The 72,089-nt window shown below is 37.2% G+C and overlaps 2 protein-coding genes and 3 non-coding genes across 13 annotated transcripts; 2 read left to right on the top strand and 3 right to left on the bottom strand.

The window, feature by feature from the left end:
- The first annotated feature begins 35,698 nt into the window (after positions 1 to 35,698).
- On the top strand, positions 35,699 to 38,638 carry LOC104112330 (uncharacterized). Of its 9 annotated transcripts, XR_001972506.3 has the most exons (4): positions 35,812 to 36,563; positions 36,655 to 37,589; positions 37,660 to 37,744; positions 37,924 to 38,638. XR_001972506.3 is itself a non-coding variant. In XM_009622214.4 (3 exons), the coding sequence occupies exons 2-3, from the start codon at positions 36,555 to 36,557 to the stop codon at positions 37,504 to 37,506; spliced, it is 861 nt and encodes a 286-aa protein (XP_009620509.1). In that variant the 5' UTR covers positions 35,812 to 35,985; positions 36,296 to 36,554; the 3' UTR covers positions 37,507 to 38,638. The 9 variants fall into 9 exon arrangements, 4 of the variants coding, with proteins under 4 accessions (XP_009620509.1, XP_009620508.1, XP_009620507.1 ...); XR_689961.4 differs by lacking the exon at positions 37,660 to 37,744; XR_689960.4 differs by having other exon boundaries at positions 37,660 to 38,638.
- Positions 38,639 to 45,078: 6,440 nt separating this feature from the next.
- Positions 45,079 to 45,171, bottom strand: LOC117280578 (small nucleolar RNA SNORD96 family). Its single transcript, XR_004511104.1, has one exon. It is a non-coding gene; the product is annotated as a small nucleolar RNA SNORD96 family (small nucleolar RNA).
- A 241-nt stretch (positions 45,172 to 45,412) lies between these two features.
- On the bottom strand, positions 45,413 to 45,576 carry LOC117280580 (small nucleolar RNA snoR143). The gene has a single exon (XR_004511106.1). It is a non-coding gene; the product is annotated as a small nucleolar RNA snoR143 (small nucleolar RNA).
- A 5,766-nt stretch (positions 45,577 to 51,342) lies between these two features.
- LOC117280579 (small nucleolar RNA R71) lies at positions 51,343 to 51,449 on the bottom strand. The gene has a single exon (XR_004511105.1). It is a non-coding gene; the product is annotated as a small nucleolar RNA R71 (small nucleolar RNA).
- A 1,550-nt stretch (positions 51,450 to 52,999) lies between these two features.
- On the top strand, positions 53,000 to 54,109 carry LOC138897602 (uncharacterized). Its single transcript, XM_070183593.1, has one exon. The coding sequence runs from the start codon at positions 53,000 to 53,002 to the stop codon at positions 54,107 to 54,109; it is 1,110 nt and encodes a 369-aa protein (XP_070039694.1).
- The last annotated feature ends 17,980 nt before the right edge of the window (positions 54,110 to 72,089 follow it).

Here is a 72,089-nt window from a genome sequence, read left to right as displayed (position 1 = left end):
CCTTGATCTTTCTTGACTAAGAAAAGCGAAAAGGTTGAATAACTGTCTACCACAAGTCAATCTCTTAAAGAGACGAAGGAGAAGGTGAAGAAGTTAAGAGTTCTGCAAGATGTCGCCAAGAAAGAAGTCGAAGAAATAGAATCCAAAGTTTCATCTGCTGAAGATGAGTACCGTAGATGTTCCGCTGTTTCCTTGGCGACTGTTGATGACTTGGCCGGCGTAGAGAAGAAGAATCAACACTTAGAGGCCACCCTTCAAGACTTGGTCAATTACAAGTTGTCTTAGATTATCCTATATAGAGTATTTTATTTTTCTCTTTTATTTTCTTATATTTGATTAACTAGCGGCTATTCTTAGAAATAAAAACTCTATCTATTTTACTTTATATCACAGGTTTTCATTGATGTCTCTTTTTTTCTTTGTGGTTCAATATCAATAGTTCCTTGCTTAGCATGATGTATTGACGTTCACATAATAAAACTTAGCTTTCTTTTAAACATCGTTGTCGTTCATGTCTCGAAGTTCTCTGATTTGAAGATACGTCCTCCTTTTTCTTTGAAGAAAATATTGTTCATCGCATTTGCACCTTTGTGGTAGGAAATATATATCTCAATGTGAGAACGTCAAAAATATGAGCCATTTGATTTATCAAAATCAAACTTTAAAATCTACGACATATCCAAAATTCATAATCAAACACCTTCAGAGTCGCCCCAGATACTTGCACATTCCCACAAAAATTTCATACTTGCAGACTTCTTTTTTTTGAGCTGTACAAAGTTTATACTCTCGCGGGCCAGGAGTAACATGTAGTTTATGCTCTTGCGTTAAGGATCATATCTTCTTTCAAAGATATTACTTCTTCAAAAACTTGCCATTGATAGGGCCGATTCTCATGCCATCCGCCTCAACCAGTTTGTAAGCCCTACTTGAATAAGCTTCTTACATGATATATGACCCATCTCATTTTAAAGTGAACTTCCCTACATGTTTATGGAAAATAATACTGCGTCTTCGTATGGAAAGGCCTTGATCTCCTACTTGAAAGGATTTTGGGCGAACATTTTTATTGAAGGCACGAGACAATAGAGCTTGATATCATTCAAGACTCTGTTGAGCTTCCAAACTCTTCTCATTAAGAGACTCCAACTTTGCTAGTCGAAGTCAAGAATTTTCTTCATTAGTGATCCCTTCTTGAATAGCTAATCGTAATGAATGTATTTGACGTTCGAGTAGCAAAACGGCTTCAACCCTATAGACAAGTGAATAAGGAGTTGCTTTTGTTAGAGAATGGTGAGTTGTCTTATACGCCCACAGAGCTTCTTTCGTACGGTCATGCCAATCTCGTTTGGATTTGGAGACGACTTTCTTTAACAAGTTGCATAGAGTTTTGTTGAATGCCTCAACTAGACCATTGGCGAAATCAATGTACATAGAAGAGTTACGTTACTTGAAGCCAAAGAGATCACAAATCTTGTTCATTAACCTATTGTCGAATGGCTTTCCATTATCCATTATTATGTAAAGAGGAATGCTAAAGCGATAGATGATATTTACTCAGATGAAGTTAGCAACATTCTCCTTCTTTACTTCCTTGAGAGAAAAAGCTTTCGCCCATTTTGAGAAGTAATCGATTGCGGCCAATATATACAAATGTATGCCAGAAGATTTTGGTAGCGAACCAACAACATCTAATCCCCAAGCGTCGAATGACCATGATGCAACAATCGGATGTAGCAATTCAGGAGGCTGATGAATAAAATTTGCGTGGAACTGGCAAGCCTTGCATCTTCGAGCATAGTCCAAGCAATCTTTTACCAACGTTGGACAATAATATTTCATGCTTTTTATATGGAAGTTGAGCTTTGGTCCAGAGTGATGTGATCCGCATACCCCATAATGTGCTTCTTGCAAAGCTTGGAGTGCTTTATCTTCCCCTAAACATCGAAAGAGTACTCTCTCAAATGATCTTCTGTATAAAGCATCTTTATCGTAGAAGAAACGCGGTGAGCGACCCCGAAAAGTATCCCATAGCCCAAGTAGTCAATGATAGTTTGTTGTCAATCTTCCTTCTCAGCTTCATAAATAGTGAAAATATGCTCGACTTTGTTTTCTTTACTTTCACCTATATTTGGTAGTGGTACTACCCATTTTTGGCAGATAGTAACTTGCGCTTGATCAGGCAGAGTTAACGATAAAGCTACAGAAGCTAAGGCATCAGCCTTCTTTTTTTCTTTCTTAGGCACATGTTGGATAGTCACTTCACCAACCCATCCCATTAATATTTTAAGCATAATCATGATATGGTCGTAGTTCGGATTTCCTCGTAACTACCTAGAAGTTGATTGATCACTAACTGGGAATCACCAAAGACTTGCAATTACAACTGCTTCATATTGACAGCCATTTCAAGTCCAAGTATTAAAGCTTAGTACTCATCAACATTGTTAGAGTAGAGTAGTGTCAAAGTAAAGGAGTAGGGCAGAACCTCACCTTAAGAAGTAACAAATACTTTGCCAACACCAGCTCATCCACGATGTGCAGAACCATCAACGTACATCTTCCATGGAGGTTGAGCTTATATGACCATTGTGTCTTCAGTAGGTAGTTCGTCGGTTAGCTCCCAATCATTAGGTATAGAGTGATCTGCCAAGAAGTCTGCTAATTTGTCCTTTTATAGCGTTTTGAAGCATATGCACAATTTCAAATTGTTGAAACTGGAGGTATCACCTTGCTAGTCGATCAGTAAGGACAGGTATTCACATCACGAACTTGATGGAACTTGCTCTAGAAACAAGACGAACGGCATGAGCTTGAAAGTAGTGCTTCAACTTTTTGATTGAGAAGAATAGCGCCAAACTTAAATTTTCGATTAGCGAATAATTGAGCTCATTTGGTGTCATCATCCTGCTCAAGTGGTAAGTGGAGTTTTCTTTCCCTTTACTATTTTCTTGGGCCAACTGTGCTCCAAGAGATCTTTGTTGTGCCTAAATATATGGCATCAACGACTTTCCATGTATAAGGGCTACCAAAACTTGAGGTTTCATCAAATAAGTTTTAATACTTTCAAAGGCATTGTTACAAGCTTAGTCCTACTTGAAAGGAATGCCTTTCTTCATGAGTCAACTGAATTGTTGGCACCTCCCAGTTAGGTTTGAGATGAATAACCTAAGGTATTCTACCTTTCCTTGCAGACTTTTCAATTCATGAATATCCCAAGGCTCAGGCATTTTTAAAATGGCATCTACTTTGGCTTGATAAATTTCAATCCCTCGATGCCGGACAATGAAACCCAGGAACTTTCCAGAAGCAACTCTAAAAGTACATTTTAATGGATTCATCCTAATTTGGTACTAGGGGTGGGCATTCGGTACTTCGGTTCGATATTTAAGAATTTCGGTTCAGTATTTCGGTATTCAGTTTATCAATTGTGTATACCAAATACCGTATTGAAGTATTTCGGTACGGTTCGGTATTTCTTATTTTGGTTCGGTATAGTTTCGATTTAAACCATTTTCTTCTTCATGGACCACAACAAAGGTATAGGTTTTGTCTGGTGTAGCTAGAGGAGTGTTCAGTAAGTAGAACGTTTAGTTTGTGTTGTAATGCTTTTGGTAATTGTTAGAACCTTTGCTGGTATGGTTGATCCACGTTTTGCTTGATCTTTTGCCTTTAAACTAGTGAAAATGAATGTTTAAGCAGGTATTTTTATCAACTTCTTAAATTTTCCAAGGACGATCTTGATTTTTTCCTACTTGTATTTCGCAATTAATATATTAGTTTTACTGCTATTATTATTACTCAATCACTACATTATTTAAATTTTGGTACTTGTTAAAAGATGAGTAATATTGTGTACTAGTCCTTTTATGGAAGACCAAATAAAATGAGTACAAAGAAAAGATCATAATATTTTCAAATAAACATAACTGTAGCAAGCATCAATTACTGTCTCAATTTATAAACTATTTTGGTATTTCGGTATACCGAAATATCAAAAATTCAATACCGTATACCGTATCGAATTACAGAAATATCGAAATTTCTGTACCGAAATAAACCGAAATACCGAAAAAATCGAAACTGAAATACCAAATTAATTCGGTTCGGTTTGGAATTCGATTTTTCGGATTTTATACCCACCCCTAATTGGTACTTCCGGAGCAACTCAAACACTATTCTCAAGTCTTTCAAGTGGTTGCTCCTCTTTCTTGATTTTACCAAGTTGGCAACATAACATTCGACATTCTTGTGGATAAGGTCATCAAAAATATTCTACATAGCCCTTTGGTAAGTAGCACTAGCATTATTCAAGCCAAAATGCATTACCTTATAGCAATAAATACCCTTTGGGATGCAGAATGCAATAAGTTCTTCATCGTTTGGTGCCATGCGAATTTGGTTATAGCCCGAAGAACTATCCATGAATGACATTGCTTTGTACCCAGTGGTAGCGTCAATCATAAGCTCTGGAATAGGAAGTGGGAATTTATCCTTAGGGTATGCGTTGTTAAAATCCCTAAAGTCAACACACACTCGAATTTGGCCATTTTTCTTTCTCACGGGAACAATACTTCAAACCCATGTTGGGTATTTAACTTCACGAATAAAGTTAGATTCAATGAGTTTGTGAACTTCACTTTCAATCAAGGGAACCAAATTTGGCCTAAAGAGCCTTTGAGCTTGCTTAACAGGATGAGTGTCATTCTTGACTGTGATGTGATGGACTGCTACTTTAGGGTCCAAGCCAGGCATTCTCTTTGTAACTCCAAGAAAAGACATCCTTGAACTCCTTGAGTAACTCGATATAAGTTCTTTCTTCATCAACTGTTAGTAAAGCACTTAGGTAAGTGGCCTTGGTTCTTCATCAGTGCCAAGGTAAACCTCTTTTAAGGCATCAAATATTGTCTTCACCCCTTTTTCAAGTTCAGGGGGAGTATCTTTTGTATCTTCGTCTTCTTGAGGATCTCTATCATTGAAAGATATGTGGTAACACCAAGAAATATCCTCTAATTTCTCGTCAACCTTCGTTAGAGATAAAACATATTGCTCATCTTCTACAGTGACATGATATAAAGAGCCCATGATTTCTTCATCTTATCACGTTTCTTGGTTTAGACCACCATATATGTCTTCACCTTTAATACTTTTCACATGAAACCACAGGTTTTGTTTGTCGCCTCATTCTAGAAGGAACCAAACTTTAAAAATCCTTAGAGATATTCTAGAATTTGGGCAAACCGGGTATTCTTATGCCTTGATAATTTCTCTGAAACTTGTTACCCTTCTTTAATGGACCCAATCTTTCAAATACGGAAGTTCTCATAGTTGATTTTCCAAGTCGATCAAAGACAGAAGACCTATTGGAAGCGGCAGGTTCATCTTCCGTAGTGATATAATTATTGCTTGCCCTTCTTATAGAGATGCAAACTGGTGATGGTTGCTTATATCCCATACCTTTACGTGGTTGCCTTGTAGCAGCTTCTGACAGGAGCTTCCCTAATTTGATGTCTCATTAGAATTATATCCAGTTTTTGCAAATATCCTGTAAGCATTAGGATCAAAGCCTTTATTTGTATGCGTCATAGGGAGTTCCATATTCTGCGAATGATTTTGGGACACAAACCCTGCAAGTAGCGTTGAGGAAAACTTTACTGCCTCAATTCATTTGATTGGAAGAGTTAACCACATTAGCATATTGGTTTGGAGATTGGATGGTCCGCCATCTTTTTTATTCTTTTTAGAGACATAGTGGAGTGCAGTGGTTACTTTCTTGTTGTAAGACACGATGTTCCCTCTATAAGATTTATTCGAGTTAGGGTGTGCCTCCTCAGCAACAGCTTTGGCTTTATCAGCAGTCACCTCAGCTCTTTTAGTTGTGGACTCCTCATACTTGCTCTTCATGACATTATCGGATTTTAGTTCTTTCACAACATGGATGCTCAAGTAGAACTTTGCATCAACGAAGTGTGACTCAGCCTTAGTGAATGGCTTTTCATCAGTAGTTATCTTCTTCTCGACCCCATCCTTGTAGTACTTCAAACATTGATGGTAGGTAGATGTAACTACTTTATTCTCATGTATCCATGGACTTCCAAGTAAGATGTTATATGAAGTCTTTGCATGGATCACATACAATCATGCATTTGATTGCATATCTCCGATGATGATCTTCAATTTGATTATTCCTATCGCTTTTTCCCCCTTGGTTCAATCCCTAAATCATCAAATGGCTTTCAGAGAGTTCATATATAGGAATGCCAAGTTCCTTCACGATGCAAATTGGCAAGATATTTACTGAGGAGCCTCCATCAATCAAAATTCGATTTACCCTTTCATCGTGCATATAGCCAACCATGTATAATGGACGATTATGAGGAGTGTCACCTAGTATAAGGTCATCATATGTGAATATGACCTTTTCTTCGCAAACATAACTTCCCAAGCAATGGACTCAATGGTATTTTCTGAAAATGGTGATAACATTAGGTCATTACTCGTTTCTTCTCCTTTATCAGCATTGCAACAAGAGGAATCGATACCATCATGGGAAATCTTCGTGCGGAACCAACGTGGAAAGAACTCATTAAATGTCACTGGATGTCATGACTTTTGAGGGTCGTGCACCTCCACTTATGCTTTCCTCAAATGCTTAACTGGATTTGTTTTCTTAGTCTTTTTACCATTATTTTTCTTGTTGGTTGTTCTATTGATTCTTTTCGTGGGCTTCTTTTGTGGAGCCTACGGCGAGTCACCAATGTGCAACCTTCATCATTATCAAGCTAATCAACTTTGACTTTGTTATTCTCTAGTATTTCTTTATCTTTACTTTCTTCAAGAGTGCATAACTCATCTGGATGGAATGAGCCAAAGGTGATAGAGACTTCGTTCACACTTGCCTTCTCATCTTTAAGCACGATCATTTTTTCACGAGCCAAGTCCATAACTTTATCCTTGAAGACAAAGCAATTCTCAAGAGGGAAACTCACAAGTCGATGGTAATTGCAGTAATTTGGATCATTGATTTTCCTAGCTTTATTTGGTCGCTTCATCTCCGGAATCTCAATGAGCTTTAGCTCAAAGAGTTCTTAAAAAATTGCAAGGACATCAGAATCCAGAAACGGGTATTCTTCTCTTGAATCTCTTTTAATAGTCAACTTTCCACTTGACTTATCTTTAAAAGAAATGAATTTCGTACTTTGCTTCTTGCTCACCTTCATTGTGAACTTTACAGGTGATGTATTGACATTCATATCTTCTTTTTTTTAGACTCGGGTACGAACTTTGTCACGACACAAAATCCAACTAGTCATGATGGCACCAAACCCAACCCCCTAGGTAAGCCAATTAACAGTCAACACATCTCAAATAAGAAACATGGGAGTCAATGAACAAAATAATTGAACTTCTATACAAAATCCCAAGGATTGATAATACAAATCATGAGCTTCTAAAACTTAGAATTTTACAAAGCTGGTACGAAATAAATACATCATTTGTTCGAAATATACATAAACAGATTTGCAAATCTAGAGCTACCAAGGACAAGTGGTAGGTATGTCCGGAAAGCAGGTACATCTTCAATGCCAACTCCTACCATACAAAACAACATCAGCTCCAAGATCTGCACGCAAGGTACAAAAGTGTAGAATGAGTACAAATGACCTTATGTACTCAATAAAAACATATCTAACCTTAGGTTGAAATCTGTGACGAGCTCAGAAAATAGTCGGAGTCCAACATCAATAGCCAATAACAGTTCATAACAGTATAGTGAAGACAGTAAAGGTATATAACTCAGGAGATGTAATGCCCAGCTCGTTCATAAATACGGAAAAATAAACATGTTTTTTAAGTATAGCAGTACCACTCTAAATCTTACCGCTAAAATAAATTAAACATGAATTTATCAAAAAACCTGTGTTTTTCCCAATTTACAACATCAGATACGACTTTTCACTTACTAGTTAGCGTGAGAAAAAATGAATCTCTATGCCTACATGTCAAATATACATGTCAAGTAATCAGATGCCATGTCACTATCTAGCATAAGGAAAGTACATGTCTATGCGTACATATCAAATATACATGTCAAGTAATCAGTTTAACAGTGAAATCATTAAGTACACATAATCTTAGCACACTCCAGGTGCCTGGCTCAAATGCCCCGCTCCTTCATCATGGATCCATCAAAATAATCACACTTAGCATTATACGGATGCCTGGCATAACTACCCATCATCGAGCACGTGTATATAAAACTGTGCTTGCGCTCACTGGTGGCATGTTAAACTCCGGAGAGGCGAATCCTACCCAAGCGCTAATTATAATCACTTAACCCAATAGTGGGGTCTGGCGCAGGTGTAGCCTCAAATCAGTACATCTTAGCCGAATGTGGCGCCTGGCATACGCGTCACCTCGATGTCAATATAACCGTTGCGGCGTGTAACCTAATCAAAATATCCAAATACGGCTCGATGGCCCACATCAGTCAACAATCCACTCAAGTCTCAGTATGTAGACATCTCACAGAACACAATCCAATTATATAACACAGAATAACACAATATGTTTTTACAGTTAAATCTCGTGTCACGTACAAGAATACCGATAACATATGAAATAGCATATCAAAAGTGCACAGAGACCGATATATAACATGCAGATGTAACCATCAAGACTGTATAGTACGACTACGGCTAAGGTAAATAGCTTAACGTGGCAAAAATAGCCTTATCATGTCTCAAACAATTGAACAGATAGCCTAGGCATGATTTCTGGCAAGAATAATATCCCACGTAGTCACATAAATGGAGAAAACATGATATCAAAGAACCATGATAGTAAAACAAGGCATATAATAGCCTAAGAACTACCCATATCATGAATACCTCGGTGCACGCACCCGCGCTCGTTATCTAGCACGTGCGTCACCCCCAACTCATCGCAAGCATCATAATTATCAGGGATATTTACCTTCAAATCCAAGTTTAGATGTCTTACTTACCTCAAGAAAGCCAAATCAAATACCAAGCAAGCTAACTGATACTCTAGAATTTCTATTCCGTGCAAATCAACCTCCGAACGACTCAAAACTAGCCAAAAGCAACTCAAAATCGTCGACTCAAAGTCAAACGATAAAGGTCGGATCTTTAATCAATGACTCAAAGTCAACCAAAAAGTCAAACCCGAGCTCGCACCTCAAATCCCAACAAAATTCACAAATTTCGGATACCCATTAGAAAACGAGTCCAACCTTACTAATTTCACTCAATTTTGACTATGAATCGATGTTCAAAACTCAATTATTCATTTTAGGAAATTTTAGACAAAAATCTCAATTTCTCTTTTAGAATCATCAATAAAATAACAAAATTGAAGATAGAATCATGAAATATAATCAAACAGAGTAGTAAATATTTACCACAATCCATGTGGTGAAGATTGCCTCCAAAATCGCCCAAATCCGAGCTCCATAACTCAAAATATGATAAAATGACCAAATCCTTCGAAATAGAGTACTTTATACACTGCTCCAGGGGTACCTTCGCGAACGCGGAAGATACCTCGCTCTCGAGAAGCACAAACTCGCTGCCCAAAGAAAACATGCTTCCCGTTTGTGGTACATACCTCATGTAGACATTCAATTTTTGACCCTCCCCGAAATTTACACATATTTAGTGTTTAGATGTCGGTTTTATGTCTAATTGGCTATTTTAACCTTTTTGCTTTATTTTTAACTTAAAACTTAAAAACTACAAAAATAGTTTTTCTTTATTTTCTAGCTGATTAGTTTTTTCTTCTAGATTTTTAAAATATTTAATTTACATTAGTTTTAGCTTTGTCTTAGGAGTAATTTTAATTCTTTAAAATAAAAAAAATATTGAGTGATTTTTTTAGTTCATACATCCAAATATAGACTTTTAGCTAAGTTTGCCATACTTTGTATTTTTCATTATTATTATTGTTATGATTATTGTTATTATTATTGTTATTATTATTATTATTACTATTATTATTATTATTATTATTATTATTAAATTTACTCTTGATTTTGTTCACAAAAGATGAAACCAAAAAAACAAAAAGAACTAAAAGAGGAAGCAAATTGGAACATTACCCCTAATTTTGGGTGGGATTCTTATACCAACAAACTTGGCCCCACAAATTACATTCACAAGCAAAAGGAATATTTGTTGATTTCTTGCAACTTCCTCTCCAAGCAAAAAGAATAGAAAAAGACAAAAGATAATTGAGAATTGAAGAGAAAGAGGGAGTGGCGACAACACTTTGAAGGGAAGGGAAGATTTTAAGGAAAGAGAGAGAAGGAGTGGGGGATAATAAAAAGAAAAGGGAATTTTCTTTTGCATAAAAGGGGGAGGTCACGGACAAAAAAAAGGAGGGGAAGAACAAGAGTTAGGCTTTTGGTGTTCATGAACTACTGCTGCTTATTGATTTTTTTTAATTTTCAAAAAACAAAAATCAGAAAAATACAAAAAGAAATACTCTTCTGCTTCTTCCTTTGATTTTGATAAAAAGTTTCCAAAGATGGAGTTTGATTGAGTCTCAGATAAGTCCCTTCGTGGTTCTGAGTCGTGCTCGTGGTTTCCGCTCGGGTTCTTGTCGTTGTTGCCTCGCTTGAATTTTGAAGTTAAAATCCGTGTAGTTGCTGGTTTTTCTAATTTCAGGATCATTTCTTCTCCATTCCTCTATTACTTGTGATTTTGTGTCATATGTTGTGATGAACATTGAAATATTGACCAACTGTTTCTAACATGTTTTGGTTTAAATCTTGCTAGAATTGCCAGAAAAATATTATGTGGTTCATCTAGTAAAAATTCAAGCTTCCATTAAAGTTGTAGGTTAAATTTCTTTACCTAAATATCACTATATTGGGTTAAAGCTCAGATGTGTGTCTTAGAGTGATCGACTAATATTTTTCACAAATGGATTCATTATATCTGCCTCAAAGTTGATATTGGGATCTTTTAGTTTATTAAAGAATAAAACTTGGAACTGGTTTTAGTATGTCATTTGAGTTTAATTGTCCTTGTTCTTTTAAATCTTAAAGGGATAGAATTTGATTCTTGATTAATGAGTTGAATGAAAAAAATAAAAAATGAAGTTGTGCACTACATCTTTGTTTGGCCTTTAGGTGCTCCGTGGCTTTAAACTTTCTTCATATGCCAATCAAGTAACTATTGTGCATATTATTTTGTTGGATTTGTCTGGTGCCACCATATAGAGTTATTACAAAATTTGACATATAATATTCTCTTAAATATTAAAATAGTAAATACCTTGCTCTAGTAATTTTAGTGTTTTGTTAAGAGTTCGTAGGATTTTGATGTTAGTTTAATCTTTAGTCTTCTTTTTATAGTTCATTTGTATTTAATCATAGAGTCATGGTTCTTTTTACGAAAAAATATTTTCTAAACTTACAAAGTCTTCTGTTGAAAGTATTTTTCCCACGGTCAGAATGATTTTTTATTTGCGAGTGAGCTTATCATATTCATTACTGCTTTGTTTGACTGATTTCAATGCTTTCTTAGATATCCTTTGTGTGTTTGTGTGGATGATTTGAACGAGTTATTTCGAGTGATTGTTGGGCATGGGGAAGTCGAACCCATTAGATAATTAAATATTTTACACATGCTTTAGGAATTGGGTTTGGCCAAATACTTGAAATGAGGATTTAATCTGAGCATGAATTGAACTTCTCTTTTATTTAGTTCTTTTATTCACTTTATTTTATAACATTGCCCATTAGTAGCATATTTAGGCCGACCACACTTGTTAGGCAAGCTTAGGACATTTTTAATTTTTTGGAATCGAGAGGTTGTCCCTTTTAGTTAATTATATTATCCGGTAAATGCCCCGAAGAATCTGTAAATATTTTATCCAGGGGAATGTCCCGTAAATATCATGTAATTGGAGGCCATAACGGACACCGTGAGAGGAACATAGTATAGGTTAGTTTAGGATCTTTAGTACATTTTTTCTTTCATTCCTTTTGTACCCTTTTTCTTTATTTAGGTGGGACAACCTCGAACTTCCTTGTGTGTTTATTTTTGTTCTTGATTGTTTTATCTCGATTCGAGTAACCCTTAAAGTCAACTTGATCATGTATGCAACTGTACTAATTACGGGACTCGGGGAATGCCTAACACCTTCTCCTCGAATCAAATAAACCCCCTTACTTAGAATCTTTGGTGCAATCAGTTTTTGGAGTCAAATATATTTTTAAGGGAAAATTACTTTTAAACGGTGACTTGGCACACCTAGATTATATGTCAAGTGGCGACTATGAGAAAATCCCTTTTAATCAACATTTTGTCACTTTCAATTTGAAAACCCTTTTGAGCTTTGAAATCACTTCATCATTTTAAAAGGGGTTAGTGAGGAGAAAAAAAAGGGGTGTGACACCTCACGAACGCGATAAACAATGATACCAACCTTCGCGAACGTGGAAATAACATCGCGAACGCGGTGCCCCGAGCCTCTCAAAGCTATGCGAACGCCATCATCCAGCCGCAAGCACGAAGAAGAAAATCATCCAGCCGTATAAAACACTTCGCGATCGTGGCCACTTCTTCGCGATCGCAATGAAGAATTGAAACACTAGAAATCAGTAGAAAACCAGCAATGCATGCAACTCCAAAATGGTCTGAAACCACCTAGAACTCACCCAAACCCCTCGGGACCCAGTCCAAACATACCAACAAGTCCCAAAATACAATACAAACCTACTCGAGGCCTCAAATCACACCTAACAACATCAAAATCATAAATCGCACCTCAAATCGAACTTAATGGACTTTTAAACTTTTAACTTCCAATACTTGTGCCGAACCATATCAAATCAATCCAGAATGATCTCAAATTTTGTACACAAGTTTCAAATGACATAACAAACCTATTCCAACTCTCGGAATAACAACCCGACCCGATATCATCGAAGTTAATTTCCGGCCAAACTTATGAACATTTCAAACCTCCAAATTGCCAACTTTCGCCAAAAAATATTGAAACCTTCTAGAAATATCCAAATAAAAATCCAGGCATACGCCCAAGTCCAAATTTACCATCTGGACCTTGCGGTACCATAAAAACTCTTATCTGAGGTCAAATACACAAAGTTAAACTTGGTCAACTCTTCCAACTCAAAGCTTCCTAGTTAAGAATCATTCTTCCAAATCAATCCGGAAACACTCGAAAACCAATACCGATGATACAAGCAAGTCATAAGTCATCATACGAAGCTACTCATGCCCTCGAACCATCATACGGAATGCAAATACTCAAAACAACTGGTCGGGTCATTACATTCTCTCCCATTTAAACATGCATTCGTCCTCAAACGTGCCAAGAGTCGTTCCAAAGCCATCAAGTCACTGTGTAAACTCGCCATGCATATACCCAGGGGTGATTCCACGCCACTACAATCCATATAAGTCTGTCAACTCAATATAACCGAAGATTCTTCATTACCTTAGTTCATAAACCTTGGAACCTAATTTCTAACATCCGTAACCTATTACAAGACTCGATTCTCACATCTATACATTGTATAAGTCTAAACAAGCTTGTATCAAAGCCATAACCATAATCCAAGATGTAATCAAATGATATACCACATAACTCAGATACTCATAGCAATAACTTCCGACCAAAATAGCTACTCAATAATGAATCTGGTACTGGTAACAAACTTGTTATCAAATAAAATCTTGTTCTAACTCTTCGTACACAGCCAATTATGAAATAAACACGCAGAGACTCATAACCACCCATCAAATCAACAAGTCGTGGAGCTCTCTTGCCCAACAAGAACCATATCCGAAATTCTAAGCTGACTTTCAATATTATTCTTCTAAACATACCATAATCAAATCCGATAGCACTCACTCCAGGTCTGATAACCTCATCTCAACAAATACAAGTTGCTCTACTAATATTCCACATCAATACCACTCTAATCCACAAACCATGCAACTCGTGCAACAATAAGTAACAACTCAAATGTACCTAAAGATAGAAAGAGAATCAAATGAGAGAACCGTCCCGTAAGCTCGGCAGATACCACCACAAGCGCAACGGTATAAACCCATCAGGCAAGGGAGAACCAAGACACATGAAGTCTACCCAAAGAAACATATCCCAATATAACTCCACTGCGATGCGTGACCCTATCCAAAAATCGGTCCACATAAAATACCTCAGGTCAAAATACTGAAAATCAACAACCATACGCAAATCAACAACAAACACATGAAGTTCATAATCATAACCATGGAGAAACGGATAACACAATATACCACCAAGAGGACAGACCATAACCAAGGCGCAATCAGCCATTCAACACCCGAAGAACCATCTCGCTCGAATTTTGCCACAAGGCCCAAACAGAAATGCATCTTATGTGCAAATAACCAACAGATCATGCATTGTGGCATAACAGAGTAACGCATAGAACATATTAGAAAACGAACAAGATCAACTCTAGACAAATGATGTATCCCTCAATAATAGTAGTGTTAAGTCAACAAATCCGACCCAGTGTAGAATACACATCCTCATTAGGCCGACCAATGGGCCCCCAAATCAAACCCGGTCATCCACAATTAGATAGATAAACCTCCAACAGTCCACAACCACCTAGACATAACACATACTATTAGTTGTCTAACTTTGGCCATACCTTCACAGTCTGCAACCAAGAAACAATCTGCCTCTGAGAACTCCCAGCATCTGAATACCAGAATCACCATATTCGATCCAAACTCCACCACTCGGATGACTAACACATCCCTCATACGTAATCATCTCACGAGAAATACTTCTATAATCCTCTCGTGCCACATGAAATTTTTTTAACATCAGCAGTTGATCAACCAGGTGAGTACCGCAATACTAATGAAGTATTTGTAAGTCAAAACACAATGCGCCTTCCAAAATGCCCACACTTCTCGGGTGATGCCAGATAGTACCAGCATTCTTCTAAACATCTGAAATCGTCCATACTGTCTAGAACTCATGGACTTCCCTTCAAAACTGAACTGCAGCCTTGTACATGCAAACCGTAATCCCATACGTTGCACCACACATATCATGACATCATATAAAAAGTACGATAATTTCATTAATAACTCTGAAGCACCAGCAGGATACATACTCTGTTAGCTAGCAACCTACCACTCGACCCCATCCGCGAGAAAAGCACAACACGCAACATACCCCACATACCTGTAGAAAATATCCATCCTAAGTCGTAGTAGAAATCATCGAGAGCTCTTCGAAACCCATATGCACATAACCAAGCAATCCAAACTAATTCCCTTTAGCTCAACCAAGTTACACAGATCACCAAAACCCAAGAGTATTTCCATAAAACACCGGTAAAGCCTCACGACATCATAAAAATCAAAAGTACTGATCATATCCATTATCGTGCTTCTCTAACCTACTACCAAGTTGTCTTATATCTCTGAGTCCCTTCTGAATTACCCTCAAGTTGACACATCCTCTTGCCAGTACACCATGATCCTTAACCAAAGCTCGCCACAAGAGATCCTAGCATGAAACTATATCGCCCTGAAGCCCAAAAACTACTGTATTCCCTCATAAGCACCCAAAATATCGCATCTGAGATACCCACTCTGAAGAGACCTTATGTAAATCTGAAATTGTTCCCTTTACCTTTCTGATACTGAAATGTGGAATCCATAATGATACAGAAACACTGCGAGTCCTAACACCATCCAATGCAAATCTCACATCTTAGCCATTCACAAATTCGGAGATTTCTCAAATACCACATATGAATCTTGAACCCATTAGAACCTTCTCGAGAGTCATTCACCCTACTCTAATATCAAATGCACTGCCCAAATGAGCCGAAGGACTTATTCTTAACTAGCACACCAACACCCAAAGAAGTAATCCCACATCAATGCAACTGAGTGACTCCCTTCTCTTAGCACATTACATCAATCACAAATAACAAACCCGAACATCCTAAGATTTCTATATATTCATAAAGTATAATTCGTCTTGTATTCGGAAATTTCCTTACCCGAGTCATCTTCAAAACTAACCTCTGTAAGTCATAACTGATCCTCAAATATGCCTAAGACTGAAACTGATAAAAAACATAACCATGCAATCAATTCATCGATAGTAGACTTCCCCTACTTGGCTCAATCCATAGAATACAACATCCGATAACCTGCAATACCCTTATTCCATTACTGTCATAATCCCGCACTGTAATTCAACTAAACCTTTCATAAAATCATGTGACATAAATCGTAAAACATCACAAATCTTCTACTAAACTCACATTCATTATTGTGATAGTCATACCAACTTCCTCAAGTGATCCAAACTCAGTTACACACATATAACCCACTGGTAAGAGAAAACTCTCCACATAAACATCATAGGGATCACACGACCTCAGAACATCCCATAGGAGATAACCCACCTGCTTAGCCTTAAACTAGCATCTCTTTTCGCCCTACCATAGTCACAACCACTATGCATTCACTAAATATTCCCGAGTCTAAGCTCGTCAACAAAACATATGAATCTACTTCACCCCTCAAATGAACAACATGAAAGATCCCTCAACATGCTCATAACTCGAGACTATACAACACATCAATACAGAAATCAAGCGCCCAATAGTTCTTTTCACATCCTAAGCAATCTCTTTCTGTTACATCCAAACCATCTGAACACATTCTGCAGTCACATCATACTCATCATATAGTCATCCAACCACTCACCAAGCCATAAATCACACTCCTAGGGACACTACCGTACATATAAGTCAAAAAGAACATTCTTACACAACTGAAACTACCGAGCCCAAGCTGCAGTCTAAACCTGGCCTAGAGTCATCCAGACTAGCACATCACCAAAACATAAAAAACACATCTCGCACCTCGTCCATGAAAATCACAAGACGTCGATGCACAGTTGATATCGAGCGCTCACATAACATACGAGTGGGTGGAAGGAATTCAAAGAGATATGCTTCAATCTGAATCAATGTCGCACGATAAGGAAAGAAAGATGGGAAGTTTATCCTAAATGCCTTGTAACCTCTCGAAGATATGTATGGACGTCATCATACCAGTCCATAAGCCTCTACTAGACACTTGCTCAAGACTCGTAGAACCTATAAATCTAGAGCTCTGATACCAACTTGTCACAACCCAAAATCTGGCTAGTCGTGATGGCACCTAACCCAACCCGCTAGGTAAGTCAATTAACAGTCAACACATCTCAAATAAGAAATATGGGAGTCAATGAATAAAATAATTAAACTTCTATACAAAATCCCAAGGATTGGTAACACTGATCATGAGCTTCTAAGATTTAGAATTTTACAAAGCTAGTACGAAATAAATATATCATATGTTCGAAATATGCATAAACAGATTTTTAAATCTAGAGCTACCAATGACAAGTGGAAGCTATGTCCGAAAAGTAGGTAAGTCTGCAATGCTCGCTCCCACCAAACACAGCAACATCAGCTCCAAGATCTGCACGCAAGGTGTAGAAGTATTGTATGAGTACAACCGACCACATGTACTCAATAAGTAACAAACTTAACCTTAGGTTGAAAGCAGTGACAAGCTCGGAAAATAGTCAGAGTCCAACATCAATAGCCAATAACAGTTCATAACAATATAGTGAAGACAGTAAAGGTATATAACTCAAGAGATGTAATGCCCAGCTCGTTCACAAATACGGAAAAATAGACATGTTTTTCAAGTATAACAGTCCCACTCTAAATCTTACTGCTGAAATCAATTAAATATGAGTTTATCAAAAGAACTGTGTGTTTCCCAATTTACAACATCATATAAGACTTTTCATTTACCAGTTCGCATGAGGAAAAAAGCATCTCTATGCCTACATGTCAAATATACATGTCAAGTAATCCGGTATCATGTCACAATCTAGCATGAGGAAGGTACATCTCTATGCCTACATGTCAAGTAATCAAATGTCATGTCACTGTCCAGCATAAGGAAGGTCCATCTCTATGCCTACATGTCAAATATACATGTTAAGTAATCAGTTTCATAGTGAACTCATTAAGTACACACAAATCTTAACACACTCCTGGTGCCTGGCTCAAATACCCTGCTCCATCACCGTGGATCCATCAAAATAATCGCACTTAACACTGTATGGATGCCTGGCATAGCTGCCTAACATCGAGCACGAGACTATGACTGCGTTCAACGCTTGCATGTCAGACTCCGGAGGGCGGATCCTACTCAAGCGTTAATCATAATGTGCAGACATCTCACATAACACAATCTAATTATATAACACAGAATAACACAATATGTTCCAAATATAGTTAAATCTCGTGTCACGTACAAGGACACCAATAACATGTGAAACAACATATCGAAAGTACACAGAGACCGAGATATAACATGCGGATGTAACTATCATGACTGTACAATATGACTACGACTAAGACAAATAGCTCAACGTGGCGAAAATAGCCTTATCATGTCTCAAACAATTGAACAGGTAGCCTAGGCATGATTTCTGGCATAAATAATATCTCACGTAGTCACATAAATGGAGAAAATATGATATCAAAGAAGCATGATAGCAAAACAAGGCATACAATAGCCTAAAAACTACATGTATCATGAATACCTCGGTGCATGCACCCGCGTCGTCACCTAGCACGTGCGTCACCCCCAACCCATCTAAAGTATCATAATTCTCAGGGATATTTACCCTCAAATCCAAGTTTATATGTGTTACTTATCTCAAGCAAGACAAATCAAATAACGAGCAAGCTAACCAATACTCTAAAAATGTCATTCCGCGCAAAATCAACCTCTGAACGGCTCGAAACTAGCCAAAAGCAACTAAAAATTATCAAATAATGGCAAAGGAAACAAACCCAAAGGATAAGTTCGAATATTTAATCATTTACTCAAAGTCAACCAGAAAGTCAAACCCGTGCTCGCACCTCGGAACGCGACAAACTCACAAATTTTGACAACCCATTCAAATACGAATTCAACCATACTAATTTCACTCAAATCCGACTTCGAATCAATGTTCAAAACACAATTAATCACTTTAGGAAATTTTAGACATACCCCCCCCCCCCCCCCCCAATTTCTCTTTTAGAATCATCAATCAAATGCCAAAAATAAAATCATGGAATATAATCAAAACCGAGTAAAAAATACTTACCCCAATCCATGTGGTGAAAAATCGCCCTAATCCGAGTTGCATAACTCAAAATATAATAAAATGATCAAATCATTCGAAATAGAGTACTTTATACACTGCTCCAGGGGTACCCTTCGCGTTCGCGAAGCATAAACTCTCTGCCCACAAAAAAACATGCTTCACGTTCGTGGCACATACCTCGCGAATGCAATGAACAATGATGCCAACCTTCGCGAACGCAGCAATAACATCGTGGGCGCGATGAACAATTCCACCAACTCTCAGTTCCTCAACGCAAACGCGACACTGCATCGCAAACGCGGTGCCCCATGCCTCTCAAAGCTACGCGAACTCCATCATCCAGTCGCGAACGCGAAGAAGAAAATCAGCCAGCCCCATAAAACACTTTGCGATCGCGGCCTCACCTTCACGATCGCGAAGAAGAACTGAAACACTAGAAATCAGCATAACACCGGCAATGCATACAACTCTGAAATGGTCTAAAATCACCCCGAAACTCATCCGAGTCCCTCGAAACCCCTTCGAATATACCAACAAGTCCCAAAACACAATAAAAAAGTAACTAAATTAGTAAGAATAAGAAAGGGGCTTCAAGGGGTTTCGCGGAAGAGCTTCTGCCGAAACGGAAGCTATTGAAGGCAATAAAAGGAATTCACGTGGTGGAATAGAAAAAGGTAAATTAAATTTACTCAACACCAACATATTAATTATTATTGTTTTTGAAACAGGCCAAATATATCATGTACTATCTAAAATAGTTTAAATATATCCTCTGTTTGAGTATCCGTCCAATTACGTCCCTATCATTATACTTTGACACAAATATACTCATAATTTAAACGGAATGACATATGTCAGCTTAGGAACAAAATAACCCACCCCCAATTTTTATTACCCGAATCCAAGCAAACCCACCCCAAATTATTTACCAATTACACGACCCAATGTCCCTCAAAACTTATTAAATCTTTTCTATAGATAACCACGATGTCGTTTCATCACATTACTCAATCCCTGTCGTCAACCATTTTCATCTCTCTTTTCTTTTCTTCTTTATTTTTCGACACAAAGTCGCAAACCCACTTTATTCTTTGTTTTTCAACCCTTCACTTCTCAAAAACATCCTTCGACCATTTCAGAAATGAACGGTTCAGATCAAGTTTCTTCCCTAACGAAATGAGTATTTTATGCTTCCCTAATATAGCTTTCTTCATCTCTTCAAAATTTCTCGGCTGGATTTAGCTCATTACTGCATTTCGTCATGTAGGTGCCTCTATTTTCAAAGAAATTTCACAAAAGCAATCTGAAGTTTGGTCATATTATATTTTCAAGTTTTTTAAAGTTGAGTCTTGCAGGTTAAATATGGCCAAAAGTATTTTTTTTACACAAATAAATCTGATCCATTAGATTTAATTTGTGACGCATAAAAACAAAATCAATAGAGGTGGTTAAAGTTAAGAGAAAGAATATTTAAGATGAGTTAGATCCATAAAAGTCTCCATTTTTACCATTATAGACCTTGTCAGGTTCTTTATATTCATGGTAGAGATGTATTTCTATGTGGGGGTTTGGCAGTGGTGGGGAATTTTGAAGAGATGGAGAAGATGACGAGGGTTGATGTGGGTCCCGTATTTGCCATGTATTTAGTTGGTTATTTTTGGGAAATTGAGTCGTGTAATTAGTAAATAATTTGGGGTGGGTTTTGCTTGGATCCGGGTAATAAAAATTGGGGTTGGGTTATTTTGTTCCTAAGCTGCCATGTGTCATTCCATTTAAATTAGAGGTATATTTGTGTCAAAATATAACGGTAGGGAACATAATTGGACGAATATTCAAATTGAGGATATATTTAAACTATTGCAAATAGTTTATGGATACCTTTGGCCATTTTCCATTATTGTTTCACTAAAGGGTATTAAAAAAAAAAACTTACTATCTTTTTAATTTAGCACAGTCATGAATCTTTTATTATAGATGAATAAAGTATTTATTAATCAAATAGCAAGCAATTTGGTGTAAAGATCATGAATGCTTGCAAAGCACTACGCGAGAAAAAAATCAAACAAAAATAAATTCTTTTGGTCCAATATATATAGTAGTATCAATCCAAATATCTGAACAAACATCGAATAATATATAGCTCCCGTTCTTATTAGTACATTACTAATAGTAATTGATTAGCAGAAGATAAATGGTCATATCTCGAGGAATAAAATAGGGGGAATGAATTAAGTTTAACAGTATCGAACCGATTATACTAATAGTCGTGAAGTTGATATATAGATTGATTTGTGACAATATTGGTAGTTGAAAAATCGTGTGGATCTCTCGTGGTGGTATGTTTGGTATTTAATACGAGTATTATGAGTAGTAATCTTATTGCAATATGTATATTTTCATGTTGCTCTCGTGGTAAACACCTTCTACTTCCAACCAAGAGGTTGTGAGTTCGAGTCTCCCCAAGAGCAAGGTGGAGAGTTCTTGGAGAGAGGAAGCCGAGGGTCTATCGGAAACAGTCTCTCTACCCCAGGGTAGGGGTAATGTCTGCGTATACACTACCCTATTATTGTTGTTGTATTTTCATAACTCGTATGATTTATACATGATTTTGAAAAACTTTCAAAACCACAAGTTTCAAAACTTTTTATTTTTTTAAAAAATTTCATACTGAGTCAAACTAACTCATCTAAATTGAAACGGAAGGAGTAATAGTTTTTGGTGGCTTTCCTTGTTCACTTCCCTTTTATTTATTATTTATTTATTTTTCTTTTCTGTACTTTCATTTGCTTTTTTCTCTTTCAAATCACATGTCGCCTCTCTGCCGGCTCTCCCATAACTTGTGCATAGTTGCCATCTCCAGCTGTTTTATCTATAAATTTTATTGTTTAGTTAAACAAATTCTGCAACATATATATAGCAAAGCCCATGTAAAATTTTAGGCGAAATAAAAGAATGCCTAGAAAATCTCCACCCTGTACCACTCCAAATTACCTTCATTTTCGATGACTTTTCTCTTTCTTTTGGGGGAAACAAAGTTGTTTTGTTTACTATATGTGAACTTGATTAAGAAAAAAAGAAATGAAAAAATAACAAAAAAGAGAGAAAAAAAAAGTAGCAACGCAAAAATATGGGTGATGTACAGATATATGAGATGATGTCCGCTTTTTTTCTTCCCCTCTCAAGGCTTTTCCTTAGTACTATTTTTTTTTCATAGAATGAACTGTTAAAATTTATATTTCATATAGTTGACATTTTTTCTTTATAATAAAACTATAAGATAAAGGACATACACAAAGAAATAAATACAAAACGAAGAGAATGAAAAATATAATATCACAACTATGTTCACATTTCTCTAATATGACTGTTGATCTTGCTCAACATTTCCTCAGCTTTTGGACTTCCGACAACTCTATTTGCGTGAGCAAGGGTTTAAGTTTCATGTGTAAGCGCATTTGATCTTTCAACATTGCACATACTTCGGGTGTGTTTGGCAGAAAATATTTTTTAATTTTCTTATGTTTGGTTGGTTTAAATATTTTAGAAATTATTTTTCTCATGAACTCATTTTCCTCTAATTGGAGGAAAATATTTTCCCTATCACAAGTAGGAAAAATATTTTTCAAAACTCTTTTTCAACTTTTCCCACCCTATTTCCCATCCCCACCCACCACACCCCTACCCCACCCTAAATAAAAATATTATTAATAGTACTTTATTTTCATGTTATAGATAAAAAATATTAATTTCAACAAATGAATATTTTATTTTCATGATATAAAAAATATGTTTTTCGTTTTAACAAAAAAGTACTTATTAAAAAATAACACTAGAAATACTCTCTAGCCTAGGTTATCAGCGCAAGTTAAGCAAATGTACGTCGACGGCGGCGGTCATGGCCAGAGGGCGAGGACGACTGAAGAAACAAGCAATTGTAACAGTGGGGAGCTCAGTCAGTGTTAGGGTGATAGTTGAAACCTTAAAAAAAGATAGCGAACAACGAGTAATTACGCCTTTGGCAACCCAATTTCCATCTCTGTCTCTGCTGATCTCGGCAAACAAAACGACCACCAAAGTTAAGAAATTGAATTTAAGTGGACCACTACAGCTACAATTGACAGGAATTAACGAACAACAACAATCAACGCAGCTCAAATAACCAGAATTGAGGAAACCTGAGCAGACAGGAAAGGACCAAGCTCTAGATCCCACGTGGTCTGGGTTATTCACTCAGAATCGTCCAACAACTAACGGTATGCCTCTGGATTACATACCACCTCAATTGGTTGAAGGAAGTCTTATGATCAAGCTTGATAAGGAAGAAACAAATAGGGAAGTTGATAAATGGAAGGTTGCTTTAGTAGTATATGTGATAGGTGAAATACAATGCTATAACTATATGAAATGATATGTGACTCAAAATTGGAATATGGTGATAGAACCTAAGGTGTATTATCACGGAGAAGGATTGTTAAATTTCAATCGATAGCAGATCTAAATGAAGTACAATATGCACGCCCATATAGCATTAACAACAAACCTATGATATTGAAATAACGGTGCCCAAAGTTTGATTTTAATGTTGAGTTCCTTATAGAGTTACCTTTGTGGGTTAAATTTCCTAGCCTACCTATGAGTTGCTGGAGCCGAGATTCTTTGAGTAGGATAGCTAGTGCAATTAGTGTTCCAAAGTATTCAGATGAATGCACAACAAAGCAAACTAGAATTTCATTTGCTAGAACGCTTATAGAGGTCAATGTCACCAAGCCACTGCCAACTGAAGTGACTGTGATGGATCCATCAGGGAAAATATTTCAGCAATCAGTTGTATTTGAATGGAAGCCAAATTACTTCGAAGAATTCCTAATGATAGGACATAATTGTGCAAAGCAGAAAATGAAGGATTCAAAAAAGGAGGAACAGATGAATATCAACATTCAAAATAAGAGGCAAAGACCTAAGAAAGTGCCAACCTGGGTACCAAAGGTGGATAAAAGAGATCCAGCTTAACCTATTGATGAACAGAAGGAAACTAAGTATGCTGAGTTCAGCAGCCAAAAGAGAGTGCAGATACAGAGAAATTGAATTCACATGCTAAAGAGAAGCAATTACTAAAAGGGAAGGCAGCCAAGGAAATTAATGGTCGACCTATAAACCAATTGGTTGAGGTTGCTATTCGAGTGAGAAATGAGTTTGACATACTGCAATGTGAAGATGTTATGATGGCACAATTCCTACCTTCTGACATAGGTGGGGGATTTATATGTCATTATTAATGTCTTGGCTAGTATGGAATGTGAGGGGAGTAAATAAGAGATATAAACAGAAAGAATTAATTAAATATCTCAAAGAAAACAGAGTTAAAGTAGCAAGATTAGTGGAGACAAGGGTGAAAGAGCATAGAGCACAAGAAATATGTAATAAGATTTCCCCAGACTGGGGAATTGAAACCAACTATAAACATGCACATAATGGTAGGATTTGGTTACTTTGGATAATAATGCATATAAGATTGAAGTTATGAAGAAAGAAGCACAATTTATTCATTGTACAGTGATGAGCAGGAACCAACAAATAGATTGTGAAATGACAATTGTTTATGGATACAATACAGTGAAGTAGAGGAAAGAACTATGGAAGCAATTGGGTAGTTTATCTCAAGCAACTGCTAAATCATGGCTTATTTGGGGAGATTTCAACTCTATTTTGAGTCCACAAGATAGATTGCAGGGAGCAACAATTACTAGCTTTGAGATAAAGAATTTTGCAGAATGTATCCAACAACAGATGCTAAATGAATTGCCCTGAAAAAGAGATTATTGTACCTGAACAAACAAGCAACAAAGGGGAGATAGAATATGGAGCAGAATAGACAGAGCACTGAAAATGCTTAATGGATGATGAAATTTGGTCACTTGATTAATGAGTATAAACTCTTACATATATTAGATCATTGCCCTATGATGATAGCCATTAATATTAGGTAACCAAGGGTCAGAGCTTCATTTAAATTCTTTAATGTGTGGGCAACTCATGAGAATTTTCTTTACCTAATAGAGGAAAACTAGAAACAGAGGTTTCACTTACACAGGATGAGGAATATCTGGATGAAACAGAAGGAATTAAGCGAGAAACTAAAAAGACTAAATGAGACTGAGTTCAAAGGAGTAGCAACAAGAATCAACCAAGGAAGAGAAGATCTTCAAGAAATACAACTCAAGATAAGCAACCAATACTCAGATGATTTAGCAGTAGAAGAAAAGAAGAATATCTGCCAACTTGAGAAGTGGTCCATGATTGAAGAAAGTGCCTTGCAACAAAAAGCCAGGGCAAGATGGATAAAAATTGGAGATGCCAATACTTGCAACATTTCAGTTGTTATGAAAGACAGAAAGCAGAAGAAACAAATCCTAGAGCTGGAGTCTCAAGAGGGAGGAAGATTAACAGAAGCAAATGATATAAAGAAGGAGATAATACATTTTTATAGATCACTTATGGGATCAGCTCTGCATACAGTAACAGCAGTAAGCAGGACAATCATGAGAAGGGGAACTGTACTTAATCATGCTCAACAACTCAAACTATGTGAGGATGTGAAAGAAGAGGAGATATATGCAGGACTTTAGTCTATAGGAGATAACAAAGCTCCAGGTGTGGATGGCTATAATGCTGTATTTTATAAAAGAGCATGGCCAGTCATTAAAAATGAAATCATTGAAGTTGTACAAGACTTCTTCATAACAGGAAAAATGTATAGAGGAATCAACTGTACAGTAGTCACCTTGATCCCAAAGATAGACATTCCTCCTACAATCAAAGAGTATAGGCCAATTGCCTGCTGCACTGTCCTATACAAGATCATAGCGAAAATCATTGCAAGCAGAATTCGCAAGGTGATTGCAGCCATTATTACAGAGTGTCACGACCCAATATCAACCGTCATGATGGAGCCTATCGTGGAACTAGGCCAGCCTCAACTCAACAACCCAACACCAACAGCAATAAGTTTGAGAATGTTAACGGAAGCATTTAACATTTTAGAAAAATTGTTTAAAACATATAAAAATCCCAATGTGATACAATCTAGTCCAAAATCAGGGTGTCACTGAGTACATGAGCGTCTAGATCAAAAATACAGTCTACTACAATGTCTAGAGATATAAACTGAAAGTACGACAAAGATAAAGAAAGGAGAGTCAAGGCCCACGAATGCCGTGCAGCTACCTCGATAGTCTCCAAAACTCTAGTATTCTCAATCAGCAACCTCCGCTACGATCGATATCTCCTGGATTTGCACACGAGGTGCATGGGGTAATGTGAGTACTCAACTCAGTAAGTAATAAGTCCAAACTTTGGACTAAAAGTTAGTGACGAACTCAACAGATACAGATAAAATAGAAATAACTGAACAGAAACGTAGGCATGCTTTCAAATTAAATAGGCAATTCAAATAGTAAAGTGAAGTAGAACCGAACAGTGTAAAGAATATAACTCTGCTATCCCTACATGCCAATGCATATACTGTATGTGATGCACCATGTTGTCAGCCTCATGTGCACACACTCTCGAATGCTCAACCACTTGGTGTTGTATATGGCCCAAACGGCCTAGTGAAGATCCATCCCAGAACATATACATCACTGACTATAAGTCACCTAGTACCGAGGAAGGCCAATCCAGCCCTGTGGAGAAGATCCATCTCCAGGTATCAAGTACTTCGGACAAGATCCATGTCCAGGGAAGATCCATCCCTCAATAATATCAACCGCGCTCATTGGGGGTGTGCTACAGACTTGGGAGGGGCTCCTACAGCCCAAGCACTATCATAATCATCAATATAACTATTGTGGCGTGCAGCCTGATCCCATAACTGTCACTCATAACCAGGCACTTGACCTCACTCAGTCATCAACCTCTCCAGTCTCACCACGGGCTCACAATGTCATAGAAACAACCCGGAATAATGATATGATAAATCAATAATTAACTGAGACCGAGGTATGATATAAATATGCATGATCATGACTGAGTATGAAATAGTAAATGGAAACTAATGAGATGACAGCAAGAAACGACCACTACGGGTCTAAACAATACCGTCACAAAGCCTAAACATGATATCTAGCATGATTTGCAGTTCAACTACTTTATCACATGATGAAAACATGGACATCAACAGGATAGAGTCACTAAACGGTGCCATGGAATCACCCAGGTCATAATTCTCACGGTGTACGCCGGTACACCCGTCACTTGGCATGTGCGTCACCTCAATACCAATCACATAACACATAACTTGGGGTTTCGAACCCTCAGAACCAAGTTTGAAAGTATTACTTACCTCAATTCAAGAAAAGTCCTACTCTGAAATACCCTTGCCTCTCAATTAGGTCTCTGAACATCCCGAATCTAGCCACAAGTAATACAATACAATCAATATGGGCTAAAGGAATCAATTCCACATGAAAAATACCAAAATTAGACTCAAAAACCGAAATTGGCTCAAACCCGGCCCCCAGGCCCACATCTCGAAATTCGACAAAATTTACAAAACTAGATAGCCCATTCACTCACGAGTCCATACATACAAAATTTATCCAAATCCGACATCATTTGGTCCCTCAAATCCTTAATTTAAACTCTCCAAAATCCCAAGCCCTAACCTCCTATTTTCACTCCAAAATTCTACTAATTAATGATGAACAAGCCATAGATTCACGAAATTTATGCCATTGCTCCTTGAAAACCTTCGAAAAACCGCCTCTCTCCCGAGTTTCTCAAATCCAAAAATTGAAAATGAAGTCAAAACCACGAGCTGGGGCTTTTCTGCCCAGCAATATCGCACCTGCGGCCCCTTTTTTCTGCTTCTGCGATATCGCACCTGCGAAAGTTTCATCGCAGGTGCGGAACTTACTCAAGATCCTAGGTTCCGCATCTGCGGCCAACCTTTCGCACCTGCGCTTGCGCACCTGCGCATAATTCTCTGCATCTGCGAAGCCAGTCATGTCATTCCCTTCCGCATCTGCGCCCCAGGTCTCGCACCTGCGCTTCCAGCCCACCTTAGCCTTTCCCACACCTGCGACTTCTCCAAGCGCTTATGCGCCCTCGCACCTGCGGGATCGCCCTCCGCATGTGCGGAAATACTAGTAGCAGCATCTTCAGCTGCATTTTCCAACTTCAACCAATCCGTTAACTATCCAGAATCGCCCCGAGCCCCTCGGGACCTCAACCAACCATACCAACAAGTCATATATCAATATGAAAACTTAGTCGAGCCTTCTAATCACTCAAAAGAACATCAAAATACCAAATTACCCTCGGATTCAAGCCTAAAAACTTTTAAACTTCCGAATTCCACAAACGACGCTGAAACCTGCCGAACCACGTCCGAATGACCTCAAATTTTACACACCCATCACAAATGACACTACGAACCTACTCCAACTTCCGAAAATTCATTCCGACCCTGATATTAAATTTTCCATTGCCGACCGAAATCACCCAATTTTTAACTTTCGCCAATTCAAGTCTAATTCCACTACGGACCTCCAATTCACATTCCGGACGCGCTCCTAAGTCCAAAATTACCTAACGGAGCTAACAGAACCATAAAAATTCCAATCCAAGACCGTTTACACATAAGTCAATATCCGATTGACTTTTCTAACTTAAGAGACTAAGTATCTCAATCCACTCTAAAACCACTCCGGACCCAAACTAACTAACCCGGTATAACACAATATAGCTGAAGGACACAGAAAGAAGCAGAAATAGGGGAAACGGGGCTATAACTCTCGAAACGACCGGCATGGTCGTTACATAGAGACCCAATCAGGATTTATCCCAGGAATAAAGGTAGTAGATAATGTGATTATGGCCCATGAATGGTGAAAGCATATACGAGAAAACATATCTCACCCATATGCATGATTAATATGGATATTCAAAAAGCATATGACACTGTGGATTGGAGGTTCTTGGGGCAAATGTTAATAGAGTTGCATTTTCCTCAAAAGTTTATCAGATGGGTGATGGAGTGTGTTACAACTGTCAACTACTTCATAGTTATAAATGGTGAATTAACTCCACCATTGATGCTGCCAGAGGACTTCGACAAGGAGATCCAATGTCTCCCTTACTATTTGTTATTGTTATGGAATATTTGAGCAGAAGTCTCATCACCTTAAAGGAAGAGAAGCAATTTAAGTATCATCCAAAATGCTCTAAACTAAATGTCACACATCTGTGCTTTGCAGATGATCTCCTCATGTTTACTAAAGGTGATAAAATCTTTGTAGGGCTTTTACATGAAAAGTTTGGTATATTTACAAATGCTTCAGGATTATAGGCTAATCTATCCAAGACTGCTATCTACTATGATGCGATTTCAGAAGTAACTAAGCAAGAAATCCAAGTGGCACTTGGATATAGACAGGGTGACTTACCATTCAGGTACCTAGGGATACCACTAGCTACTAGGAAACTGAAATTGGTAGAATGAAAGCCTAGATCATATCCAGAATTTCATCATGAACAACTAAGAAGTTATCATACGCAGGCAGAGTCCAATTGGTAAAGTCAGCGTTATTTGGTATTCAATCCTATTGGGCACAAATATTTATCATACTAGCTAAGGTGATGAAAGCTATAAAAGGATATTGCAGAAGTTTTATATGATCAGGAGCAAACGAACTCACCAGAAAATCACTGGTATCATGGAGTAGGATGTGTATGCCAAAGGCAGCAGAGGGACCGAATCTCACAAACCTAAAGTTATGGAACAAAGAAGCCATAACAAAGATCTGCTAGGACCCGAAGACTAAGAAAGACACTCTCTAGATTAAGTGAATTCATGAATACTATATAAAAGCACAACCTTTGGAGAGTATGGCTATTCCCCAACAAGCTAGTTGGATAGTTAGGAAAATACTCAAAGTAAGAGAGGAATTGTGTCATGTGCAACCAGATCACCTAAAGAGCAAGAGTATGATCAGAAGCATTTACTTGAGAATAGTAGGGGATCTACCCAAAGGTGCCTGGAAAAACAGGCAATGAAGCAAGGACAAAAGTAATTTTTATAATATGGCTCCAACAGCAAGACATGCTACTAACTGCTACAAGACTGGAAAACTGGGGAATACACGTTGATACTACCTGTGTCATGTGTAAATTGGCAGCTGAAAGCAGGGATCATTTGTTTGCAGAATGTACAATTGGAAGACATGTTTGGGGCAAACTAATGAAGTGGTTGCAAATAACTTGGGTGGCTATGGGCTCACGGAACCAGATGCAACACTGGGTCGAGCAGAATACAAAAGGGAAAACTATGCAGGCAAAATTAGTGAAGCAGGTATGTACAAAGTTTGTTTATGCAGTCTGGATAGAAAGGTACAACAAGGTGTTTGCTCATAAGGAAAGTACATGTGAAACAATAGCTAGAGAGACCGCATATACATGTCATGTTAGGGCCAATGATACTACTAAGATACTACTCCAAAAGTATAGATTTCCTAGATAAGAAGGAGAGAGTAAACATAGATAAAAAGGTCTTTCAGTGTTAAAGTGAGTTGCTCTTGATAGTTACTGTAAGCAAAGTAGACTATGTTATAAAGTATAGTTGATTTTGTACATGATACGTTGGTAATTAATGAAAAGTTTATAGTTACAAAAAAAAAGTACTTTTCTTTTCATGATATAAAAAAATATTTTCTTTCATTTCAACAAAATGATATAGTAAAAAGTATCTTATTTAATCTCAACAAAAATAATATTTTTCATGATGTAGAAAAAGTATTTTCTTTCATTTTAACAAAAAGAATATTTTCTTTTCATGATGTAGAAAAAATATTTTTTTTTCATTTCAACAAAATGAGTATTTTCTTTTCATGATGTAGAAAAAGTATTTTCTTTTATTTCAATGAAATGAGTACTATATTTTCATGTTGTAAAAAGAGTACTTTCTTTTTCAACCAAAAAAATGTATTTTCTTTTTAGTTATGGAGCACAAATTTTAATATTTTTGTGTAAAAAAAATAAAGCAGCACATTAGTTCCTTTGGGTTTGTGTGAATTCTTAGAAGAATAAAAAAATAATTGAAGAAAATAGAATCCTTAAAACATTGGGTATTTAGGGGAGGGGGAGGGAGGAGCAAGGAAATATGTGGACTTGGAGGAAGGGGTGAAGATAGTAGCATAAAAAAATAGTTTCCTACAAAAATATTTTCTACTCACTAACCAAATACTAAAAAATATTTTCCGAAAAACGTTTTCCACTCACTAACCAAACAAGGAAAAATAAGTAATAAAATCACTCATTTTCCATGAAAATATTTTCTAGGAAAATATTTTCCTTCGTACCAAACACACCTTTCATCTCATTGTTTTTGTGTGCCTCAATTACATGAAAAATTGCTCTCTTTTTATCAATCAACGTCTCCATGATATTTGGATTAATAGAGGTCTATAGAAATGAGCTTTGCTCAGATTTTAAAAAGTGAAAAAAAAAAAAAAGGAGCAACTTCTGCTAATAACAATTCTTGTTTCCTTTGTTTTTTTTTGGCTACTAAAATTACAAGTTTGTGTAATTAATTATAAACGGAATCATCGGGTATAATCGTGCTTATTTAGAAGAATCTCCAATTAACACTAAGAGCTTGTTTGGAAAGCCACCTAGAAATTAAATTTTGATGTAATTGAGTGTAATTACACAGTTTGACATGTTTGTTTGGCCAAATAATTACTTGGTCAACATGGAATTGGGTGTAATTGAAGGGGTGTAATTATACTCTCCAATTCTCAGGGAGGAGGGGGGAGAATTTGCGGTAATTACACTGTGTAATTACAAGGTTGCTTTTTAGTTTCTTTCCTTTTTTATTTTATTTTAATTTATTTTCTTTATAACTTTTTATTTCTATTTTTAAAATTTTTTATTTTTTTTAAAAATTTTAAAATATATTTTTCTTTGTATATTATATATCTTTTATTTCTCTACCTTTACCTCTTGTGATATCATGTAATTGTTTATATTTTATTTTTTATTTATTTTATTATTATATTTTTTGAAACTACACTTCCTAATCTATACTATATTAAAAGCATGAAAGCCCTTAGCGAAATGTTGTTCGTCTTTTTTACCCTTTAAAAATAGAGTTTATACTAGATAAAATAGTTATTTAATTATTCTTTTAATATTTAAAATTTTAAAATTAACTAAAATTTGAGTTATTTAAGTTTTCCTTATTAGAAGTTGGTAATATACCAAATACAAGCACTTTGAGCTCCTTTTAGGTTTAGGAGCTTTTTGTTTGTTAAATTTTAATCAATTAATTATTTATAAAATATTTTAGTTAAACCTTTCAATTCAAATTATCATTTTTGGTTTAGAATTCACAATTAATGTAACAATGCCGTTGGTTAAAAAAAAAAAGCAGAAGAATTATATCCTATAGGTTTAGGATTCAACAACTAATCTAGAATTTTAAAACTAAAATAATTCAGAATTAGGAGTTGAATACTTTTATAAAAGAGCAAGCATTTGTTATTCTTATCATAAACTTTTAATAGTATCACCATCTGTGGTCTGTGGAGGTGAACTTGCTTGTGATTTGAGGTAATTTTCTAACCTTTAGTTTTTATTTTTGAAGTTATATAATAACATACGTATGTTTATTCTTGATAGACAATTGTGAATTAAAAAGTTGTCAATTATGGTTTTTGTTTATCATATCTCATATACTTTATCAATTTAAAAGTTGACCTATTTATAAATTTTACAAAGATTGTTAGAGTAATTGCATTCTGTAACAAAAAATTGATTAGGCATTCTAACTCTCAATTAAAGATCTTATTAATAATCATGTTAATTAAAGAATAGAGATTGACAATTGACGTCAGCCAGATTTTTGACAAATTCATCCATTCAGGCAAACAATTTTCATTATCTCATGAAAAATGATTATTCCCGTTTGGACTATTTCCGGTCATCATAAATATTTCACGGAATACTAATTTGAAAGTGTGGTGTAAGATTTTTCTGTATCACTTATAATATAAAAATTTGCTAATTAATATAATTACCTTGCGCATGAAAATAATTTACAATATTATGTTTTGAAGTTATATCACATTTATTGAATTTAGACAACTGTAGATAAATTACTCATAAATTTTTTTGCGTAAACCGTGCTGTTAGGAAATAAAATTTTCTAATATGCTCAATCCTTATTTTTAGTTCAATTATTTTGAGTCTATATTTGATATTAATTTGACCAACAAGGATTGTGGTGGAGTGGTAAGTACTTTTACATCCTTAATCAGATATCTCGAATTCGAGCCCTGTGTATGGAGTCACCTTTTTAAGGGAGCGATTTACCCTCCAATATGGAATTTTTCAGCGCGAATCCGAATTTAGTCGGGGCCCCAATACAGGAGATACCAGGTGGTAAACCAAAAAAAAATATTAATATGTAAATCTGTAAATAAACTTTTGTTTGGTATTATATAAAAAAAAATCTGTAAATAAACTGCACATAAACATTGGGCAAACTTTGAAGAATAATGGGGTATGCTGTCCAACTCATATGCACTAATTACTATATATTGTAACGTTGATGTATAAACTAATAAATTTTCCTAAATGTTCAATCCTTGAGGTGAAAAAAATTACTTATTACGAGTTCAAGTCTATATTGAAAATTTATTTTTTTTATCAATATTATATGCATTTTTATTTATAGACGCATATGAGTAATGCAATTAAAGTGGAATTTTGTTATTGAATGAAGTTATAAACTTATTATGTTTCCTAATCTTAAGTTGTAGTGGAACTTACTATTATTATGTTGGAATTTTACATATGTTAAACTATTTTTTTTTTTTTTGGATTTTAAAATTGTGTTATATTCATGGTTCCAATTTACTTGTTTTAGTAGTATTGGCTCACACTGCATGTTGTTCATTTTTTAGTTAGAATTGATAGATTAGTTTTGTCAAATATTTAAATAATGTTATGACATTATATTTATAAATATTAATTTATTTTATCAAACATGAATTCCATAATAATCTTACAAAACATATGTTTTTAGTTTTTGTAAGTATCTAAACTAAATATTATTAATTAGGAAAGACAGGATTAGCAATTGAAAGCTGATGATGCTTTCACGTCTCCACTGTAATGCACAATAACTAATAAGTAATTAATTCATTTAATAAATGAAATATGTAAACTTTTTGCCACTTTATAATTTATAATTAGAAAAATGCTCAAAAAAAAGAAGAAAATAGCAATCCTCGCTTAACAACCTCTTCTATTCCCCGCTTTATATAGAGAGAGAGAGAAAGATTGTTAATTGATTACTTTACATGAAATACATTAAGACTATTTATTGTTACCGTTACTAAAAAGAACATTTTTACGATATTTTCTAACTATTATACTAGCATATTTTTTTAAGTGATCCCTACTAATACTGTAATGTTTAACTGTTATTATCCGCTAAGCTAACAACTCACTCCTCACTATTCATTTGCAAAGACATCAATTTACGGAGGCGGCGAGGATTTCATTAGGTAGAGCATCCGGTTGACAATTCTAGTGAGCCCCGCATTACTTTGCGTGGGCAAAGCAACTACTATTTATTTGCTAGTGTCCTTTTATTTGACTATTATTTATTTGCGTGGGCAATAAGTATTTATTCAAAATTATAGACCTGTGACTAGTATTAAAATTCCTTATGGAGATGAGATAAAGGTAATATATGTGAAATATGAGAGTAAATCTTTAACCTACTAATTCGTTGTTTACTTCTTCAGCACTTTGCTTTAGTTATAACTAACAAAGGAAATGAGTGTTGTAGTGAAATAAGCACCTACGGCATACTTTATTGTCCAAAACAGTATCTTGAATGAAGTGAAAACTTTCACTTTATTAGTGGTAGTTAAGTTGATTAACTTTTTAATCTACTTTCTATCGCCAAGAAGGGAGAAGGTCTATTACTCTTGTATAGATCAGCTTTATCTTATTTTAAGGGGAAATGTTATTAGTAGCAGTGGGACTACACTGGTATATTGTAGTTTATTTTTCATAGCCAGGAGAAGAGAAGAATGTTCAGCCCAGAAAACCTACTCGCAATACAAACTAAACCATGTTAACAAGTATTGAGCCATAGGTAGTGATAAATACAAGAAGAATGTATATATATCTCATGGCCAATCCAAAATGATAATGGCAGAGACTCTGGTCCCCCTTTGGATTAGGTAGGATTTTCAACTACCATTCAACAAGGGGCTTAGGATTTTTCCATTTGGAAAATACCTTAAACCACCCCTAAAGTTGGCTCAGATTATTTGTGTCTTCCCCGAACTATGTCGGGTCCTAATTACCCCCCTATACTTGACTATATAAATTTAGAAACACCCCGAGCTCGTATAGCCTAATTCAGTGCATACACGTGTTGTCCACGTTGGAAATTTTATCTTATGTGTAGGACAAAGAAAATATTATTTTATTTTATATACACAAATCAAAATCAAAAAAAGAATTAAAATATAATATTAGGAATAGTCGATCATTCTCTCCAAACATAGTAGTCAGTACTCATCTTCTCTCTCTCTCTCTAGAACTTTCTCTCAAATCCTCTGAATGTTTTCCGATTGTTTGCCGATTATCTGCGATTTCTTCTCCAATTTTCAAGTGCTTCTCAACAGTTTTCTCCGTATATTCAAGTTGACATATCTAAAGGTTAGTGATTGAAACTTGATTTTTTTATTAGGGTTAAAATATGATAGAGTTGAATCTCGATAATAATTTCAATCTACTTTTAACAAATATAAATGGGGGCAGCAGGGAATGTGGCCCTATTTTTAATCCCCAACCACCAATAATTACTGCAGAACTAACTATAGATCTAGATCTAGGAGAAGATATTATCAATGCTGTCAATAATGATATACAAGGAGAAGATGTTGTCAATGGTAATGCAGAAAATTCAATACTTCATCTGAATCTGAATTTGAACTTTCTGATGACTATGGAAGTGATATTCATGAAGAACTTAGGGTTGAGAAACAAGATCTGGAGGCTTACAAGTGTAACAAGTGTATAAGGATGGATGGTTGTTTTCTGAAAGGAATATCTAAAGGCCAGTTACTTGTAGCAGTTGCTAAAGATGGAAACAACCAAATGCTTTCAATTGCATGGGATGGGCTGTTGTTTGAACTGAGAAAAATGATACATGGAGATGGTTTATGAGGATCTTGCAAGATGACCTATAACTTGGAGATGGAACTCAGGTCACTATAATCAGTGACATGCAAAAGGTATGACACTTTCTATTTCAGTATGATTCTGCTGATATTTTTTTAGAATCTTTTTTCTGCAGCTATTGATTATTTCAGTTTCTTTTTGCAGGGCTTGGTTAGTGCCGCCGAAGAAGTATTCCCAGCTTATGATCACAGAATGTGTGCAAGACATATTCTATCAAATTGGTCAAAGAAGTGGAGGGGGATTGAGAGAAGAAAGAAGTTCTGGAGTTGTGTTAGAGCAACATTTGAGGCCGAGCTTAAAACAAAGGTAGCTGAGTTAAATACATTGGGTCACAATATTGTTGAAGATATTATTTCATACAATAAAGAAAGATGGTGCAAAGTCTACTTCCAAGAATTCTTTAAATGTGACAGTGTAGATAATAATATGTCAGAAAGTTTCAATGCTTGGATATTGGGAGCTAGACACAAGACAATTGTGTCAATGCTAGAAGAAATTAGAGTCAAGGTCATGATTAAAATACCTAAGATGAGGGCATTTGCTGAAAATTGGGTGGACGCGATATCTCCAATGGCAATGAAGATATTCAACACTAATGTGGAGAAGTCAATGAAGTGTAAGATTCATTGGAATGGAGACAGTGGCTTTGAGATTAAGGAAGGTAAAACTAATTTTATTGTTCACCTGAAAAGAGGATACTGTAGCTGCAGGTCATGGCAACTGAAAGGCATTACATGTGCACATGCCATAACAACAATGCACAACAGGAGGATTGATGCATCTGAGTCAATTGCAACATGGTATAGAAAGGAGACCTATCTGCGGGTTTATTCAAACTTTATACAACATGTCCCAAATATGATAATGTGGCTAGTTACCTCAAATCCAAAGATTGAGCCACCTGCAGTTCAAAAATGTCTGGTAGGCCAAAGAGAAATAGAAGAAAGGAGGAATGAGAAGTTAAAAATGCTGGTAAGTTATCCAAAATGGGAATAGCAATGACATGCTCTATTTGTAAGTCCAATGAATATAATAAAAGTTGTCCCTCCAGGCCAACAGCCCCAACAGCAACATCAGAGGTAAAACTTATCTACATTACTTTACATTGAATTGTTGGATAGATTTTTTACTTAACTTGTTACCTTTTAGCATAATGCTTCCCAACAATCATCAACTGGAAGTACAAGGAAGAGAAGTGTTGTTGATACTCAAGAGGGAACTACAAACAGAGAAGGTAGTAAAGCGAGTATAACTAAGTATAAGAGGCCGAAAGTTAAAGGGCAAGGCGTATTTGTGTCTAAGACTGGTTATAGTTGTGTTAATATAAGTGATTCTACTACTTACTCTAACTTTATTGTTGCTACTATCTTTAGTTATGCTTCAGCGATCATAAAATATCTCTTTTAATTGCAGCAAGGTATGCCTAGTAGCAGAGTAATTTCCACAACTGCAGTGATGAATTCTGTAGAAGTTACAGGTGATATTAGATATAAGCCCAGCAAGTCCTTGAAGTGGAAAGGAAAGCAAGCTATTACTCAAAGAGAACTCTGTATACGGTCAAAACCGGTTTCGACTTTCGTATGATTAGTCAAGATTAGAACATAATGGACCGAAAGTCATCTTCATAATATCGGGATGAGATCCGAAGTCAGGTTATCGAGCTCAAATTTCTGGTTCCAATCGAATACCGATCTCGAAGTCATTACCGAGCTCGAATCCAAATCGAATTATGGTTCGAAGCGGCGTTCTCGAGTTTGAGAGCCAGAGACCGACCAATACCGAGCACAAGTCAATACCGGGCCCTGAGTCAATATCGAGCTCTAAATATGGAAACCAACCAATACCATGTCCGATCAAGATCGGGCCAAGAGACAAGAGCCGTTACAGTCGCACTAAGGGAGAGAATCTCGGCGAGAATTAGAAAAAAGTTAATCTATCATAGGTTCTCCACTATGTATTTTTAATGATATCCAAAGTAGGATCCCTCCACTATAAGAGGGATGGCTATTATTTCTGTAAGGGATCAAAGAAAAAAGGCATTCATACACTCTCATATTCATATTATTGATATTCACAGAGAAGAACATACTGAGATTCATATAGAGATTATACTTTTTTGGTTTTTGTATATTGATTCATCTTGCTTGTTCATAAATCACTTTCTATTCAATTTGGTTTGTATTTCATTATTTACAGTCAATATTCGATATATTTTTACTTACTTTTCTGATTTGTGCCAAGTTATACCACGTACCCTTAGAACTACATATAAATTCAACTAACCCTTGTAAGAGTTCGACCAGGAACAGGGATGGATTATTCAACCCAAAGCCTTTAGGCCTGAAAGCACGCGTTGCACTCTTTTTTCCTTAGACCGATTTTATCCCAAATGGGTTTTTCAGCAAGGTTTTTAATGAGGCAACTATTAATCGTGCCAACTTAGAACAATTCAACAATATCCAAGGCCTCTTTACAATCAACCTCGAATACTGGGGGGCATTACCGTCGAATATATCAAGTTCGATCATCAAGTTCGATGCAAGGAAGTTACTTCATGACAACAGGGTTTCGATAGGAAAAGTTGTAAGAGCCAAATGGTCAAAACGAACCATGCTCGTGTAGTTTGCTCGATCCTTGGTACAAAACATGAACACATGTATAATGACATAAAGAGAAATTTCTCCATTACCTATATCTCATATCTCAGAATCCATCCTCTATTTCGTGATCTATTATGCAAACAGGCTTAAGGGACGACCATTACCCCATAAATCGGGGACTGCCAACCAAAAAATCAACAAGATCAAGCCCCACATAAGCCTAAGGGCTACATCACTCACATTACTTCGAGTTCGAGCAATCACTCACTCGACTACTAAGCCTAAGGGCTAATCTTGTTTCGAGTTCGAACAAACACTCACTCGACTATTAAAGCCTACGGGCTACATTACTTCGAGTTCGAGCAAACACTTACTCGACCTTAAAGCCTAAGGGCCACCTTATAAGGCCTACGGGCTACATTACTTCGAGTTCGAGCAAGCACTCATTCGACTACTAAGCCTAAGGGATAATCTTATTTCAAGTTCAAGCAATCACTCACTTGACCTTAAAGCCTAAGGGCTACCTTATAAGGCCTACGGGCTACATTACTTTGAGTTCGAGCAAACACTCACTCGACCTTAAAGCCTAAGAGCTACCTTATAAGGTCTACGAGCTACCTTATAAGGTCTACGAGCTACATTACTTTGAGTTCGAGCAAGCACTCACTCGACTACTAAGCCTAAGGGATAATCTTATTTCGAGTTCGAGGAATCACTCACTCGATCATAAAGCCTAAAGGCTACTCTTAATTCGAGTTCGAGCAAACATTCACTCGACTATTAAAGCCTACGGGCTACATTACTTCGAGTTCGAGCAAACACTCACTCGACCTTAAAGCCTAAGGGCTACCATATAAAGCCTACGGGCTACATTACTTCAAGTTCGAGCAAACGCTCACTCGGTTATAAATACTACAAGGTCCGACTTCGATCAAATTGCCTAAAGCCTCAAACTTATGAAAACTTTCATAAGGCATGAATGAAACAAAATTTTCACAAGGCAGAAAATGAAACAAAGACAAGTCGGGAAAGGAAAAGTTCTTCATATATATGAGTATTTACAAGGTCCGATAAGGACCCTAAACAAAAAGATCAAAAATAAAAAAACTCTAAGGTTCCTGATTATCTCTGGGAGCAGTCTCTTCTCCATCGAGCTCCTCCCCGGTCTTGCTCTCATCATCATCATCATCATTATCGGAAGTCAGGGCTCCAGTATCGGCTTCAAGCTCTTTAGCCTTTTTTATCTCTTCAGTAAGATCGAAACCTCGAGCATGGATTTCCTCGAGAATTTCCCTCAGAGATTGGCATTGGGCGAGTTCAGCAACCCAATATGCTCGAGTTTGAGCGGTCTCGGCCGCCTCTCTCGCTTGTACTTGAGCGGCTTCAGCATCGGCCCGATAGACGGCCACGAATGCATCTGCCTCGGCCTTTGCTTTTTCAGCTTCAGATTTGGCCTTGGCAAGTTCGGAAGCCAACCGAGCCTCGAGCTCCTCTATTTTTCTTGCTTGAACCGAGTTCCTCTCCTTCATGCCTTGAAGTTGACTTTCGATCGATGATAATTGGGCTCGAGCAGCCTCTTTCTCTGCAGCAAGGCGGTCCATACCTTCTTTCCACCCCAAGGTCTCTGCCTTTATGATATTGACCTCCTCACGGAGCTGCCCGATCATCTCGAGCTTCTGCCGTAGCTGTGAGATCGAAATATTAGCCTCCGATCCCGAATTAAGCCCATGAGTTTTTAAGATTTTCATTACCTGCTCGGTCAGATCGGTCTGATCTTGGTGAGCCTTGGTCAACTCGGCTCGGAGGTCCTTGGTCTCCTTTTCTCTTTGCTCACAAAGAAGTCTGAAGGCATTTCTCTCCTCCGTGAGCCTTCGGAGGTTGGCCTCGTACCGACTCAGCTTGGGACCGAGAACATGCTTCCCGATGAAGCGCTGAGGCCTACGCAGAAAGAAAAGAAATTAGAAGAGGAAAACAAACACAGAGATAATACCAACCAAGAGAGTTAAGGCTTACCCGATTCAGAGCTCGCTGCACTTCGTTAAAAAGGACCAATGCCTCACCCAAGTCCTTTCTCGAGACTTCCAAATTGCTCAGGCCGATAGTATCTTCGACCCCAATAAAATAATCACGAAAGGGATCTTCCCTTCCGTGGCCTCCTTCGACAGCAAGGGTCTTCAAGGCCCGAGCCTCTCGAATCATTTCCTCGGAAAACGAGGGGAGCAGCGGGGAGCCTCCAATTTCTATTGCCCCAAGTGAACCACTTGGGGCATTCTCTCCATCTCAAGGGGCCTCGGGACCAACCCCCGCAGCCGTACCCACCATTGGCTCATTATGGTGGGAGGTAGTCTCGATCCTCGATGACTCGGGGACTTCGACCAATTCTCTTCCCGAGACTCCCTCATCACAAATTAGAATCTTTGCGGCCTTCATCGATTCAGTAGCCTTTGGAGCCTCGGCGCTCATTTTCACTCGGGACACCACTCCGCAGTCATCATCTTCCTCTTCGTCTTCATCCCATAGGCGCCGAACTGATTCTTCGGTCAGAGGGATGGTATTCTTTCTCGGCTTACGAGCTATCCTTGTCTTAAGTTCTGGATCCTTGGAAGTAGAGGCCATTTTTCTCTTGTTATACTTCGAAGGTTTCAGAACCAGGGCCGAAGTCTCTTCCTCGCGAGACGGGGGCCTCATGACCGCATCTTTGCCCAGGCCTACACACAAGAAAATTAGTTAAGTATAGGAAAGTCATTTTGTTCGAATCATCGAAGAGATGGGAAAGAGGCTTACCATGATTTTTTTAGCCTCCCATCGACCCTTTGATAAGACGCGCCACGAGCGTACGGCATATGTGAAAGTTGAAGTCAGGTCCCGTACACAACTCTTAAGGTTAGGAATAGCACCGGGCATCCAAGCAACCGCTACATCACGGAAAAGGATATCGGTGAGAAAGAAACAAAGGAGCAAAACAATAGGAGCTAACAATAGAAATTATACTTACGCTTCATGTTCCATTCCTCGGGAAACGGCATCTTCTCGGTCGGGATTAAGTCAGAAGTCTTCACTCGAACGAACTTGCACATCCAGCCTCGATCCTTGTCCTCGTCTATGCTCGAGAACAACATTTTGGTAGCCCGTGGCTGGAGTTTTATTAACCCACCTCGATAGAGGCAAGAGCTGTACAATCTAATGAGGTGGTCGAGGGTGAAAGACATCCCCTCGACTTTGTTCACGAAGAAGCGGATCAGAATAACGATCCGCCAAAAAGAAGGATGGATTTGGCCGAGGGTTACTTGATATTGCCAGCAAAAATCGATGATAACAGGGTCGAAAAGGCCCAACATGAAAGGGTATTGTATACACACTTAAAACCCCTTTCACATGGGTAGTAATATCTTCTTCGGGAGTCGGGATTATCACTTCTTTGTTCTCCCAGTTGCAATCTTTCCTTTTTTGTTTAAGATATCCCTCAGTTATCGAGCACATGTACCTCGATACTGGCTCGCATAGATCAGGAACCGGCGAAGCTTTGTCGATCTTAAAATCAGAGGTAAGAACACATCCCCCGGGAACACACTCCTCATGTCGTGGCTCCACCGGTGTTTTGTCATCGACGGGCCACGAAGAAGAAGCTTTTTCTTTTTGAGGAAGGGTTTTCAACGTTTTTCGCCATTTGGATTTGATGATTGAAGATAGAGGAAGATGACAAGATTTGGTGTTCTAAAGAGGAATTCTGCGGTGAAAATCACAAAATTACAGATGAGGAACTCAGAAGATGCGAAAAGGAACTTAGAAGATTTGGAGATGTAAAAGTAAAAAGTGGTAAAAAGAGGGGCTATTTATAGGGTTGGCAATGACTGTTCAATGTCAACGATGGCCGACCATCGTCTGACACGCATTTAATGCCTTGGTAACTGAACCGACGGGACATCTATCACGTACGTCATGGTCGGGCTCGATGCAAACGTCAGTTTAAATCTAGTCATACCATTTGAAAATCATGTCGTTTCTCGCCACATTCTTCCCAAGAAACGAAGAGACTATTTGTCTACGATCAAACCGATTTCGACCTTCGTATGATTAGTCAAGATTGGAACATAATGGACCGAAGATCATCTTCATAATATCGGGATGAGATCCGAAGCCAGGTTACCGAGCTCAAATTTCTGGGACCGATCGAACACCGAGCTCGAAGTCATTACCGAGCTCGAATCCAAATCGAACTATGGTGAGAAACGGCGTTATCGAGTTTGAGAGTCAGAGACCAACCAATACCAAGCCCAAGTCAATATCGAGCCCCGAGTCAATATCGAGCTCAAAATCTAGAAACCAACCAATACCAAATCCGATCAAGATCGGGCCAAGAGATAAGAGCTGTTAGAGTCGCACTAAGGGAGAGAATTTCGACAAGAATTAGAAAAAAATTAATCTATCATAGGTTTCCCACTATATTTTTTAATTATATCCAAAATAAAATCTATCCACTATAGGAGGAATAGCTATTATTTCTGTAAGGGATCAAAGAAAAAAAGCATTCATACACTCATATTCATATTATTGATATTCACATAGAAGAACATACAGAGATTCATATAGATATTATCTTTTTGGGGTTTTATGTATTGATTCATCTTGGTTGTTCATAAATCGTTTTCTATTCAATTTAGTTCGTATTTCATTATTTACAGTCAATATTCGATATATTTTTATTTACTTTTCTGATTTATGCCAAGTTATATAACATACCCTTAGAATTCCATATAAATTCAACTATATCTTCTCATTCCAAGATAACTAACATAAATTTCTATGATTAACTTAGCTAAGCTAATTTTTGTGTTGGTGTTGCAGTGTTCTGTAGAACACTTTGGTGCTGTTGGCTGTTGCTAGTAGTATTTTATAAGCACTTTGTGTTAGTGCTAGTAGTGATTTACAATTATTTTGTATTGGTACTGGTAGTGATTTACAATCATTTTGTGTTGGTGTTGGTAGTATCTTATAAGCACTTGTGATGCTATCCAATTATTTTTTTTGTTAAATGACTCTTGTAATGTCTAAACTTTTAGTAATGATATAATTATTGCTTGGATGTCAGTTGCTCATCCCTCTGTCGTTCTCAAGTGTAACGGTATGGATTCATGTTTTCAGTTGAAGACCAAAGCAAACAAGAAGAAAGTGGTTTCAAGCTTTTCATTCTACCAATTTCACCTAATAAGATTGCTACACATCTTTTTGAAAACGGAGGTCTATAGTCTAATATTGAAACAACGTGTTTCTTACAATTTTTTCAAAACATAAGTCTATAGTCTACAAAGTGTTTTTATCTTTAATGTGAGGTGTGGTGGAGAAATCTGGAAATGGGACTAAGTAATTTAACTAATAAAGAAGAAAATCAAGAATTATGGGAAAATATGTATGAACTTGAATTTGGCTTCAATGGAGGATGTTATAAATAGGAAGAAGAGGGATTGTAGCCGTTGGGATGTTATTTGGGGGCCTGTTTTTGCTGTTTGAGAGCTCTCTCAAACGCCATAGTGCACTTAATACCACTTGCTATGCCATGTGGCAGATCAGGGAATTTCTAAATTCATATAGTAAGTGTAGGGGGTAATTTGCCTACAACTATATCATTGAACTTGCCCCAATTCAATACAAATAATCACATTTAGAAAAAATCCCTCCCAAGTATGATAATTCAGCAAATGGCAAGCAAATGGCAAACAGGATATCAGCCACAACAGGATAGTCTTCACTTATCAAATTCAAGGGAAGACTTGAAAGTCATGGTGGCTTACTATCTATAGCTTATGTATTTTTGTTAAGTACTGTTGTTTTAATTTTTATAATCTAAACAGCACTTGACCGTCCATAAGCACAGTTTCCACAACATCCCAAAGATTAATTATTCATCAACCAAAAAATTTAAAAACAAAAGAACAGCCAAGAAAGAATAACTATTAAAGCAATAGGAAAGAGGCCTCAGAATTGCAGAAAATAACAGCAAGGCCTTATGGGCCATTCAGTCCCGAAAGATGGTGTTTTTAAATATAGATCTCATCATAGGCCAATTTAAACAAAAGCAAATACACATTGTTAGAATATATTTCTCATGGCCAATCCCAAGATATTATAGCAGAGACTCTGCTCATCAAGGCGATAGGATATGAGAACGCCCTCTTCGGATTAAATATTCAACAAAAAGGGCTTGCTTTTGTGATGATTTTACACATATGGGTCATACAAGCATAGCAATAAAACTCGCCCCATTTAAAAATGAGACCATCACAACACCAAAAAATATACAAGAGAATTGTGAGATGAAATTAGTAGACAAGTACCACACCCGTCTGTGGATTCATCTCAGCGGTTGTCTGGCCGCCGCTGATTTAACTCAGCATTTCTTTTTTGCACTATCGCTCAAGGCTCCACTATATCAATATTTTTAGCGTAGCCTTTATATAAACGTGTGCAGATATATTGCAGAAAAATGCCTTTATATAAACGTGTGCAGATATATTGCAGAAAAAAACTATGGGAGTAATGAGGACTATAGGAATTACTAGTTTATTTGGGCAGGGAAGAAAGGATTTTGATTTGGGATTGGGACGGAAAACCCAAGATTGGGCAGAACCCTAGAACGACCAAGAGAAGTGGTAGACGGAGATTTATATAGAGTTTTGTTTCTCGTGATACAATGGGCCAAACTTTTGGACAATGAGATTTGGGCTGCTGTAGTAGATTGTAGGGATATTTGTCCAAATAGAATCATTAAGGCTCCTGTTTAAATTTTGTCCATATTTTGAAATGTTTTGCAAAAATAACGCTACACATCTAGAATAATGAAAAATTGCACTTCACAAGTTATCTCGAATGAGTAATACTTTAATATAATCTTCATTATACATATCTAGTTAAATTATTCACAAGCTTGACGAATTGACATATCTTATCTAATTACAAGTTATGCATGTAGGTTATACTTTCTCTACCGTCTTCATCGTATCTATCTTGTTAAATTTTTCGCATATCTTATTGGATTGGTAAAACTTGAGTGTGTGTTCAATTATTCAAAAACATTGGCATAATGACAAGATCTAGTACTATCTTCCTTCTACCTATTTAGTTAAACTGTTTGCAATTAAATTAACAAAATTTATATATGTTATTCAATTGTTCATATCTCTAATTAAATTCTTTCTATCCAAGCTATAATTCATGAAACACGGAACTTAGATTTATACACAAACAGCAAGTCTCGATTCAAATATATATATATGTTAGCAATTGAATGCTTGATTTCTAGATACATAAGATACAAATTGTATAGGGTAAAATCGGCTCGTATTAAATACTCGAATAATAGAGCGACACGTGGAACCGGAGATAGACGGAAAGGGAGGCAAGTGGAAACCAAGACTGGAGACAGCAGCTTCGGTTGGCAGCGGGTAGACCCCGGAGGGAATATTACTAATGAAGACAAACGAATGTTTGTCACCCGATGACATTAAATGAAGAATATTCTTCAGTATTAAATACACGATCCGTTATAGAGAATTTTGGCATTCATAGTGAGCCATTACACATTCATCAATAGCCCCCATAATTATTATTTGAGAGAGGTTTGATCATAGGACCTTATTCTCTAAGATGCAGCTATAAATAGTGGCTTCAACAACCATTGTAAAGGAGGAATTTTCTGACAAAATTTATGCTACACATTATTCTAAGCTCAATAATACTTTATTTCTTGTCTATTGATATTCTTGTTACTACCTTCGAAAAATCTGCTCCCGAGACCAAGTTATTTATTGTCTTATCACGTTTTCAATGCTAAACCTTGCATTTTATTTAATTTATTTATCATTTTGGGTCAAATCAATGCGTTTGTCTATAAAACCACGTTACAAATTCAAATGTATCGTTTTATGGGTAAACAGTTGGCGCCCACTATGGGGCTTAGATAGTTGCATAATTGAGTTGATCCTCGCATCTATTACTAATCTGTTTAATTCTTTGTTTTTTAGCGAAAAATCGTTAAAAATAGCAGCTAACTATGTCAACGTCGCACGCAATATTGAGGCCCAAGGAAATCTACCTCAACACGAAGATTCGTTCAGCGATACCCGCAACGAATAGGATGTAGCAACGCCGGTCCATGGAGGGCAATATCTACGACACGTTTAGGAGGCAACTCCTGATGATGTTGAAGATGAGCAAGTTGCGGAAACGGTAAGAATCATAAGGGAACAACAAAGGCTATTATGGGCCATCTCTCGCGACAAGATCGGGCCATGACAGAGTTGAGGCAAGCGTTGTCGAATGCTTCCAACAACATGAATGGAAGAGGTCCAGTTCCTCCTGGTGCTCCCGCAAACCAAACAACACAAATGGTTGATAACAACACCCCGAGAGGTGAGGTAGGCTTCGACAGGGCCGGGGGGAACGACAACGGGTCTGGTAACAACAAAGAGAATCCCTTTTAAAACCGAACTAATGCGGTTTATGAGGGAAATAAATGCCCGAATGGACCAATCTCGGGCGCACCGCCAGTATTGAAAGGACTAGAGTCAAAGAAATACACCTAGTTGTCATTCAAACCGAGCGCAGCACCAGGATTAATCCCGAAGCGGTTCAAAATGCTAGACGTACCAAAATACGACGGGACTTCGGATTTCCAGGAGCACATCACCATTTACACAACGGCGGTGAAAGGAAATGACTTAGCTCCACACGAGATTGAGTTAGTCTTGCTGAAGAAGTTCGGAGAGACCCTCACGAAGGGGGCCCTGACATGGTATTCATTTCTACCCGAGCACTCAATAGATTCATTTAAGATGCTCGCAGATTCTTTTATCAACGCCCATACATATTGAAGGATGATTTCGACACATATCGTCTAAAGGCCAATTTTTGCCCTACGAAAGGGCCGAAGGTCGCGGCAGAGGTTTTAGGTCGGCGGATAGTTTCGATACCGATAGAAGAGTTGATCGTGCCCGGAATAATAGATCATTGTTGGACAAAGAGGTATCAAGTTCCTTGAATTCCACCTACCCATGATTGTCTGAGTATTATTCCAATGTCAACATGGTGGAACTAGTATCGGCAATAAGGAACATTAAGGAAGCACGGTTCCCGAGGATAATAAGATCTGATCCCAGCCAAAGGGATCCTAATCTATGGTGTGACTATCATGGGACTAATGGCCACCGAACTGGGGACTACCGACATTTACGTGAGGAAGTGGCGACATTACTGAAAAATGACCATCTCAGAGAGTTCTTAAGCGACCATGCTAAAAATAATTACGGCCACAACCGAGACAACGCGAAACTCTCGAAGACAAGAGAAGATCATCCTCGTCTAATGATCAGTATGATTTTCGTAGGGAACAAGATTAATGGTGTAACCTTTTCAGCAACAAAAAAGACAAAGGTATCAGTGACCCATAGCAAAAGACTCCGGGAAGTATACGAGGACGATATCACTGATGGATAATTATTCATGTAATTTCATATGTAAAAAATAAGTTCTTTAAAAATAAAATATGAATAATGATATCTTATCCTCGCATATTTTCTAACAAATCTTGTAGGAAGAAGAAATTATGAAAAAGAAGGAAAAGGGCCAAAAGACAAGAAAATGAAGCAAAGCCACAATTGCACACATCATCTTCGTATTGGCAAATGTAGAATATACATATGGGCTTATGGAAAGAAATAATTCGAGATGAAAAGGAGCATAGTTGCATATGTGAAATCTATATACGCAAGGTCACATTCGCATATATGGAACCTACATTTGCAAGTTTAACCCATGAAGTCAAGAATTGAAGCAAAAGAGTTATAGATGCATATGTGGAATCTATATACGCAAAGGTCACATTTGCATACATGGAACCTACATTTGCAAGTCTAACTCATGAAGTCAAGAGTGAAGCACAGGTGTCATAGTTGCATATATGGAATCTACGTACACAAAGGTCACTTCGCATACATGAATTTCACAGTCGCAAAAGTGGAACATGACAAAAGCTACTCATCTTTTTCTATAAATAGCAAGCTCTCTTTGTATAAGGATATCCAATCTTTTGTAAGACAAGAACTAGTCTTGGTTTTCTTTCTTTGTAGTAAAAATATTTCCTTAGTCTTTTAAATATTTATAGTCTTCTTAATATCTTTTTTAGCTTTTCTTACTCCATAATGGAGTAATCTCTTTTCGTTGGGATAGTTGATGAACCTTTATATATTTTATAATATTATCTCAATTTTTATATATTCTTGGCTTGAAAATTTTTATTTACATTTCATACTGTGCTGAAATGATGGTTTTAATTACTCTATTATCACATCTATATATTTTATCTCTAACAATAACAACAACAACCCAGTATAATCCCACTAGTGGGGTCCGGGGAGGGTAGTTTGTATGTAGACCTTACCCCTACCTTAGGATAGAGAGGCTGTTTCCAATAGACCCTCGACTCTCTCCCTCCAAGAACTCCTCACATTGCTCTTGGGGTGACTCGAACTCACAACCTCTTGGTTGAAAGTGGAGGGTGCTCACCACTAGAGCAACCCACTCTTGTCAAATTTTATCTCTAAGTTATTCATATATTAATTTTATAATTCTCGCGGAGCAAAGTTAATATATAATAATTGATGAATAAAATAGTAGAGTGAAGGTAATTTTTCAATAAACTATTATTTCAGGTCAGTAATCTTGCTTGCCTCAGTTTTAATTGTCACGGAGGAATTGTTGTAGGCAATATTATTGATCCTTAGTAAAAATATTCTCACGAAGTTTTTACTTTCTTTTAGCATAATTCAAGTAAGAAAAATATTTCGGTTTAAACGTCACTAGTCTTAAGTTGATTAATTAACATAATTCTCATGGAATGTTATTAATTGGTTATTTTATTAGTGAGCAAAATATAATTGTATTAGAAATAAGCAATTATTCTTTAAAGAAATAAATGTAGAAATTAAGATTTTGTTGTAGTAATATTATCAAGTGAATTCAATGATTCCCATCTTTTTTTTAAAATTATAATTATTTCAACAGTTGTTTGTTTTGTTTAAGTAATTAGCAAGTTTTAAACCTCACTCACTTTTTTCATCAATTTGATTCTCTCAAATAGTAGTCAAAATATTACAAGTCTGTAACGTAGATTATCCAGTCTCTGCGGGAGGATATCTTAAACTATATTAGAATTTGACAGAGTACGAGCGGGAAATTCCAATACATACTGGCCTCGTCAAATTTTTGGCGTCGTTGCCGGAGGTTGGCATACATCTACTTCAGATTAAATATATTGTTACTAATTTGAGAATTTGTTATTATTATTTTTATTGCTGTTAGTATTTTCACTATCTACTAATAAGTATTTCTTCCTATTACTTCTATCATTACCTTTACTGCAATATATTTAATATAATATTACTAGTACTTTTACATATAATACTATTCTAACTTTCTTTCTAATTACTATTATTTACTAGTACTACTTTTACTTATACTTAATATATTATCGTACCTTTTTTTTCTTTTCACTAACTATTTTTGTTATTTTTGTAAATTTCTTTAGTTATTTTATTAACTACTAGTACTACTTTAGAAACTAGTGTTAATTTATTATTATTTTTCTTTTTTTTTAAAATTTTTTTTTAGGTAGTTTATGACCCGCTCTTCTGCAAAAAAGTTGGCTAGTTACTACCCAAAAATTGAAAAATCTCTTCTATTGTGCAGGAAAGGACAAATATCATCTTCTCAAAGCATAGCTCGTGAAGGAATTGAGAATCAGGAAGTAGAAGGCATTCAACCACCAATTCATGTAGAGGATCAGTTTGATGAAGTAGCGCCAAGACCAGCAAACGGAATCCTTAGGGATTATGCTAAACCTGACCGCTTCAACTGTGAATCTAGTGTTAGAAAATCCCCAGTGGCAGCCAACAACTTTAAAATCAGGACTAGCCTGATTCAAACGATTCAACAGTCTTGCATCATCACTAGAGACGCAAGTGAAGATCCATACAATCATTTAATTAACTTTCTGGAACTTGTTGAAACAGCTAAGTATAATGGAGTATCTCATGAAGCTATCAAGTTAAGGCTATTTCCCTTTTTTTTAAAAAGAGATGCCAAGACTTGGTTGCAAAGTTTGCCACAAGGTTCCATTACCACATGGGACCAAATGACTCAGAATTTTTTTAACAAATATTTTTCCCCTGCTAAAACCACAAAGTTAAGACAAGACATCTCTAATTTCTTGCAGACTGACACTGAGTCAGTTTATCAACCTTGGAAAAGATTAAAAGCAATGTTAAGAAAATGCCCACACCATGACATTCCTGAACATATGCAATTATATATTTTTTATCATGGGTTAAAACTGTAACGACCCGACCAGTCGTTCTGAGAGTTATAGCCCTGTTTTCCCCATTCCTGCTTCTTAATATATTGTTCAGCGGTGTTGAGTTGTATCGAGTTGGTAGGTTTAGATCCGGAATAGTTTAGAGTGAAATGAGATACTTAGTCCCTTAGTTAGAAAGCTAAGTTAGAAAAGTCAACCGGAAGTTGACTTATGAATAAACGAACTCATTGGGTGATTTTAGACTTAGGAGTGTATCCGGGATATAATTTGGAGACCCGTGGTAGAATTAGGCTTGAATTGGCGAAAGTTAGAAATTTGGCGATTTTGGTCGGCGGTGAAAAATTAGGTATCGGGGTCGGAATGGAATTTCGGAAGTTGGAGTAGGTTCGTAGTGTCATTTTTGTGATGTGTGTATAAAATTTGAGGTCATTTGGACGTGGTTTGATAGGTTTCGGCATCGTTGGCGATTTTTGGAAGTTTAGAAGATCTTAGGCTTGAATTCGAGGTTGATTTGGTGTTGTTTTGGGTGTTTCGGAGGTTCGACTAAGTTCAGGTAGTGATATATGACTTTTTGGAATTATTGGTTGAGGTCTCGAGGGCCTCGAGTGAGTTTCGGATAGGTTTGGGTTGTGTTGCGCTCGTTTTTCTTATATTTCGACACCGTTTCTTCAAGCATAAATGATGTCATATTAAAACAAATAAGCTTCGATTTCCTTTTTGATTGAAGCATTAGATCCGTATCATAATTACAGACCCGTAGCAAAAAGAATCGTCGAATTTGGACATCGTATGAGAATTTTATGGTCATTTTACTAAGAATTAGGTTGCCGGATTTTTCAGATTAATTACGAAATTACAACTGACGACGTATTTTAAAATCTGCACTTTTTACAAATATTAAAACCTACACATCTCCTTCATTATAAGGTCAAATTGAGTAATTCAAAAGCCCAACTTGACTAGAATTTCACAAGGAATCCATTGGAGGCATAAAAAGCGAGTTTAAAGATCATTTGGCATGAGAAACGAGGCAGATTAGCTGATAGAAAAATATATAAAATTAGGGTTTGTACATTCGGTCATATTTTGAGTTGGGGAGCTCGGATTTGGGCGATTTTGGAGGCGATTTTCACCATAGGGATTGGGATGAGTGTTCTCTACTCGGTTTTGGTTATATTGTATGAATCCATCTTCGTTTTTGGGATTTGATTGATGATTTCAAAGTGAAATTGAGGGAGTTAGGGCTTGAGTTTTGGAGAGTTTTAGGTAGGGATTTGAGGGACCAAACAGAGTCCGATTTTGATAAATTTTATATGGTTAGACTCAGGAGAGGACGAGGGTTCTAATTCTACCATTTTTACTGGTTCCGAGACGTGGGTCCGGGGGCCGGGTTTTGGCAGATTTCGGATTTTTGGCATATTTTATAGTTTTTATTGTGGAATTCGATTCTTTAGCACGACCTCAACAAGCTCATTCAAGTTTTGATGGCCTTTTGTATAAATGCATTAAGGTCACTGATGAAAAGATGGAAAGTCAGGGTTCAACCCTAAAAAATCTGGAAATTCAATTAAGCCAACTGCCAACTCTTGTGTCAGAAAAAATTCAAGGTCCCTTGCCAAGCAATACAGAGAAAAATCCAAAGGAGTACCTTAAGGCCATCACCTTACGGTTAGGTAAGGATCTTGATGAACCCTATGTAGACCAGCCAGAACAACAGGTAAACAATGGTAAAAATATTGAAATACCCTCTGAACTATCTAAACAGAAAGAAGTCAAGAAAAAAGAAGAAAATAATATTAAAAAATTGACTCATTTCCTTGTGACAATTCCTTTTCCACAAAAAATAAAAAGAGAAAAGCTTGATAATCAATTTTCAAAGTTTTTGGAGATTTTAAAACAAATTCACATTAATATTTCTTTCATTGATGCTTTGTTGAAAATGCCTTCTTATGCCAAATTCCTAAAAGAAATTTTGTCAAGTAAAAGGAATTTGAAAGAAGTTTCTGTGGTGATGCTTACTGAAAAATGTAGTGCTATACTTCAAAATAAGCTACCACAAAAACTTGGTGATTCAGGTAGTTTTACAATTCCATTCACTTTGGGAGGAGTATATTTTGAAAAAACACTTTGTGATTCTGGAGCTTCAATTAACTTGATGCCATTTTCTATCTTTAGAAAATTAAATCTTGGTGAAATGAAAGACATAGGTGTTTCTCTTCAGTTTGCAGATCAAAGTACTAAGAAACCTAAAGGAATAATTGAAAATGTGCTCGTAAGAGTAGATAAGTTTGTTTTCCTTGTAGATTTTATAGTACTTGAAATGAAGGAATGTCCCGGTGAACCAATTATTTTGGGTAGACCATTTCTTGCCACAGGTAGAGCAATCATAGATGTCCATCAAGGACAACTAATTTTGAGAGTTGATGAAGAAAGAGTCATTTTTTATATGCAAAAGATATTAAGATTTTCAGGAGATGAGACATCATCTCTGTGTTTTTCAATTGACATGCTTAATTGCTTTACAAATGAATTCAAAGATAATCAATTAAATCCAGACTCAATGGAAAGATGTTTTGCCAAATCTGGCACCATACAAGACGATGATCCTATCATCAGAGAGAAGCTGAAATACTAGAAAAAGATTATGAAGATGTGGAGATGCAACCAAAACAAGTTCAACCAAAAATTGAACTCAAAGTTCTCCCATCTAATTTAAAATATGTTTATCTTGAGGAAGAATTATTTCCAGTAATTATTTCATCTTCTCTTACTGCAAGATAAGAAGAAAAACTGATTGAAGTGTTGAAAGCACATAAACGAGCCTTGGGGTGGACTATAGAAGATATCAAAGGAATTAATCCAGTTGTTTGTATGCACAGAATCCTCATGGAGGATAGCTACAAGCCAATAGTCCAGCCCCAAAGGAGATTGAATCCAGCAATGCATGAAGTAGTAAAAAATGAGATCGTAAAGTTGTTGAGACAGTACCAAAGAAAGGAGGCTTGATAGTTATAAAAAATAAAAGTAATGAACTCATACCTACCAGGACTGTCACAGGGTGGAGAGTCCGTATTGATTATAGACATCTCAATGATGCCATTAGAAAAGATCATTTTCCATTACCATTTATTGATCAAATGTTATAAAGAATTGCAGGATATAGTTTTTACTGTTTTCTTGATGGCTATTTAGGGTATAACCAAATACCAATTGCACCTGAAGATCAAGACAAGACAACTTTCACATGTCCTCATGGAACATATGCCTATAGGAGAATGCCATTTGGTCTATGCAACGCCCATGCTACATTTCTCAAAATTTTTATGGATGATTTTACACTCTTTGGCAAAACATTTGAGGATTGTCTTCACCACTTGACCTTAGTCCTTAAGAGATGTGAAGAGCCAAACTTAATTCTAAATTGGGAAAAATATCATTTTATTGTTACTGAGGGAATTGTTTTAGGACATAAAATCACTGCTAAATGGATAGAAGTTGATAAGGCTAAAATTGATCTTATAGCAAGATTACCCTCTCCCACAACTCATTAAAGGATTAGAAGCTTTCTAGATCATGCAGGTTTTTATAGACGGTTCGTAAAAGACTTTTCAAAGATTTCAAAACCGTTGACTAACCTCTTGATGAAAGATATTAAGTTTGATTTTTCAGGTGATTGTTTGAAAGCATTTGAGAACCTTAGGGAAAAGTTATCAACCGCCCCTGTAGTTGTGTCCCCAGACTGGAATCAACCTTTTGAGGTCATGTGTGATGCTAGTGATACAGCAATTGGAGCTGCTTTAGGCAAGAGAAAGGATAAGATCTTTCGTCCCATTTACTATGCTAGTAGAACAATAAATGAGGCTCAACTTAAATTATGCCACAACAAAAAAAGAGTTACTAGTAGTAGTATTTGCTTTTGATAAGTTTCGATCTTATTTGATATGAACCAAGGTCACTATTTTTACTGATCATGCAGCTTTAAAATACATCTTAGCAAAGAAAGATGCCCGACATAGATTGTTAAGATGGATTTACTTCTACAAGAATTTGACCTTGAGATATGTAATGACCTGACTTGTCATTTTGAGAATTAGCGTTCCGTTCGGTGGCTTAAAATCTTGAGTAGCTTTGAAATGTGTATTATGACTTTCGAGGGTGGTCAAGTTTGGTTTTCGGATGATTCGGGATTTAATTGAAAGAACAATTTTTGTTTTGGAAGCTTAAGTTGAAATAATTGACCGGATGGTGAATTTTGTGTAAACGACTCCGGAATAGAGTTTTGATAATTCCAATAGCTCCGTATGGTGATTTCGGACTTATGAAAGTGTCCGGATATTTATTTTGAGGTCCATAGCTAAATTAGGCTTGAAATGGCGAAAATAGGAAATTTAAGTTTGGAAGTTTGACCGGGGAGTTGACCTTTTGATATCGGGATCGAAATCCGATTCTGGAAATTAGAACAACTCTGTTATGTCATTTATGACTTATGCACAAAATTTGAGGTCAATCGGAATTGATTTGATAGGTTTCGGTATCAAATGTAGAAATTAGAATTTTTTAGTTTCATTAAACTTGAATTGGGGTGCGATTCGTGGTTTTAATGTTGTTTGATGTGATTTGAGACCTCGACTAAGTCCGTAATATATTTTGAGACTTGTTGGTATATTCGGACGGGGTCTCGAGGGGCTCGGGTGAGTTTTGGAGTGATTTCAGACCATTTCTAGGCCATTTTAAAACTGTTGGTTTTTTTGCTACAACAGTGTGCATCGCAAAAATTTCTGCTGCACAGGACTGACTTTGGAAGCTTATATCTCGTAATCTATAAGGAATTTGGCGATGATACAAAAGTAAAAGTTGTAGCCCTTTGTATATAGTTTTCAGAAATTTAAACTGTTTGACAGTTGGATTTGGGTACAAGAAGTTATGGTTGATACACTACAAGCTATCGAGGAAGAGTTTTGGAAGAGTTTGATGTTTTCAGCATAAGCATGCAATGATCCAAAGGTCCATTTTTAGTTTTAGTAATCGAAATTTGATTTTGAGACTTTCGAAAGTTTGATAATGAATTATAGGAATGATCTGAAAAGTTTAGTCTAATTTTATCAAGTCGCGATTGGGTTTTTAGCGCGAAACATGAGTTAATTGTTTAACAAGCGAAATTGGTATCGCATTGAGCAAATGAGATCCGAATTGAGTTTTAATTGAAGGACTAAGTTCGTATTATTATTATTTGTGACTCATATGAATAAGAATCGTCAAAGTTCGAGTTCGTATGGTGGAGTTAGAGCCTTTTTAGTGAAAATAAATATTGTTGGTACAACAAGTTCTAGTGCGCACCTTTAGCGACCAGATTTGGCACTTTTAGCGACGGGAATTGGGCATTTAGCGACCCGAATATTATTTTTATTGAGCAGTTCTATTTTTTTAAGCTCATTTCAATATTTTTGGACGAAAGAACACAGCTTATCTTTTAGCAAGAAATCACGGGAAATCTTGAGTTAAGTCACTTGTGATCATTTCTACTCCATAATATTGAATTATCATCGAATAATCCGACTAGATTACATGATTTTGAGGTATAAATCGGGGATTTGGACCTAGAAATTTGAAAATAAGATTTGATGATTTGGAGGTCAAGTTGATGTCGGAATTTGGTAAAATTAGTATGGTTAGACTCATGGTTGAATGTGCTTTCGGATTTTGTAACTTTTGTCGGGCTCCGAGATGTGGGCCCCACAGGCGATTTTGGGTGAAATTTTGGATTTTGATGGAAATCTGTATTTTCATATGGAATTAATTCCTATAATTTGTTTTGATTGAATCAAATTATTTATGACTAGATTCGAGGCGTTTGAAGGCCGATATGCGAGGCAAAGGCATTGCAGAGTAAGAAATTACACGGTTTGAGGTAAGTAACATTTCTAAACTTAGTTCTGAGGGTATGAATCCCCGAATTTTGTGTTATATCAATTTCTGGAGGCGATGCACATGCTAAGTAACGAGCGTGTGGGCGTGCACCATAGAAATTGTGACTTAAATAAATATTGTGGAGTTGTAAAATTTAAAGAATTATATTATTATTTGCGTATCCTCCACGTGTTAGAGAAATTGAGTTGAGGCTCGTATTAAAGATCATGTTTAGGCTACGTGCCGATATTTTGGGACTCATAAGGTCGTGTTGCTATTAAATTAATTATTTTGAAATATAAATTTCATACTCAGTCATGCTCATCCATTGTTAGGATATTTATGGGATCAGGGCTGCCCTCCTGCAATAGGCCATATTGGCTTTATATATTATTATTATTATTATAGAATCGGGTTGCACGCCGCAACAAACCTTATAGGCTTTATTGTTATGGATCGGGGTTGCACGCCGCAGTACGCCTTATTGGCTTTATTATTATATGGATCAGGGCTGCCCGTCTATAGCAAGCCACATTGGCTTTATATCACGCTTGGACTGAAGGAGCCCCTCCGGAGTCTGTACATACCCCCAGTGAGCATAAATGATTATATATTCGGGATGGACTTCCAGGACATGGACTTGCCTTACTTGTTTATATTGTGATGAATTTCCCTTGACATGAATCTTGTCCGTATCATTTACATTTGGGAATGAATTTCCTAGGGATGCATTTGCCTTATATGGTACTACGTGACTGACTGTCAGTTGATGTGTATATATACATACGTGGTGGAATATCCTTGGGCTGGATTAGCCATAAACAATACCGAGTGACCGATTGATTTGTGACCAGTAGTACATGAGGTCTTATCACTGAGATGTCATATTCCTCATATCATGCAATATTGATCTATTTTTGCTTGTATTGAGTTTAACTATTGAACTTGAAAGCATGCCTTCATTTCTGTACCATTATTTATGTACTGAACTGTACCTGAGGAGCTCGTCACTACTTTCAGCCCAAAGGTTAGTTTTGTTACTTATTGAGTTGGTTGTACTTATACTACACTCTGCACCTCGTGTGCAGATCCAGGTGCTTTCGGACACATCGACTGTTAGATCTGATAGTGCTATCAGTTGGAGACTATCAAGGTAGCTGCCTGGAGTTCGCTGACCTTGACTCTCATTCTTTCAATTATTGTACTGTTCTATATTTTCAGACAGTGTTTTATTAGTCAGACTTTATTATCATTTAGATGCTCATGTACTCAGTGATACCAGGTTTCGGGAATGTTTATATTTATATTTATGAGATTTTTTTCCGTTGAATTTAATTATTATGTTTCAAACTTAAAAGATATGGTGGTTTATTAAAATTATCGGCTTGCCTAGTATTGAGATAGAAGCCATCACGATAGGTGAGATTTTGGGTCGTGACAAGTTGGTATCAGAGCCTAGGTTACATAGGTCTCACGAGTCATGAGCAGGTTTAGTAGAGTCTTGCGGATCGGTACGGAGACGTTTGTACTTATCTTCGAGAGGCTTCCAAACCCTTAGGAAAATTTCACTTTCTTCTATTCCGTCGTGTAAATATTTTGGTTCAAGAACTAAATTTTCTGCGATTCTATTCTCTCAAAATGGTGAGGATATGTACTACCGGATCGGACGGTCATCCACCAGTGCCACAAGTTAGGGCCGCGAGAGGTCGGGGTCGTGGTAGAGGCCGAGGCCGTGATAGAAGTCGAGGTGTAGCTCGTACAACAGTTGGAGCAGCACCTGTAGCACCACCAGTTACTTCAGCTCAAGAGCAAATTCCTGATATAGTTAAGCTGGCAAGGCCAGCCCAGGCACCCGCTGTGCCCATTGTGATTCTATGAACGAGGATCGAGACAAGTATTTTGTGTTTTAGTGATGGGGTAGTCTGGAGGACTTGAGGCCAGGGTTAGACCGTAGCTTAAGCTCGGTAGTTTCGGATGTGAGAACTTGTGCGTTTGAACTTATACATCGGTAGTGTCCCTATGAGTGAAATTTGTGGCTCGATGGGTGGTTGAATGACTTTATGATGACTATGACGTGAATGAGGGATGTGTTCAGGTGGGTTGAATGAGACGAATAAAGTTTACTTGTGATTCAAGAGTCTGCTATTGGGTACTTGATTCCTGTTTTGATGTGACGTACAGTCTTTAGTTGTGAGTGCGTTGAGGGATTTGTCATGCTGTTTAATTGTGGAGTGAAGTATATTTTCATGTCGCGTTGATGAGTTCAAACTCAGAAATTTTAAGTGATTCTGTGGTAATTGTGGATGCGAAAGGGTATAGCAAGATGTCAATTTGAGGCTAAGCAGGTGGGTTATCCCCTGCGGAGTAATCTACGTAGGTGTGTTCCTTATAATGTTGAGTGGAGAGTTTGTTTTCTACCAGCAGGGCGTATGTGCTGGAATTTGAATTTGAATCTAGTTGAGAAAGTTGACTTGACTGTCACGAGAATAAATGCGAACTTTGCGGATGATTTAGGTATTTTAATATGGGTGTTGCATAAGCTTGAGAAGAATTTTCATTGAACTGACTGCAGTATTATGGCAATAATAAAGTATGGGTATTGTGAGTTATCGAGTGTTTTGTTCTATGGCTTTGAGCCAAGTAGGGGAGCCTGCTATTGACAATTCAATTTCATGGATATATGTTAAATTTTAGTTTTGGTCTGAGGCATACTTGTGGGTTAGTTATGACTTGCAGAGGTGGAAATCGAGAATGACTTGGGTAAGGAAATTCTTGGATACAGGTTACATTGGACTTTATGAAAATATGAAAAATTATGGAATGATTATGTTGTTATTTTGAAGGATGTAATGCACACGAAGTATGAATTTGATTGGTCGTGTTAAGGTAGGGTTACTTCTTTGAGTGTTGATTGTGCTAAAGGAGCACGTGTCTTTCGGCCCGTTTGGGCGGAGCAAATTAGATTTGAGCAGAGTGGATGACTCTTGAGAGGATTCTAATGGATTCAAAATGTATATGTGGCAATTGAAAACTTTCCGAATTTGTATATCACTAGAATCGATTAATTACATTGGATGGTATTGGGACGTGCAGTAGTTCTGTTTGACTATGGATTCTACATTTCAGTATAAGAAAGGAAAGAGAAACAATTTTAAATTCATATAAGGTCCTTAAGAGTGGGTGTCTCGGTTGTGGTATTTATGGAGGTGCTTAAGAATAATACAGTGACTTATGGGCGTTAGGGTTATGTGGTTTTATGTTAGGATGTCTTGTAGTGAGCTTTGGGTAAGTATCGTAGTGTTCTGACAAGGAGAAGTGTCAACTTGAGGGTAATTTAGAAGAAACTCGAAGAAAATAGGATAACTGGGTAGTAGGCTAGACCAGTATGGTAATGGTATGTTCGATTTTTTGGGGTAATTATGAGGTGGTGAGGCTCTATGGATGTTTTTGTGGCAATATTCTTGGGTTTGGTAACCTACGTGGCTTAGTCGAGTTAGAGGAATTCAGTTTTGATAGATTGGTTATGTGCAAACAGATTTCAAAGTGTTTTTGATGGTTTCTACCGTGGTTTGATGCGGGTATTTTCTACCGGTGTGAGGAACATGTTGTGTATTGTGATTTCCTCCTGGAAGGGAGCAGATGGAAGATTTATAACTAATCGGGTATGTATTCTACCGGTGACTCAGAGTTGATATGAAATTCTCGTACTTTTTGTATGGTGGTCTAATAGAGGTGGTGTGTCCCGTCAGATTGAGAATTGCATGTACAAGGTGACAGTTCAATTTTGAAGGGAAGGTCATGAATTATGGACAACATGGTCAGTTTCAGACATTTAGATAAATGTTATAACTGCTATGTAATTCCTGAGAATGGTGCGCATTTCAGAAGGCGAATTGTGTTTTGACTTACAGATGTTCATTGGTATTACGGTACTCACCTCGTTGATAGGTTGCTGATATTCAAATTATTGTTATGTGGCACGGAAGAATTATGGAAGTATTCCTAGTGGGATGATCGCACATGAAGGATGTTTTAGTCATTTGAGTGTTGGAGTTGTGATCAGTTACAGTGGTTCATATGTGCTACAAATTTGGGGACTAGGAGTTCTCAGAAGCAAATTGTTTCGGGGCCGCGGACTGCGAAGGTGTGGCCAAGTTAACTAGATAATAGTATGTGTTATGGCTAAGTCATTGAAGATTTTTTAGACGACTATTTATCCATGCTCAGATTGCGTTTGGGCTATAATAAGCCTGGAATCGACTGTTGATCTTTAAGCTATGATGTTTATCATATCTATAACATTACGTGAGCTATTTTAGTCGTGATTGAGGCTACATAGGAGTTAAAATCCATGAACGAACTTGATAAATGCCTCGGTGATGAAAGATTTTCTATTTGAGCTACGATAGCATACTTTGTACATGCCTACACTTTAACATGTCATTTATACCAGTCCAAGAACATGAGAATCTTATCCTACTCATCATATACCTGTATACCTATTTAAATGCTCCCATATGATATATTTGGACCGGAGGCCTGGGACTATACCGAGCGGATTATATTATTAGCACGTGAGTTGTCCATGCGGGTTCTATTGTTAGCACGTGAGCTGTCCGTGCATCGTGTGGAATTTCCGTTTCCTTGATCGTTTATCTGATTAATTGTTTCATTCCTCTACATGCTATGCTATCGCCTAATCATGGCAATTTGAGGGGAAAAATGTGCACATGCACACACATATGTTCTTCTCACATAATTTAATGAGTTGGTTTTAAATAATGTTCTGTGCCGAAAAGGCACGATTACACAGGAATAGCTAGAATAGTTGTGTTTGGTGATATAAGGTCGTTAGGCCTAGAATGGATACTATCAGGTTTGATTACAACGTGTTGGAAGAATAATTTAGAATTCGGCTTAAATAATTGGCTATGGTACTTGTTGAACGAGGAAAAGCTCCGTGACTTGTTGATCTGGTAAGTGGTCATGAAATTTTGCGTTTCTTTCATTATCAACAGTGTACGAAGGTTTTGGAATGAGGTGTTGTTTGATATGGGGTTTGATACTGGTATTAGGTTTGTTTTTTAGCAGCTACAATGAATAGAAACTATTGCGAGTATGCGGGTTGTGTGGTATATCATGTAACTACATCTAGAGTCATGGCTAAGGCTTAATACAACCTTTTAAAACTCATACAAAGTGTAGATGTGAGATTCAGGTCTTGAAAAGAAATTTTTGGATGTTGGAAATTGGATTCCAAGGTTTATGGGCTAATGCTAAATTAGTAATTTTCAGTTATGTGGTGTCGTTAGGCCTATATGGAATGGGGTGACATGGGATCACCCCCGGGTATGTGCGTGATTAGGTGAAATAGTGATTTGAAGATTTAGGAACAAGTCTTGGCACGTTCGACGACGAACGTATATTTAAGTGAGGGAGAATGTAACGACCTGACTTATCATTTTGAGAATTAGCGTTCCGTTCGGTGGCTTAAGGTCTCGAGCAACTTTGAAATGTGTAATATGACTTGCGAGGGTGGTCAAGTTTGGTTTTCGGATGATTCAGGATTTAATTGAAAGAACAATTTTTGTTTTGGAAGCTTAAGTTGAAACAATTAACCGGATGGTGAATTATGTGTAAACGATCCCAGAATGGAATTCTGATTGTTCCAATAGCTCAGTATGGTAATTTCAGACTTAGGAGTTTGTACGGATATTTATTTTGAGGTCCGTAGCTAAATTAGGCTTAAAATTGCGAAAATAGAAAATTTAAGTTTGGAAGTTTGATTGGGGAGTTGAATTTTTGATATCGGGATCGAAATCCGATTATGGAAATTGAAATAACTCTGTTATGTCATTTATGACTTGTAAGCAAAATTTGAGGTCAATCGGAGTTGATTTGATAGGTTTCGGCATCAAATGTAGAAATTGGAGTTTCTTAGTTTCATTAGGTTTGAATTGGGGTGCGATTCGTGGTTTTAGTGTTGGTTGATGTGATTTGAGGTCTCGATTAAGTCCGTAATATATCTTGAGACTTTTTGGTATGTTCGGACGGGGTTCCGAGGGGCTTGGGTGAGTTTCGGAGTGGTTTCAGACCATTTCTAGGCCATTTTTTAATGTTATTTTTTTTGCTACAGCAGTGAGCATCGCAGAAATTTCTGTTGCACATGCCTAACTTTGGAAGCCTATATCTCGTAGTCTATAAGGAATTTGACAATGATCCAAAGTAAAAGTTGTAGCCCTTTGTATCTAGTTTTGATAAATTTAAACCGTTTGGTAGCTGGAGTTAGATACAAGAAGTTATGGTTGATACACTACAAGCTATCGAGGAAGAGTTTTGGAAGAGTTTGATGTTTCCAGCATAAACATGTAATGATCCAAAGGTTCATTTTTTGTTCTAGAGACCGAACTTTGATTTTGAGACTTCCGAGAGTTTGATAATGAATTATAAGAATATTTTGAAAAGTTTGGTCTAATTTCATCAAGTCGCGATTGGGTTTTAGCGCGAAACATGAGTTAATTGTTTAACAAGCGAAATTGGTATTGCATTGAGCAAATGAGCTCCGAATTGAGTTTCGATTAAAGAACTAGGTACGTATTATTATTTGTGACTCATAGAAATAAGAATCGTCGAATTTCGATTTCGTATGATGGAGTTAGAGTCTTTTTAGTGAAAATAAATATTCCTGGTGCAACTTGTTCTGGTGCGCACCTTTAGCGACCAAATTTGGCACTTTTAGCAATGGGAATTGGGCTTTTAGTGACCAGAATAGTGTTTTTATTGAGCAGTTCTATATTTTAGCTCATTTCAATATTTTTGAAAGAAAGAACACGTCTTGGGGCGATTTTTGAGCAAGAAATCATGGGAAATCTTGAGGTAAGTCACTTGTGATCATTTCTACTCCATAATATTGAATTATCATCGAATAATCCAACTAGAATACATGATTTTGAGGTGTCAATCGGGGATTTGGACCTATAGATTTGAAAATAAGATTTGATGATTGGAGGTCAGGTTGATGTCGGAATTTGGTTAAATTGGTATGGTTAGACTTGTGGTTGAATGGGCTTTTGCATTTTGTAACTTTTGTCGGGTTCCGAGACGTGGGCCCCCCCCGAGCGATGTTTGGGTGAAATTTCGAATTTTGATTGGAAATATGTATTTTCATATGGAATTAATTCCTATAATTTGTTTTGACTGAATCAAATTATTTATGACTAGATTCGAGGCATTGAAGGCCGATACGCGAGGCAAAGGCATTGCAGAGTAAGAAATTACACGGTTTGAGGTATGTAACCTTTCTTTCTAAACTTGGTTCTGAGGGTATGAATCCCCGAATTTTATGTTATATCAATTGTTGGAGGTGATGCACATGCTAGGTAACGGGTGTGTGGGTGTGCACCATAGAAATTGTGATTTAATAAATGCTGTGGAGTTGTAAAATTTAAAGAATCATGTTATTATCCGCGTATCCTCCAGGTGTTAGAGAAATTAAGTTGAGGCTCGTATTAAAGATCATGTTTAGGCTACATGCCGATATTTTGGGACCCATAGGGTCGTGTTGCTGTTGAATTAATTATTTTAAAATGTAAATTTCATACTCAGTCATGCTCATCCATTATGAGAATATTTTTGGGATCAGGGCTGCCCGCCTGCAGCAGGTCATGTCGGCTTTATATATTATTATTATTATTATTATTATTATTATTATTATTATTATTATTATTATTATTATTATTATTATTATTATTATTATTATTATTATTATTATTATTATTATTATTATTATTATTATTATTATTATTATTATTATTATTATTATTATTATTATTATTATTATTATTATTATTATTATTATTATTATTATTATTATTATTATTATTATTATTATTATTATTATTATTATTATTATTATTATTATTATTATTATTATTATTATTATTATTATTATTATTATTATTATTATTATTATTATTATTATTATTATTATTATTATTATTATTATTATTATTATTATTATTATTATTATTATTATTATTATTATTATTATTATTATTATTATTATTATTATTATTATTATTATTATTATTATTATTATTATTATTATTATTATTATTATTATTATTATTATTATTATTATTATTATTATTATTATTATTATTATTATTATTATTATTATTATTATTATTATTATTATTATTATTATTATTATTATTATTATTATTATTATTATTATTATTATGGAATCGGGTTGCACGCCGCAACAAGCCTTATAGGCTTTATTGTTTTGGATTGGGGCTGCACGCTGCCGCAAGCCTTATAGGCTTTATTATTATGGGATCGGGCTGCACGCCGCAACAAGCCTTATAGGCTTTATTATTCTGGATCGGGGCTGCACGCCGCAACAGGCCTTATTGTCTTTATTATTATATGGATTGGGGATGCCCGCCTGCAGCTGGCCATATTGGATTTATATCACGCTTGGGATGAAGGAGACCCTCCGGAGTCTGTACACACCCCAGTGAGCGTAGATGACTATATATTCGGGATGTACTTGCCTTGTTTATATTGTGATGAATTTCCATGGACATGAATCTTGTCCGTATCATTTACATTTGGGAATGAATTTCCCAGGACTGGTTTGGCCATAAACAGTACCGAGTTACTGAATGATTTGTGACCAGTAAGTTGTCACGACCCAAGTTCTCCCTCCTTGAACCGTCGTGATAGCACCTAGTCTCTACGACTAGGTAAGCCTAACACTTTTGCAGAAATGAAACGAAAACATTAAAACTAGCAATTTACAGGTAGATTCTAAATAAGAAATTAAGATGCCGCTCGGCATATACTACGATCACTCTCAAAATGTACATAACTCTCCTAAAACCCGGAATATCGTAAGTCACAAGCTATAGAAAGAGAACAATGTTTCTATATTCCAGAATCTAACAAAAAGAAATACAATAAGTGTTTGACTTAGGGAAGAATAGATAGGGACTCTGAGGTCTGTGGACGCGGCAGATATACCTTGAAGTCTCTACAGCTGCCTCGCCTCACTGATAATGCGGCTGATAATCGGTACCTGGATCTGCACACGAAAAACATGTGCAGGGAAGGGCATGAGTACACCACAATGGTATATAGAAAGTGCCAAGCCTAACCTCGGTCGAGTTGTGATGAGATCAGGTCAGGGCCCTACTGGTATATATATATATAATAAACTAAGACATAATGAAATATTGTAGTAAAAATAAGTACTGAAATTTAACAAGAATGAAATCATAGCAAGTCAACAACTCAGTACACAGAAATAACAATAGGGGATCTCCCAGGATACCGTCTCTTAGTCCCAACATAAATGTGCAAAAACAGGGGGGATCTACCGGAATACCGTTTTGTAGTCCCAAAGTAAATATGCAGAGCAGGGGGATCTACCTGAATACCATTCTGTAGTCGCAAAGTAAATATGCAGGGCAGGGGGATCTACCAGAATACCGTTCTGTAGTCCCAAAGTAAATATGTAGAGCAGGGGGATCTATCGGAATACCATTCCGTAGTCCAAAGTAAATATGCAGGACAAGGGGATTTACCGGAATACCGTTCCGTAGTCCCAAAGTAAATATGCATAGCAGGGGGATCTACCAGAATACCGCTCCATAGTCCCAAAGTAAATATGCATCGCAAACAATAAAAATACAACTACATCACGAAATCTTACGATTTAGACTAAGTACCAGTCAAGGAAGAAGCGGAAAATTCACTAAGCATGTTGCACAGAGTTCACATAAGTAATTAAGACATGTAGACATGTTGTTCTGGACTAACAGGATAAATTCATATGCTAGTGTAGCTCATTTAAAGGAAGACAAGTATTTTACTTAATGAAAACAGAGTTTTGCAACAATAGCCCGTGTACTCGTCACCTCACGTACACGACGCTCATATATCGAAAGCAGTACCAAATCCTAAGGGAAGTTTTCCCCCACAAGGTTAGGCAAGCTATTTACCTCGAACCAAACTCAATCAATCTGTAACAATGCCTTTTCCAAGAATATCCGACTCCAAATGGCCCAAATCTAGCCAAAAATAATTACATATCATAAATACAACTATAATAGACTAATCTAATTAATGAAATCAAGATTTTAATAAAAATTCCGAAATCCGTCCTAAAAAGCCTCCCCGGGCCCACATCTTGGAATCGGGTAAATATTACCAAATATGAACACCCATTCACTCACGTGTTCACACGTACCAAAATTAACTAAATCCGATGTCTAAATCCCAATCAAAACTTAGAAATTCGGTTAGGGAACTCTTCCCCCATTTTCCCAACTTTTCAATCCAAATCCGAAATTAAATGGAGGAAACAACTATAGATTAATGAAATACAACCAAAAACGAGTTAGGAATCCTTACCCCAAAGTTCTCTCTGAAAATCCCTCGAAATATTGCCAATTTCCGAGCTCCTAAGTCCAAAAATGAAGAAATGAATCAAACCCTCGATTTGGCCTCTTTTCTGCCAGTTAAACCGCACATGCGGTCCATTAACCTCTTATGCAGTTAAAGCTCTGCACCTGCGTACATATATCCGCATCTGCGGATGCACTTCAGTGCTTAATCATCCGCTTCTGCGGAACTTGGTTTCCTCCCCAAATCCGCTTCTGCGACCTCTCTTCCGCAGATGCGGCTCCACTTCTGCGGCTTACTCGTCGCACCTACGTCCACTGGACCTTAAGATTAAAAGCGCACCTGTGACCTTTTTCTCGCTTCTACGGGACCGCACCTACGTACTTCGCACCGCAGGTGCGAAAACACCAGAACCAGCAACTTCAGAATATGCACAAGTCAAAATTTCCATCCGTTAAGCACCCGAAACTCACCCGAGGCCCCCGGGACCTCGACCAAACATACCAACCAATCCTAAAACACCATACGAACTTAGTCGAGCCCTCAAACGACCTCAAACAACGCTAAAATCATGAATCATGCTCCGATTCAAACTTAAAGAACTTAGAATTTTCCAAATTCGACAACCGATGCCGAAACCTATCAAACCACGTCCGATTGACCCCAAATTTTGCACACAAGTCATATTTAACATTACGGACCTACTCCAACTTTCGGAATCAGAATCCAACCCGATATCAAAAAGTCCACTACCGGTCAAACTTCCCAAAAAATCGACTTTCACCATTTGAAGCCTAAGCTACAGACCTCCAAAACACATTCCGAACACACTCCTAAGTCCAAAATCACCCAACAGAGCTAACGGAAATAATGAAACTCCATTCCGAAGTCATCTTTACACAGTTCCGACTGCGGTCAAAGTGCTAAGACTTAAGCTCCCGTTTTAGGGACTAAGTGTCCTAAAACACTCCAAAAACCAAAACGAAGCCTCCCGACAAGTCACAATAGCAGAAATAGATGCGAGGGAAACAGTAAATAGGGGATCGAGGCTATTACTTTCAAAAAGACCAGCCGTGTCGTTACATCCTCCCACTCTTAAAACAATCGTTCGTCCTCGAACGAGTATAGAGACATACCTGAAGTGGTGAAAAGATGAGGATAACAGCTGCACATATCCTGCTCGGTCTCCCAAGTCGCCTCTTCGACCGGTTGTCCCTTCCACTGAACCTTCACAGAAGTAATGTTCTTTGACCTTATCTTTATGACCTGCCTGTCTAAAATAGCTACTGGTTCCTCAACATAATATAGATCCTTGTCCAATTGGAGTGAGCTGAAATCCAACACATGGGACGGATCGCCGTGATACTTTCGGAGCATCAAAACATGAAATACCGGATGAATTCCTGCTAGGCTGGGAGGTAAGGCCAGCTCATAAGCAACTTTCCCAACTTGCTGCAACACCTCAAAGGGACCAATAAACCTTGGGCTCAACTTACCCCTCTTTCCGAACCTCATAACGCCCTTCATAGGCGAAACCCGGAGCAAGACCCACTCTCTAACCATGAAACAACGTCGCAAACCTTCCGGTCAGTGTAACTCTTCTGTCTGGAATGGGCTGTGTGAAGTCTATCCTGAATCACCTTAACTTTCTCCGAGGCATCCTGAACCAAGTCTGTACCCAATAATCTAGCCTCGTCCGGCTCAAACCATCCCACTGGAGACCGACACCGCCAACCATACAAAGCCTCATATGGTGCCATCTGAATGCTGGATGGGTAACTGTTGTTGTAAGCAAACTCCGCAAGTGGTAAGAACTGATCCCAAGCATCCTTAAAATCTATCACACACACACAGAGCATATCCTCTAGTAGCTGAATAGTGCGCTCGGACTGTCCAACCGTCTGAGGGTGAAATGTTGTTCTCAACTCAACCCGAGTACCCAACTCATGTTGTACAACCCTCTAGAACCGTGATGTGAACGGCGTACCTCGGTCAGAGATGACAGATATCGGTACGCCATAAAGCCTGACAATCTCGCGGATATAAATTCGAGCCAACTACTCGAAAGAATAGGTAGTCATCACATGAATGAAATAAGCTGACTTGGTCAGCCTATCTACAATCACCCAAACTGCATCAAACTTCCGTCGAGTCCGTGGAAGTCCAACAATGAAATCCATAGTGATTCACTCCCATTTCCACTCTGGAATCTCTAACTTCTGAAGTAACCCACCTGGTCGTTGATGCTCATATTTTACCTGGTGGCAATTCAGATATCGAGCCACATACTTTACTATGTTCTTCTTCATTCTCCTTCACCAGTAATACTATCTCAAGTCCTGATACATCTTTACAGCACCTAGATGAATAGAGTACCGCGAACTGTGAGCCTCCTGGAGAATCCACTCACATAAACCATCTACATTGGGCACACATAGCCTGCCTTGTATCCTCAATGTACCATCATCTCCAATAGTGACCTCCTTAGCATCACCGTGCTTGAAAGTGTCCTTAAGGACAAGCAGATGGGGGTCATCAAACTGACGCTCCCTGATACGATCATAAAAAGAAGACCGAGAGACCACACAAGCCAATACTCGACCTGGCTCAGAAATATCCAATCTCACAAACTGGTTGGCTAAGTCCTGAACATCTAACGCCAATGGCCTCTCTACTTTTGGTAGCTATGCTAAACTCCCCAAACTCTCCGCCCGATGACTAAAAATATAGGCCACCACATTGGCCTTCCACGGATGATACAAAATATTGATATCATAATCCTTAAGTAGCTCCAACCACCTTTAGTTGTCTGGACGCGTAGGCAATCACCCTACCGTCTTGCATCAACACCGCACCGAAACCAATTCGTGATGTATCATAATATACAGTATAAGACCCCAAACCTGTAGGCAATACCAATACTGGGGCTGTAGTCAAAGCTGTCTTGAGCTTATGAAAGCTCTCCTCACATTCCTCTGTCAACGTGAATGGAGCACCCTTCTAGGTCAGCTTGGTCCTAGGTGCTGTAATAGATGGGAAACTCTCTACAAATCGACGCTAATACCCTGCCAAACTAAGAAAACTCCGGATCTCCGTAGCTGAGGACGGTCTAGGCCAACTCTGCACTGCTTCAATTTTCTTCGGATCCACCTGGATCCCATCACTCGATACTATATGACCCAAGAATGCCACTAAGTCTAGCCAAAACTCACACTTTGACAATTTTGCATATAACTTCTTTTTTCTCAAGGTCTGAAGCGCAGTCCTCAGGTGCTGCTCATGATCCTCCCTAGTTCGAGAGTACACCAGAATGTCGTCAATAAACACAATGACGAATGAGTCAAGATAGGGCCGGAACACACTGTGCATCAAGTACATAAATGCTATTGGGGCATTGGCCAGCCCAAAAGACATCACAAGGAACTCGTAGTGACCATACCGAGCCCTGAAAGTAGTCTTAGGGATATCTGACTCCTAAATCTTCAACTGATGATAGCCGGAACGTAAATCAATCTTGGAAAACACCCTGGAACCATGTAACTAATCAAATAAGTCATCAATACGAGGCAATGGATACATGTTCTTCACTGTAACTTTGTTCAACTGGCGGTAATCAATACACATCCGCATAGAACTATCCTTCTTCTTCACAAATAAGTCAGGAGCACCCAAGGTGACACACTAGGCCGAATGAAGCCCTTATCAAGCAATTCATGTAACTACTTCTTCAACTCCTTTAACTCAGGAGGAGCCATATGATATGGAGGAATAGAGATGGGTTGAGTGCCCGACAACAATTCAATGCCGAAATCAATATCTCTATCGGGCGGCATGCCCGAAAGATTAGCTGGAAACACATTTGGAAAGTCTCTCACTACTGGAACTGACTCAACTGTAGGGGTATCAATACTGACAACTCTCGCATAAGCTAGATACGTGTCACACCCATTCTCAACCATTCGTTGAGCTTTAAGAAATTAAATAACTCTGCTGGGAGTATACTCTAAGGTACCTCTCTACTCTAATCGCAGTAAACCTGGCATAGCCAGCATCACAATCTTAGCGTGACAATCAAGAATATCATAATGGGGCAACAACCAGTCCATGCCCAAAATAATATCAAAGTCCACCATGATGAGCAATAATAAATCGGCTCTGGTCTCAAAACCACTAAGAGCAATCAAACACAATTGATACACGCGGTCCACAACAAGAGAATCTCCCATAGGAGTAGACACACAAACAAGGGAACTCAAAGAATCCCGAGATACACCCAAATACAGGGAAAAAAATAAGAG

Source organism: Nicotiana tomentosiformis, chromosome 8 (genome assembly GCF_000390325.3).
Source record: "Nicotiana tomentosiformis chromosome 8, ASM39032v3, whole genome shotgun sequence".
Classification (NCBI taxonomy): Eukaryota; Viridiplantae; Streptophyta; class Magnoliopsida; order Solanales; family Solanaceae; genus Nicotiana; species Nicotiana tomentosiformis.
The sequence above is the reverse complement of the archived record's forward strand: the minus strand, read 5'-3'. Positions and strand labels throughout refer to the sequence as shown.

Coding starts and splice junctions, on each gene's coding strand:
- LOC138897602 (XM_070183593.1), top strand. CDS start 53,000: ATGGAAAGTCAGGGTTCAACCCTAAAAAATCTGGAAATTCAATTAAGC.